The 71630-nt window shown below is 39.0% G+C and overlaps 5 protein-coding genes across 8 annotated transcripts; 3 read left to right on the forward strand and 2 right to left on the reverse strand.

Annotated features, from left to right (window-relative positions):
• Window positions 1-4956: 4956 nt before the first annotated feature.
• Window positions 4957-11901, forward strand: LOC117413731 (dnaJ homolog subfamily C member 8-like). The gene is made up of 9 exons (XM_034023024.3): window positions 4957-5067; window positions 7235-7336; window positions 7446-7502; window positions 7788-7854; window positions 8382-8476; window positions 8835-8906; window positions 9095-9186; window positions 9544-9619; window positions 10623-11901. Exons 1-9 carry the CDS (start codon window positions 4993-4995, stop codon window positions 10734-10736), a joined length of 750 nt encoding a protein of 249 aa, XP_033878915.1. The 5' UTR covers window positions 4957-4992; the 3' UTR covers window positions 10737-11901.
• Window positions 11902-19723: 7822 nt separating this feature from the next.
• LOC117414250 (platelet-activating factor receptor-like) lies at window positions 19724-23088 on the forward strand. 2 transcript variants are annotated; one of them, XM_034024076.3, is made up of 2 exons: window positions 19724-19819; window positions 21335-23088. In XM_034024076.3, exon 2 carries the CDS (start codon window positions 21342-21344, stop codon window positions 22311-22313), a length of 972 nt encoding a protein of 323 aa, XP_033879967.1. In that variant the 5' UTR covers window positions 19724-19819; window positions 21335-21341; the 3' UTR covers window positions 22314-23088. The 2 variants fall into 2 exon arrangements, with proteins under 2 accessions (XP_033879967.1, XP_033879968.1); XM_034024077.3 differs by having other exon boundaries at window positions 19783-19934.
• Window positions 23089-24295: 1207 nt separating this feature from the next.
• On the forward strand, window positions 24296-29367 carry LOC117414249 (platelet-activating factor receptor-like). 2 transcript variants are annotated; one of them, XM_034024074.3, is made up of 2 exons: window positions 24296-24375; window positions 27131-29367. In XM_034024074.3, exon 2 carries the CDS (start codon window positions 27154-27156, stop codon window positions 28171-28173), a length of 1020 nt encoding a protein of 339 aa, XP_033879965.3. In that variant the 5' UTR covers window positions 24296-24375; window positions 27131-27153; the 3' UTR covers window positions 28174-29367. The 2 variants fall into 2 exon arrangements, with proteins under 2 accessions (XP_033879965.3, XP_033879964.3); XM_034024073.3 differs by lacking the exon at window positions 24296-24375 and adding an exon at window positions 24554-24638 and having other exon boundaries at window positions 27131-29366.
• A 599-nt stretch (window positions 29368-29966) lies between these two features.
• On the reverse strand, window positions 29967-43394 carry LOC117413819 (protein turtle homolog A-like). The gene is made up of 8 exons (XM_034023158.3): window positions 43244-43394; window positions 38070-38369; window positions 37352-37657; window positions 36088-36375; window positions 35507-35806; window positions 34607-34729; window positions 34277-34322; window positions 29967-33910 (listed from the first exon to the last, which is right to left on the reverse strand). Exons 1-8 carry the CDS (start codon window positions 43296-43298, stop codon window positions 33781-33783), a joined length of 1548 nt encoding a protein of 515 aa, XP_033879049.3. The 5' UTR covers window positions 43299-43394; the 3' UTR covers window positions 29967-33780.
• A 6224-nt stretch (window positions 43395-49618) lies between these two features.
• Window positions 49619-61145, reverse strand: LOC117413979 (Fc receptor-like protein 5). Of its 2 annotated transcripts, XM_034023484.3 has the most exons (9): window positions 61027-61144; window positions 59857-60219; window positions 59326-59601; window positions 57795-58082; window positions 56288-56413; window positions 55448-55484; window positions 54497-54535; window positions 53463-53501; window positions 49619-52874 (listed from the first exon to the last, which is right to left on the reverse strand). In XM_034023484.3, the coding sequence occupies exons 1-9, from the start codon at window positions 61091-61093 to the stop codon at window positions 52766-52768; spliced, it is 1344 nt and encodes a 447-aa protein (XP_033879375.2). In that variant the 5' UTR covers window positions 61094-61144; the 3' UTR covers window positions 49619-52765. The 2 variants fall into 2 exon arrangements, with proteins under 2 accessions (XP_033879375.2, XP_033879377.2); XM_034023486.3 differs by lacking the exon at window positions 54497-54535 and having other exon boundaries at window positions 61027-61145.
• Between the last annotated feature and the right edge of the window lie 10485 nt (window positions 61146-71630).

Raw genomic sequence — 71630 nt, forward strand, 5'->3', positions numbered from 1 at the left:
AATATAAATTATTCTTAGCTCTTCATACAATAAATAAACCAAAAGATTGAAATATAGCAGATAAAAATAACTTATGTTGATCAGATTACACTAATGGATAAACATTTTGTGATAAAAGGATAGGATTTTTAAAGAATTGGCACATGTATGACCCAATTAACCTGGCCTTAACTTTGTTTTACATGGTAGGGACACTCCAGAGATGGGAGAGAGCTCCGTCAGGGAGCCATTCTGCATGAGTTCGTCCTCACCAGGCTCAGGTTTATGGAGTTCAGGATGGAGGCTGTGGAGAATGTGATACTGTCTTGCTGGAGTGGGACCCAGAATAGACTGATTCGCTACCCAGAGGCATATTCAAGGCCCAAACACCTGTGGACTGAGAGACATGAAAGCAGCTCAGACTCTTCAGGAGATTAAATTCTTAAGTAAAATATTGTACACATTTTTACATTTCAAATATATACATGTATATGTATGTATAAAGCCATATTTTACATGTTCTTTTGTTTCTTTGTGCTGCTTCAGAATGAAAAAAAAAGTTTCTCATGTGCATCAACTTACTGATTAAAATCTATTCAGATCATGACTGTATAGAACTGGACAACTCGTTAAAATGGTAAATTGCATGTTCTGTTTAAACACACGTGTGCATTCTTCTTTACATGCATGTATATCAATAGTGGTGTCCCAAAATGTTGCTAAATACCTGCTAAGTACAACTTTTTGAATGTAAATGTTTAAGTCTATACAGTACAGGTTAACACAATTATTAAACACAATATATAAACCTGCATCATAGAATAGTACTATACATACAGTAATTGTAATTGTGGCCACTTTGGTCCTCCCATTGTTCTGAACTTTATTTGAATGACCTTGTGATGGTTGATGCCTAATTAGGTACATTTTTCTTTTCACTCAAGAAATCATGACAAATTGTAAAAACATTTTCTAAAATGTTTTGATGATGTACACGATGATCAGTGAAGGCATCATAATATGACTTTTTAGATGCTGGTCAGTGGTCCAGTAAATGATGTACAAAGCTCAAGACAAGGACCTCTGGGACTTTTTTAAACAGTAGCTGTTTAGGCCTTCTCAGCGCTTGAGAAAATGAAGGCTAGGTTTCCCAGTTTGGAAGGTGTACGTGCTCAGCGACCAACTTGGTCCACAGTTGGCATGGAGATGACCCAAGAGGAGGTGGAACACTTCATTTCAAACAAGATACGTCCCTCTGCAGCTGATCCAACCATCCCGATCGCCTGTTTCTTTGTCATTTTTCTGATCTGTCTGTATGCCATATTCAGATCGACAAAAAACAAGCAGGTAAATTTAGATGCTAAGAATATATAGCCTTTCATCTCCTGTCTGTCCATCAAAATGCATCATAATGCAGTAGATACTGTAGCCACAGCAAAGGCAGAAATCTTTGGTTTAATACAGTATATCGCTATATAATTCTTAGTTTAGATTAGACCATATCTGTATTGCACAGTCGTCAGTGCACAGTTACCAATCGCAGTTCATCAAATCAGCCTTTTATATTTACTTGCATTTTAAACTCTGATTAGTATTGTGTATGTGAATTCTTAAGTATAATATAAAACCCATTTAAAATGTATATTCTGCAGTATATGCAAGTTGTATGCGGAATACTACACGTCAGTCCTAAGTGGTGTGGTAGGAAGGAAAGAATGAACCTTGATGGGCTGAACAGCCTTTTCTTGTTTCCTGACATTTCCCTGTTGTGATTATATGACTGAATCCACTCCCAACTCGTTCCATTTGAACTAAAATATGAATCCAATTAAAAAACATACAGTATAACTCTATAAGGAAGAATGCAGGTGAGCCTGGCTCTTTTGAAGGTGGAAGTCGCTCTGCGAAGCATCTCAAAACAACACACCCCCTGTAAACTGTTACCCTCAACGTTAACTGAACCTGTCCCTTTGTCTCCTTGCATTGCCACAGCAGGTTGGAGGGAAAGTGTCACGTGAACTCAAGATGCTCTGTCAGGGGCTCCTCCTGCAGAAGATGATCCTTCAAAGGGTCAAGTTTATAGAGCTGAGGCTGGAGGCGATGGATGCTTTTCTGATGAGATGGTGGACCGGGGACGATAACATGGAGGAAACAGACGGGTATTGAAGTGGTCGACAGTCTTTTTTTTTGACATTTTGATGAACTTAATAAAAGAAACAGCAAACAAACTATAGGTGAAAACTTTTGTAATATATTTGCTACATTTAATGCTATATATATATATATATATATATATATATATATATATACAGTGCCTTGCAAAAATATTCAGACCCCTGACCAATTCTCTCATATTACTGAATTACAAATGGTACACTGAAATTTCGTTCTGTTTGATATTTTATTTTAAAACACTGAAACTCAAAATCAATTATTGTAAGGTGACATTGGTTTTATGTTGGGAAATATTTTTAAGAAAAATAAAAAACTGAAATATCTTGCTTGCATAAGTATTCAACCCCCACACATTAATATTTGGTAGAGCCACCTTTCGCTGCAATAACAGCTTTCAGTCTTTTGGGGTAAGTATGTACCAGCTTTGCACACAGTGTCGGAGTGATTTTGGCCCATTCTTCTTGGCAGATTTGCTCCAGGTTGTTCAGGTTGGTTGGACGACGCTTGTGGACCGCAATTTTCAAATAGTGCCACAGATTTTCAATGGGATTGAGATCAGGACTTTGACTGGGCCACTGTAGGACATTCACCTTTTTGTTCTTGAGCCACTCCAGTGTTGCTTTGGCCTTGTGCTTGGGATCTTTGTCCTGCTGAAAGGTGAATTTCCTCCCAAGCTTCAGTTTTTTAGCGGACTGAAGCAGGTTCTCTTGCAGTATTTCCCTGTATTTTGCTCCATCCATTCTTCCTTCAATTTTAACAAGATGCCCAGTCCCTGCTGATGAGAAGCATCCCCACAGCATGATGCTGCCATCACCATACTTCACTGTAGGGATGGTGTGTCTTGAGGCATGGGCAGTGTTAGGTTTGCGCCACACTTAGCGCTTTGAGTTTTGGCCAAAAAGCTCTATCTTGGTCTCATCTGACCACAAAACCTTTTCCCACATCGCAGCTGGGTCACTCTCATGCTTTCTGGCAAACTCCAGACGTGCTTTCAGATGGTACTTTTTGAGTAATGGCTTCTTTCTTGCCATCCTCCCATACAGGCCAGTATTATGCAGAGCTCTTGATATGGTTGACTGGTGCACCATTACTCCACTCCCAGCCACTGAACTCTGTAGCTCCTTCAAAGTGATTGTTGGCCTCTCTGTGGCTTCTCTCACAAGTCTCCTTCTTGTTTGAGCGCTGAGTTTTGAGGGACGGCCTTTTCTTGGCAGTGCCTGTGTGGTGTGATGCAGCTTCCACTTCCTGATTATTGATCCAACTGTGCTCACTGGGATATCCAAACACTTGGATATTATTTTGTACCCTTTCCCTAATCTGTGCATTTGTATTACTTTATTTCTAACTTCTGTAGAATGCTCTTTGGTCTTCCTTCAGATTCACAGCCTGACCAATGATCCTTCAACAGTGGGGTTTTTATCCAGAAAATGTGACAGCAACTTTAATGGTTCACAGGTGGAGGCCAATGGTAAGGTAATTGTGTCCTCGTTAGGGCAATTTCTTTCATCGGTGTAAACTGGGAGCTTCCACAGCACAGGGGTTGAATACTTATGCAAGCAAGATATTTCAGTTTTTTATTTTTCTTAAAAATATTTCCCAACATAAAACCAATGTCACCTTACAATAACTGATTTTGAGTTTCAGTGTTTTAAAATAAAATATCAAACAGAAAGAAATTTCAATGTACCATTTGTAATTCAGTAATATGAGAGAATTGGTCAGGGGTCTGAATACTTTTGCAAGGCACTGTATATAAAATGAATCACTGTATTTTCCAAATGACAGGTACCAGGTGTTTGAACTTGCAGAGGTCAGTTCAAAGCAGAGTTCCAGGGGCTGTCTGAGACACTCATGCAAAAGTCACACTGCTCTAAACACAGCAAACCACTTATCCTTCATTTTTTACGACTTTTTGTCTGTAAAAGACAGTGAAGCCATTTAATTACGGTGCGGCTGGCTTTTTTTAATAAGTACATCAGCAACTCTGTTCTCCATAATCTGACATGAGAACTTACTGTCACTCACAAACTGCTGTCTTGCTATTAATTCGTTACTGAAACTGACTTAAATGTATTTTTTTTTATTATTATTATTTATTTCTTAGCAGACGCCCTTACCCAGGGCGACTTACAATTGTTACAAGATATCACATTATTTTTACATACAATTACCCATTTATATAGTTGGGTTTTTACTGGAGCAATCTAGGTAAAGTACCTTGCTCAAGGGTACAGCAGCAGTGTCCACCACCGGGGACTGAACCCACGACCCTCCGGTCAAGAGTTCAGAGCCCTAACCACTACTCCACACCACTGCCCAGGTGTAATGCAGTATCAAAGGATGTGTTCCATTTCTTATACATATATGATTTTTTTTATTCCATTTCAATATTTAATAACATTATTACCTCAAATCTTCATCCAATTTCTCCCCGTCATTTGCATAAAAGTGTGTGATACATATTGCATATGTTTCTCATTTTTTACAAGCCCGTTTTTTTAGCTGAATGCACTAACTAATATTAAATATTACATTTAAATAAAAGTTCGTTGCATAATCGAAGATATATTTGCTTGAAGGCTACACTAAGTGGGACCCGCATTACTGCTTAAAAAAGATATGCCAGAATTTAATGTTTTTCTTTCTTTTTCTGTATTTTATTCCTTTCTATTTTCTTTCTATTCATAAAAAAACATAGAAATGTTACGGCGCAAATAAAGTTTATTTATGTTCATTCTAAAACCTGCCAACCAAAAGAAAACACCGTCACGTGGTTCGAAGTGAAACCCATGATCACATGGCGAGGGCGTGCATCACGTGACACGCCTTTGAGCCAAGATGGCGAGCGCAGAGGCAGAGGCAGGGACTGCTGGAGTAGATGGCGACGATGCTTTCCAGACCTATTATAACGAGGTGGGTGCAGTGGAAAACAAGTACACAAACTTAACTAGAAACCAGTATTTGTTTTTTCAAAATTGCTGGGAACCTAGTGGATCCAGAGGAATCAGCGAGAGCCCCAGGTTTGCACCGACGGAGGCCTGGCAGGAGTGAAGAGAGGGATTCTGGGATAATAGCTAACACACCGTGCCGTGAGAATTATAATAATAATAATAATAATATGTATATATATATATATATATATATATATATATATATATATATATATATATAAACATATATAAACATTGTGATCATCATTAATATGTTTGCTATACAAAACGTAATATGTACATGTTTGTGTAAAGGCTTTTTTTCTTGAATATAGAACGCTAGGTTCGTTTATCTTCGCTCTGCGTTTTGTTTACCCCATCGTTATTATATATGTATATGTATGTGTGTGTATATATATAGGAATTACTTATAAGTAGGGTTGTCTTTTGCAAAGTTGGCCGCTGCAAACCAGCCCAACAAACATGGTTGTTGCATGCCGAACCAATATTATGAAACCTAACCAGATTTTGATGATTATTTTTTCTGGTGGTATATTATTACAAGCAATAGATGAATACCAAACTTAAGCTTTGCATGCCTATTCTCTGCAGCTATACGTCTTGGGTGCAAGTAGTATACTTTTAAATAGCATAAGCTGTGCTGGTCTGCTTAGGACATGTGTACAAGCTGTTTTGTGTTTTTTCTGTTTGTTTGTTTGTTTTGTTTTGATAGTCCTTAATAAAACTAGGCAAATCTGATTATAAAATGTATAATCTGACATGGATACGCCTAAAACTATTAATGAAATGTGTGTGCAAGAGTTTATTATTGGAATTTCAGTTAAGATGTGTAATTGGCCAGAAAGCCATGTGGGAACTTTTTTTCAAATGTCAAGACATTTACATAATATTTGCTGCAAATTAGATCTGTTGTAGAAACTTGTTATGCATGTGCTAAAGGCTGACAAATACAATGTATTTTCCAAGAACATGAACTACGGTAATGTCTACAGGCTTTATAGGGTGCCCAATGTCAGACCCTCAAAGAACTTAAAAATCTAGTGAGTAGCGGGATAGCCACTGGTTGGGTTGACTTGGGAGGACCATGAGCATTGTACATAGTGAGTCTGTGCTTGATTTTACTGTGAACTGCCTTTATGTAAATGCACCTGGATTACTTAGGGCATGACAGAATTTGCAGGCAGTTAATGAAGCCCCTTTCACACTGGCATGATCTACCTGGGTCGGAACCTACCCGGGTCACGACCTGGTGTCATGCGGGTCGTCTACTCGATTTCACACTGCTTTTGATAAAGCCGGGTTGACCTGGGTGACAGACGCAAGTAAACAATGTGCGTATCAATGCCCCGGAAGCAGCTTGTTACTGACCCTTCCATCCAAACTTCTGTGGATTGAACTGTCGGACCAAATGTTGATTAGAGGAAATGTTTCTTCTATAATGTGGCTGTTTGTTATTTCATCGGCTAACGAACGGCTGTCATACATTTTGTCTCGCTCAATCTGGGTAGGAGTGCCAGTGTGAAAGGGGCTTTAGTTGATGAGCAATTCCATGATGGTGACAGTGATCATGAAATAAAAAACTGAATATTTCAAAAACAAGTCCAACTCCAGAGTGTGCATGTGGTATTTTTTTTGTTTGGATTTTTTTTTTCTTTACTAAAAATAAGTTTGTAGTCTGAATTCTATATATATATTAGGGCTCAGTTGTAGGATCAATTTAAGTTACATATTTGTAAGTATGTTACATATTGACTCTATGGGTGTGTGTGTCATACCCAGCTCTTATTGTATTACTTGTATTGTAACGCTTGAAATGTTTTTGCCTACGATTGTAAGTCGCCCTGGATAAGGGTGTCTGCTAAGAAATAAATAATAATAATAAAAATAATACTAATACAAAATTCCTGTGGGGAACAAAAACAAAACAAAATCCAGTAATTTTAAAATAGTTACCTTGAGTAAGGTAGTCCAAGATTGTAGTGCTAATCACAGTCTGTGAAACAAGTAGAATGATTTAAATCTGTAATCCTTATTTATACATATTATGCGCTTGGTTAATTGAATTAATGTGTTTATTATCATTGTATGTGCGTTTCTTTCATTTAATTTTTTTCCTTTTCATTGAACAGGTGAAACAGATTGAGAAGAGAGACTCTGTTTTAACCCCGAAACAGCAGATCGAGAGGTTAATTAGGCCTGGCTCTTCATATTTTAATCTAAATCCTTTTGAAGTAAGTATCCTGACGAACCGGAGAAATACAGCAAACATTTAATCCAATGTGGATTTTAGGGATCTTTTCAGTTTGCATCTCATTATTCCTTTTTGCCAATGTTTTTCAGGTGCTGCAGCTTGATCCTGAAGTTACAGAAGATGAAATAAAGAAAAGATTTCGACAGGTGTGTTTTTGGTTTTTTTTTTGATGGTCAGATTGGTATTGAATACCAGATAAGACTGCGATTTGATTCTATTTCTGGGTTTAAAATGGTTACTTCAGTTCAGTGCCCACACATGAGAACGGGGGACATCAAATTCTGGTTGGAAGTGCCTTTGTCCATTTTATAAGTGTAGCTCTATCTGACGGTGATTAACTTTTATTAATTTCGTGTATACTTTCCTTATGATTTGACCTTCAAGTGTAAAGATTAAAGCATGTTCTGAAGTGTGTTTTATCCTCCTTATAGCTGTCAATCCTGGTCCATCCAGATAAAAACCAAGATGATCCAGACAGGGCACAGAAAGCTTTCGAAGGTATGTATCCGATTATTGTGCGTTCACTTTTTAAAGAAAGCTGCCTTAGTTGTATTCTAATTTTGATAATTCACAGATTCAATTGGTTCAAGGTTAGGCAGTAATGCAAGTTACTTTACTGTGGAAGTTACATTACAGTTTTGTTTTATAGATCAGATACAGTGAAATAACCAGGCAGCACTGTATAGCTATGCTGAATTACAGGTAGGGCTTAAACAGCTCCATCAGTTGCTTCAAGGTGTTGCATTTCTTTCCCAGATTAATCTTGGCTCATTCTAGCTCACATGACCCAATTTGATAGAGAAAGGTTCCAGGGTAGGGGGTGTGTGAATGCAAAGTAAAAAGAGTTGTGTAACTCTGTTTTGATGACCTTTCCACTTTGTCTGTGTGTGGAGAATGTCTACATCTTTCATGTCCTTTTAAAGATTGTTTCAGAGGCTTACCAACCCAAATGATTAAACTAGAGATGGAGCAACTCCCACTGGTTCATTTCAGTTGGAATGACCCCTTTATATTTTTCTCCCCAGCTGTTGATAAAGCCTACAAGCTGCTTCTGGACCCTGAGCAGAAGAAGCGCGCCATTGACGTGATCCATGCAGGGAAGGAATATGTGGAGCACACAGTGAGTAGCAAACCCGATTGCTCAGAAAGTCACGCGTGTAACACATTGTGACAACATCCACATCAGTTAAAATCCAAAGACGATCAAGGGCAACTGAATACAATAACAGAAAGTGCTTCTCCTTTCTCTCGTCATAGTTAGGCCAGTTATTGTTTTGGCAATAATTTTCATTGTTTTGATATTTTTGTATACATTTCCTGGTATACAGCCATCCTTGGATAAGGTGGAGAATTAGCCTTTTTAAAACGTAGTCCTTTCCATGTACTGTGTTTCAACATGTGGCATTCTGAAAAGCAATTTTATATTCCTGGAAAGGTTCTAAGTTATAATTTAAACAGACTGCTGTTTCTCTCACCAGATGAAGGAAAAGAAGAAACAGCTGAAGAAAGATGGCAAATCAACAGTGGTGGAAGAAGATGACCCTGAAATGGTACAGCTTTTATACTGCATAAGGGCCTAATTCATTCAACTTTTAGATTGGGGGGGGGGGGAGGGGATAATAATGAAATCACACATTAAACCGTGAATCTTCATATTTCGATTATGATAAGAGAACAAAATGAATATATGGTAGTTTGTTGTTGCTTTTAAATATAGCTTTTTTTTCCCCTATTGTAGTTCAGGCAGGCAGTGTACAAACAGACTATGAAGCTGTTTGCCGAGCTGGAGATTAAGAGGAAGGAGAGGGAAGCCAAGGACATGCATGAAAGGTACTCTTGCTTCTGCTGAACTTCGGGTTCATTCAGCCTTTCTGCAATAACTTTTTCACAAAAATTGCAATTGCCAGTTTATTTATTAAAAGATTTGGCTACTGAATAGATATGCTTGTCAGTGGCTGCCAAGCCATGCATGTTGAGTCTATAGCAACAGATTTCAAAAGCAGTTATCGGAGTCTTATGTAACATTGCTCCTAATCAGATGTTTAGAATAGAACATCTAATCATTGCTTCCTTTGCTGCAGTGCCATATATTATTTGCTTTGTCAAGCAATCGCAATAAATGATCATAAGTAATTATTAGGCAACATTTTGACACAAGATGCTATGTTTTTCTATTTTGTTAATTAGGAAACGACAAAGAGAAGAGGAGATTGAAGCACATGAAAAAGCCAAGCGAGACCGAGAATGGCAGAAAAACTTTGAGGTACCCAGCTTGCATCGATAGCTACCAAAAATACTGTATCTCTCCAGCAGGTGGTGTGCTTACATTAGTAATGGATCAACATACAGTTCTTGAAGTTCTCTCAATAAGGTGAAAACATATTCAAGTGTATCAGAATCTGGCACATGGAGCCATCTATCTGTCACATTTACATCACTTTTGCATGTGTAAGCCGTGTACGGGTGTAGGTCCTGGGGATTTAATTCATGTTACTAAACTCTAATTTTCTATTTATAGTCGGGGTGTATTGGTATGTAATTTATTGTAATTATACTTTGTCACATAATCAGATTTATTATTTATTATTATTATTATTATTATTATTATTACTATCAAATCCATTTGATAAAGTATATATCCTTTCAGATTCCTTGTTTTGACACAGTCTGTTTCATAAAGAATGGCTTTATAATTCAAGTATGTTGAAATAACAGAATTATAACTAGTTAATCCATTTCTGACTGTGGAAATTACTTTCACTGTATCATTATACTGTACATGAAATTACTGGAAACTGTTCTGTGGGTAGGACCCTTTTTTGTGATACAAGTCATTCTGCAAGGTATTGCAACAGAAAGACCAGACAGTTTTATAAAGAGGAAGAATGGGATTTTTCACTTTCCCAAAAATGTGTTATTTTGGTGTGTTTTAGTTTTGATGGGCTATTCTATTGTGTGACAAAACTATTAAGAACCTAGCTCTGCACCTCTCTGATTTAAGGTGCATTGGCATACTGGGGTTTTTACCTCCTGAATTGTGTGTTTTGAAACTATGCAGGGCTTGAAATTCACACTCTATACATAACATTTCGGTAGCCCCCTAACTTTATTTGACTAGGATCATTGGTTAGAAGCAAAACCCTGTACGAGTAATCTAGGGTTGAATGTGCCTGACAAAACTAGATACTTTTTACAGAACTCGATTTAAACACACAGTTATCTTTTTTTTATTTGATTCTGGATTTATTTATTTTAAATTTCATTAGGAAACTCGAGACGGACGTGTTGACAGCTGGCGGACGTTTCAGGCAAAAGGCAAGAAGAAAGAGAAGAACCGGTCGTTCCTGAAGCCGCCCAAAGTGAAGATGGAGCAGCGATAGGAACCCTGTTGGGCAGAGAAGGCCTTGGCCATGAAACCATCCAAATGCAACCCACTGTCTGCAGACGAACACAAAATAAGAGGGTGCTGTCTCAAGAATGCATAGCATTTTATTGAATAAATAGTCTGACCCAAATAAGATCTTAACACTGGACAAGATTGGACTTAATTCCCAACTGGGCTTTATTATTCTGTGAGCCCACACTGGGTTAGATGACTTGTTGTTTTGGTTTATTCTGGCATTATTGGCTTACCAGGAGTCAGATATAAATAGTTAAAGCGATCATAAATAGAGTATTGAACATTTTTACAGTCCTTTCTTAAAATAAAATACAATCTTTTTTTTTCTTTTTGTTTTAAATAACTAAAAATGGATTAGAACCCTTTACTGTGATTACCCTTATATGATTGTTCAACATGTATAGGATGAAGATTTAGTCATTTATTCTGGGTTTTTTTGTGTGTGTGTTTTTCTATTTTTTTTTTTTTTTAGATGAGTGAGAGAGATTAACATTTTAATATTATACATTTACTAGCAGGACCTGACCACAGCTACTGCAGTAAACCAGTTGCAAGATTAGGATCATTAAAACAAACACAGTTGTATCTGCCTATGAGGAACTGAACATCTGCTGGGCATGTTGCAATGTGTGTAAAGTGTGTTCAATTGTTAGTACTGTTATTTACAAAAAAGAATTGTGACAACACTTACAGCTGGAGAGTTTGTTTTACACATGCAGCAGTGGTTGCATTTTGAGAGGGGTTTTTTTCTTTGTTTTCTTATGAAGATATTTAGTAGAACAGTAGTGATTTTGATTTGTTATTTTTCTGTTCTGTGATTTTGTATCAGGGCTAGGTGTCTTAGCTTAAAAGGGAGTTAAAGCTGTCCAGGGATCGGCTGATCACTATAGCTTCCGGGTGCTAAATGTGATCTTGCTGACTACAGTAGCTCCCCACTTCAATCAAATGTCAGATGGAACCTGTTTCTGTTTGCCACAAGTCTTGTTAAGCCATCTCTGTTACTATCTTCACTATCGTATGCACAAGCCTTGCTCATGAAAGGTAATTCTGCAAGGTGGTACTGTGCACTGTGTTGCATGCTTTTTCTTATTTGATCTCTGTATGTGCGATCGGTCTGCATTAAAACCTTTCTATCCATTCTTGAAGGACTCTGTTGGAACAGCGTGTTTATTTTAGAACAAGTGGAAACTCCCTGATAATTCAATCCTGTTTACGCTGCATTCACAATGGGTGTGTGTCAAACTCTGTCTGGCTTGTTTTGTTTGAAACAATGTATCAGTTTGCTTGCTGTTCACACTTATCTGCGAGCAAAGGGACAGAGTTAGTTTGGATACAAGATAAAGTTCGTCCTTTTCTATTTTTTTTTTTTATTTTTTTTATTTTTTTTTCCAGGACCGAATTTGTGTTCACAACAGACGTGCACTCAGTTCCTTTAGTTATGGTTTTGAGACAGTATGTTTCTTCACCTTAGGCCTACATAGTTCTGTTTCTATTAAAACCCTTCTCATGTAGCCTTTTGGGTGAATATATTTTACTGTTTTGGTGAGTTGGGCTTGGATTTTGGTGTCTGACCAAAATTCTATCGGCGCTTCAGTTTCTCGCACTGTCCATGGAGTTCCCAGAGACATTTAGTTTTTTTTACTCTACTTGTTTCCTCAGAATATGAACAACTATGCACAAAATGTTCACTTCAGAGTCAGTTTACCTTGTGTTGTACGTTTCCTATGTGCAAAAGGACCGAGTCTAGAAATTTGTTCACATTGAGCTCCTCTTTAGGTGGTATGGTTTGTTTCCCAAGCGGACTTTGTTGTTCGCACTTCACACCAAATATACCGAACCATACAGAATGTAAATCAAACCCTCTGTATGGACCCAGTGTGAACACAGCCTTAGAGTTGCTTATTTCACAACGTTTCAGGATGATCATAAAATGAATGAATTCCCCTCCACTAAAGGAACTGTTGACCCTGTTTTGGATTAACAATCAGACTTCTGTATAAATATCTCTGTTTCCCCAAAGAAAAAACATAACAATTGTTCCTCGTGAGAACAATAAGAGGGAAAATGTTGAAATGCAGACCTGTGATAAATGACCTTGTATTTAGTTTGAGATTTAGTAATGGCAGCAAGTGCTAGTGCATTGGGCCTCGTTGCATTACATCTTTCCCAGAGCCCTGTAAAGTAATGTTTTTACTATGTGTTGTTTTTTTTTTTTTGTACTGTGATGTTGACAGATTGATCTGTAATGTAATTTATCTGACAATGTCTTATTAAAAGTGTTAAAACTGTCTTTCACAAATGTATGAGGTGTTGGGGTGCAAGAGTTTTCTCTAATATCTAATATTAATTTTGCAGACGGTATTATTGCAGATGATCTATAATCTTAAGTTCATGTGTTGGGGACAGTACCCCTAAATTGGAATACAAGGTGATGAGGTCACTGGTTGCCATGCACAGCTGGTATCCACGAAGGAAACGACCTTAGTAAGTTTGTTTGGGGCTTTGTTTCAAAATCTACAAACGTTTAAAAATAACTTTTCAGTAAAACACGATCCATAGAACTAAGTTTTAATATGGCGCTGCTATTCTTACAGTAGCTTTTTTTTGTGTTAAATTATAAAAGAACAAAAAAAAAAAAAAAAACTGAAAAATAACTGGTGCTTTTGGTATGTTATTATCCAGTGTTGTGCACAGTTATCCTAGATTTTCTTATTTGGTATTTTTTAAATGTAATGCTGGGTTTGTCATGTTATTTAGCTTGGTATGCAGTTTAAATGCTTGTTTTGCCTTTATAACTTTGTTTGCTTGTTTTATAGCATGTTATTAAAATGGCCTTGCTGGCATTTAATTCACCAGTTTCAGTTCCTATGCTCTGGGCTTGTCTGGATTTACAAAGCAATTATTCAAAAAGGTAAAACATTTCTTTACATGTTTATGGTGAATGATGAAACACTTAAGGGTACTTCAGGTTTAACTGATAACAAAACAGTATCTTAAGAAGCTGTGCACATACTGAAAGTGAAACAATTGTTGGTTGTACTGTATAGTGACAGTATCATACAGCGAGGACGTGCTGGGTGTCTGGCGACATTAAACTGGCATTGTTCTTCCATGTTTGGTTGCTCAAATGGTATTTCCAGTTCATGCAAAAACAATTTCTATATGAAATACTAATAACCTACTGTTCTGCTAAGAAATCAAATCGTACTAAATATCTGGTGTCTAATATTGTATCAGAACTCATATCAGAGCACATTCTACTGTATTAGTTCTGTACACTGCTGTGCAACAGTCTTAAACATGTTGCATTAGACAAGCCTCCACTAGTGTTTTCTACTGTTATAACAACCTTGACTTGGATAAAGAAGGAAAAACATTTGAGTGAAATAGCTTGCATCACTTGATTTTCAAGGTGTGGTATCCAAAGTATAATCAACAAGTACAGAGAAACAACATCTGTAATTGATAAACCCAGGACTGGAAGATCCAAAAAGCTGTCTAACAAGGATGAGCAATATTTGAAGATAATATCCTTGAGGAACGGAAAGAAGACAAGCGTTGAATTGACAACAGAACTGGCAAAAGGCACAGGTGTTGTCGTCCATCCATCAACAGTCCAACGCACCTTTGCCCATGGTCCAATTTCTGTGTTCTTGTGCATATTCTAGCCTTTTAGTCGTGTTCCCCTTTCTTAACAGAGGCATTCTTACTGCAAAACATCCTTTGTCCTGATTTCAAGAGTGACCTTCGTACTGTTGATTTGATGGACATAGACACCTGTGTCTTCTGCCAGTTCTGTTGTCAATTCAACGCTTGTCTTCTTTCTGTTCCTTAAGGATATTATAAATATTGCAAACTCAAAGCTCTGTAAGAGGCATTCAGAGACATGCCCTTAGCAAGAGGTGTGCTGAAGGGTGTGTTTCAGTGAGGGGGAGCGAACTGTCAACTTCAATCATGAATGCATGTGACCCCTTCATGCAATGGCACAACTATTAGGAACGATATGTTGAACGAGGATCCTAAAAACACTTCTTTGGTGCCATGGAGAAACTTTTAGGATCCAGAGATAGAAAAAAGGCAAGGATGACATTTGGAACGCTCCAGTTACACCTGTTGTAAATCCAGATGGTGTTATTGGTATCCCTCTTGCAAAAGCACATTTCTTATTATGACATCCAGGATCTTAGTATAGGTCTTAATTTCCATAAACAGGTACCCACTCACACAATGTATTTTTATTTAATTTTTATTTTAGATTTCTTAGAAAAAAAGATTAATGCAGGTTCATGCATCACAGCATTTGCAGAGGAATTTCTTTCATAGCCTAATGGACAACTGACAATAACATGTATTAACCATGTGCAAAATGGTAACTGCTTGGGTAGAGAACGTATAGGCCGATCATAAGTCAAATTTGGTCCCAACAGACCTTCATGTTATATTGTTAGTAATTTTAAGAGATTTTCTTATATATAAATCTAGGTCACTTAATCTAATATTATCCTTGAATATGTAGGCTGGAAGTTCCACTCTGAAATCTCTTGATTTAATTTGGTGACTCAGTACTTCATGGTAAACAGTACATTATTTACAATGCCTTGACCAGACTGCACTCAGCTACTTTCAGACCCTCATCTCTCCCTACACCCCCACCCGACTGCTCCGCCTGCAGTAGGACTGGCTGGACCTCCTCTACACTCCCCTGCCTCCAGAGCCTGCTCCTTCTCCACCCTCGCCCCGCAGTGGTGGAACGACCTTCTTACGGATGTCAGGACTGCCCAGTCCCTGACCACCTTCCGGCGCCTCCTCAAGACACACCTCTTCAGACAACACCTGTAAAACTCAACTCTTCCCTTCTGGACAATATAGCACTCTGCCTTTAATGCACTTTAACTTGCACTTATCTGCTCCCTATTTTACTGTATTTAATCCTGCACTTAATCCTATCTGTAGTATTTTGTATTTCACTTTCACTTGTATCTAACCCTGATGTAACTATCTACAGTTATCTGCTCTTGAACTGCCCCGATATCAAATTGTACTGTGTTTTGTATTTGCTCTTATTAGGACTGAAGTCATTGTGTTTTGTATCTTGGGCTTAATTGTACTGTAATTCTTGATATGTATTTTATTTTGTATACAACTGTAAGTTTGCTAAGAAATAAATAAATAAATAAATAATAATGTTAATTTTCTTGTAATAAATAATTTGTAGTGATGGCTTTCTGCATGAGGTATTAATTATGTTATTAATTATAAGTTTTACATTATATGTGTGTTTTTTTTCTTTTATAGTTAAGTTGTTTTTAATCATTATGTTTAAATTGAGTGTGTATGTGTTTTGTTTCTAGTTTTAATATGCAGTACTGTGTAAGTTTCGAGTTCTTTCATTTCCCATCGGGAAAACCAGCTATGCAGTTTTGCATAGCCCAACACGACTCAAAGTCACAGATAAGTGTCGGAGCTAAACACCAAAAGGCAGGATATTAGCAGAGATAGTGTGAGATGGGTTAAACTGTGTTAGTATTTTGTTTTTTTATTTTAATTATCACCAAAGCCTCATTATTATAGTAACATATCCAGGCAACCCTTGAAGAACAAGATTCATCATGTCGTTTTCATAGGAGTTTCAGGGGGAGGGAGCATTAGTTAGATATAGAATAGACTTGTATAGATCAGCAAGCAGCTGATTTAAATAAACACTGTGTTTGGAAGTAAATCAAAAAGTTTTTTTTTTCCTTTGTAACGGCCAAGTTCTGAACCTGCTTACAGGAATTGAAGCTGTTGAATCCCACGAGAATATGGCTATTTTTAACAGACTGTAATAATCTAATTATCATTACCTTATATAGGCACTCATACCAATGCGTATCCACATAATAAATTTAACATTTGTCTCACATTATTGCCAGAACAACAAAAATGTGCATTTTTTTAAATGGTTGAAATTATATATATATATATATATATATATATATATATATATATATATATATATATATATATATAATTTATTTCTAACATTTCTGCACTCTTTGAGGGCATTTATTTTTTACAGGGTGAACCTTTTATTCATTTATTCATTTCTGCAATACAGACTGTGAGAAACATGAAGACATGTCCATATAAGGCTACCTTGCATGAGCATGTTTGTATTCCAATGTACAAACTTTAGGTTTTTAGATTCAGACACGTTAAACATGGTCCAATATTCTCAACAATGACTAAAGGGATATGGAAGAATATTCTTAACTACGTCTAAGTGCATGGTCAGAAAATAAATAAATTGATGGATAAACAACTGATGTGAAAGCCAAGCACAGCATCTGCTATTATGCTACTGCCCAAGAGGAAAGGAGAAATATAATTATTGGAAGACAAAGTCACTTTTCCAGCAAATTGCAGTCTTTATTTGGACTATATCTCTTTTTTTAATACATAGTATGGTTCTTGTTATGCGTGACGTCCAAGATGTGAATTAGCAAACCCCTGTTCTCGTGAAAGCACAGAATCAAGTGAATCTATTGTCAGCTGCATATGAAGGGACGTGTTTGAACTTGAATTTGATCTCTCATTATCTTGCTCGAGGATAAATACTGCATACAATGTTTTTTAAAATCTCAGATTCGTTAGAGAAACGAGCAGGTTTATACATGACAACATTCGTACGGGAATTCCTTTCCTTGGAAGTGACGAAGAGAAATGGCTTGGAGATGCATCTCTGTATGTCTGCCTGTCTGCCTGTATCTAACACATTGTACATATATAATTATGATGAAACTATAATGAATTATGATTAGGATGAATAATTATGATGAAAGAAAAGGACCTTCTTTGGCTCATAATCCTTACCTTTGGCAATAGTCAAGGTGGGTATTTCCCAACTACCTTTTTTAAATTTACAACATATCGTCATATCCAGTTATATATATATATATATATATATATATATATATATATATATATATATATATATACTTTTTTAATGAAAATACATGAAAGTTACTGGAACAGAAGTTTATCGTCTGTAATCTGCTAATGACTCGTATGTCGTTGTTAACCCTTGTACTGTGTTAAAATACTCATAAAATTCCCAGCCCAGTTTCCTGCAATAAAAATCACAAATTCATCTTTTAATATATATATATATATATATATTCAAGTGAGCCCTAAGAAAAGTTCAGAACAAGTTTTGGGATGTGATAGGTTGTCCAAGGTAGTGTATTTAAATTGGGATCAGCCCTGCTACTGTCGCAACTGTGGGCAGTGGTGGGACCTCTATAATAAACTATTGAGGATACTTAAACTAGAACATTCCACTCTGGGAGGAAATCACTTTATTTAGGCAAATTGCAATTTTGACCAAGCCATCAGCTTTAAAATCATTATTCTTTTAAAGTGCCGCTGAATTTAACAGCCACAAAGTAAACACGATTTTGGATTCACATCTTATCGACATGGCAGAGCCCCTCCATCAGAGTGTGCCTTCGTATAATAACACTATGCTTGCGCATTGGTTAAATTCTCATGGATTATGCTGGCTCTGTTGTCATCTTTCTGTTTGAGAAGGAACTACAGAATGAATACTCACCGGATGGAGCAAGACTGCCTGACCACAGCCCACAGCTGTGTGCGTATAGGAGACTGCAGGTTTTAGGGTTCTCGTTTAAAATATGGCCGTCATGCATTGTCTGTCACACTCTTAATGTTAGCAAGGATGCAGTTCCCCTCCATGGTGATACATTTGAAATAGATTATTATTATTATTTATTTCTTAGCAGACACCCTTATCCAGGGCGACTTACAATTGTTACAAGATATCACATTATACAGATATCACATTATTTTTACATACAATTACCCATTTATACAGTTGGCTTTTTACTGGAGCAATCTAGGTAAAGTACCTTGCTCAAGGGTACAACAACAGTGTCCCCCACCCGGGATTGAACCCACGACCCTCCGGCCAAGGGTCCAAAGCCCTAACCACTACTCCACACTGCTGTCCTAAGCTATAATATGTATAAAGAATACAACTACACCTATGGCCAAAAGTTTTGCATCACCTAGAATTTTAGATTGAGACCAAATTAAAAAAAAAAAAAAAAAAAACTATCTGAATGTAATTTAGATATTTTATTTTACATCATGTAATCAAGGAAACTACACATTCATATTGTAAAAGTGTACCGGAAGCCATAATATTAGTACAGTGCTTCATGTTAGATTTCAAAATATCACATTTCCTAGAGTGATGCTAAACTTATGGTCATTGCTGTACACCACTAGCTTTCGAGATCACAAAGGGCTCCTCTTCAGGTGAAGAAGTTTCAAAGAGAATCCTCCTGTTGACATTTTGGATTGCATTTTGGGTATAATCTGATGAACTGAATTCCAAGTGCAGTGTCAGCATGCATATTACCAACTACACCGTTCACTACATATCCAAGTATATGAAGAACATCGTTATCACTCAATTTCCTTAATACTTTGATTTAACCTTGAACTAAACTTAAAACGTGAGGTAATTATCAGCCAGGCTTGCTTGAGTGGTATCAGTGTCGATACTTAAACGCCTTTCTCACTTTGTGAATTGTTAAGACGGCAGAAGCTTACCTTTTTTATTTGAAATATTTTTCCAAAAGGCTCGACTAACGACAGGGTGATTCGTAATTCACGCAACATTGTTGTTTTGCCTTGTTTTCAATTCTACTGAAATGCTAACCTCTAAGAGTTCCCAGACCACAGTGTAACGTACAGTAATGATTCAAAGGTGTGTGTGTTTTTTTAAATAACCCCTTCCCTTTTACTTTAACTAAAAGACAGTAAAACGTTTCCCAAGATTAACATAAAAATGAGAGGGCGAGGCAAAGCTGTGGCTGTACCTCCCTAGACAATGTTTTTTTTTTGTTTTTTTTTTAGCGGATGTTACAAGTTTCCTATGTACATTACAATTTGCATGAGTGTCGTGTTTCTTCTGTTTTCAAAAGAGCTGGCTGACTACAAAAGGAGTACTCTTTTCTGGACTGCATTCCAATTGAGGAAAGGAATTCCAAATCTATGGTGAGCATGTTGTTTCCACTTGTAAAGTAATACCCAGGAAAATATCTGTAGGGGAATGTTTTTTTAACGTTTTAACTGTTATTAGTTGTCTTCTACGTGGTTTCAAATGTTTAATGTAAGTATTTTTAAATGTATTTTGTAGACAGTAAATAATATTCTTTTCAGCTGTATTGTGTCAATAGAAATCTTGATAATGTGTGCATATTCTTAGGACATATATAGTTACTTTTTTGATTTGGTGGAGAATCCTATTATAGGCTCTTCATTGGTTTGAAAAGACTACATGGTCAAGCAGTAGTTTAGTAACTTATGTATTTTATTTTCTTCTAATGAGGATGAATTCAATAATTCACTGTTCTTGTTATTCTTATGCTTTTAATAAATTTGTTTAAGGCAAGAAACAAAATTGCATGATGCAATAAAACCTCTATTATCTGAACTACAGCTCTGGCCAAAAGTTTAGCATCACCCTATAGAATAAACAAGTTTGCTTTTTAAATTCGAATGAAACCTGCTGACTAGTGTTACGATATTATATTGAATTACACATTGCTTTGTAATTTCCCATATACTTAACAAATAAACTGACTAATATAAAATGTAACATTTCAAAATCGAACATGAAATACTGCACTACTGTTACGGCTTCCGGTACTTTTGCAATATCATTTTGTAATTTCTTTGAGTATGTGATGTTAAATTATGTTCATATAGTTTATTTATTTATTTATTTATTTATTTATTTATTTATTAAGTTATGTATGAATCCTAATATTCTAGGTGATGTTAAACTTTTGGCCATAGCTGTATTTGCTTGGGTATAATGAAATCCCTTTACCTGTAAACACATAACATACAGCAGTGAACTGTTCTATAAATAGCAGAGACAAAACAGCCATTTTATATGACAACAGGGTGGGAGAGCAAGGCACACAATGAGACAGGTTAGCAAGGGTCTGTTCATTTCTTTGAGTTCTCTCTCTCCGAAATGAAATGTATTCATGAATAACATATTCACTATGGTTTTTAAAGCTTGGCTTTTGCTAAATAGTATGGGTTTTCTTATGGTGTTGTATTTGAACTGCCCGGTTAATGATGAGTTATGTCCAGGTATGTGGTTGCATAATTTCAAAAACCCTGAATTACATCACCCAGAACAGGCATGTTTTTTTATATGGCATGCTGTAGCTTTTCCTGGAACCCTTGTTATTCTGTGCTAGGGAAGAAATCCCCTGAAAAGACTATAAAAGCCCTCCCCCCCCCCCCCCCCCCCTCCCCCCCCAAAGTATTGGTTGTCAAGGAAATCATACAGAATGTTTCTAAAAGTTCCAATCTGAACACTTGCTAGCCAAGAGATTGCTCCCCTATTATTTTATAATAATTCATATTCTAATACTGTTACTAATAGTCATCTTATGTGAATGTTTTGAAAACAGAAACATGAATAAAATTAGGACAATGCAGTTGAGTGACTCCAACACCACACTCAATCTTACAGATGTTTTTTTTTTAAAGGTGAAAGATGATGAAAAATGTAACAATGGCAGTTAATGACAGAGTGTGTACTGTGGACTCCGAGTTCAGATACCCCCTCTTCACAGTGTTCTACAGCATAGTCTTCATTGTGGGGTTGCTGGCCAACTGCTACGTGCTCTGGGTCTTTGCACGAATTTATAGAATTAAGAAAATGAGCGAGATCAAGATCTATATGATCAACCTGACTGTAGCTGACCTTCTCTTCATTATGACTCTACCACTGTGGATTATCTATTACAACCAGAACGGGGACTGGACCCTAAACCCGTTCCTCTGCAATCTATCTGGCTTCCTGTTCTTTGTCAACACCTACTGCTCCATAGCCTTCTTAGCAGTGATCAGCTTCAACCGTTACCAGGCTGTGACCAAACCCCTGGAGACTGCTCAATCAAGCCTGAGGAGGCGTGGGGTGGTGGTCTCAGTGGTCATCTGGGTCATCATTGGGGCTAGCGCAAGCCCATATCTCTTCATGAATGGACTGAACAAAGGCAACAACATGATGCGTTGCTTTGAGGGCTACAAACCCCAAAACACAAAGGTGGCCATTACCAATTTAATCATTGTTGCTTGCTTCTTCCTGGTTTTCATCCTCATTCTTGTGTTCAACCTGCTGATCGTAAGAACCCTCCTCTCCCAGCCAGTGCAACAGCAAGGTTCCAGGAAGGGGGGAACCAAACAGCGAGCCCTGCGGATGGTGTTTGCCGTGCTGGGGGTCTTTGTCATCTGCTTCGTCCCCCACCACTTGATCAATGGTCCCTGGACCATGGCGGTCTTGGAACTCTGGAGGAGAGGGGACTGTGATCTCCTGCAGACCCTCAACAATGCCCATCAGGTCACCCTCTGCCTGGCGGGCCTCAACTGCATCCTCGACCCCATCACCTACTGTTTCGCCACCACGATGTTCCAACGATACCTTACAGTGAGGATTAAGCACATTCGGAGTAAGGCTGATATTTAAGCAACAGATCCTGAAGAAGAAGGCTTTACTGTCTGATAAGGCCCGCCTCATGCTGTTTAATGTCCAGAGCCGAAGGCAAGAGCATTTAACATAATGAGAAGGGTCTTCCCAAATAGAAAACTGATATTTTTTTTTGTGATTTTATGCTGCACTAGTTTTTGTTGCTAATGAATACAAACCTCTTCCTCATTATTCCATGAGTAATGCAGTTTGCTCAGAATTCCATCTGTGGTCTGGTAGTCTTCACTTAGGCTGCAGTATCCCAGCAGTGGACTGTGTTGTGTTGTGTGTATTTCCAATAGCTTAAATAATACCTCAATACTAAAACACATCTTCTACGTACATGAAGCTGTTCTTCAGTTCAGGTACCTCGTACAGAAAGCAAACATGATTTGTGAACTGTTTGTAAAAGATGTAAAAAAGTACAACTAACATATTTTTTTTTTATTAGGATTTGAGCGCAGGTGTGTGTTTAAGTGTACGTTTTAGTATTTAAGTTGCTGTTAGGTCCTAGAATTTATTAGCGTTTCAGTTGTCTTTCTTAATGCTGATTGTGCTGTTTGTTCAGTTGTTCACAGTGTGTTCATAAAGTTTATTCAAAGCCCGCTTCATGGCTTTAGAGAAGAGAATACCTGTGTTGCTGGAATAAGTTGTTTGATTTCTTCAACTTGTTATTCAGGAGATAAGTTGCTATTGTGTTTACTGTATTGCCGCTGACAGAAAACACTATTCTGAACAGAGATTTTCTTTCACCAAGCAAAAAAAAAAGGTAAAATACATGAACACTGTATTTATGTAGTTTCCCTCGGATTGATTTGGAACAGTGTTTAAACCTAGTTTGAAAGATAACATTCAAGGTCCTTTATCAGAGATTAAGGCCCTCATGTTGACCAATCAGGTTAAAGGAAATCTCTGATCCATTTTTTAAATTTCAGTTAAATTATACTTGAATGGTTGATTCTAGTACCGGAGACATTACATTATGCAGTCTCTTAGCAACCACAGGCAAAGCATAAATGGAACAACACAGTTTGAAACACAAATAACCATAACAAAAAGAAAAAAGGCCTTTTGTTATTTGTTTATTGTCATTTTCAATCGACACTCTTACCACACCCCATTGTCAAACACTGAAAGTATATGCCTTGCCTATACCAGGAAAAGCTAATGAAGCAAGTTATACAAAAACATTGGAGAAGTTTATTGGAAATATGGTAGTTATGAAAGAAAAACCCAGTACAGTGTTTATCTTTCCGGCAGCTTCTCTACAGTCTCCATGTGGAGCAGTTTGCTTGAGAAAGATATATGTGGACATGAGATAGTTGAGAATGGGGCAGATAGATAGATTCAGCCTATTATTATTTATTTAGCAGACACCTTTATCGAAGGCGACTTACAGAGACTAGGGTGTGTGAACTATGCATCAGCTGCAGAGTCACTTACAATTACATCTCACCCGAAAGACGGAGCACAAGGAGGTTAAGTGACTTGCTCAGAGTCATACAATGAGTTAGTGGCTGAGGTGGGATTTGAACTGGGGACCTTCTGGTTACAAGCCCTTTTCTTTAACCACTGGACCACACAGCCTCCTACATAAACCACCAGATTATTATACACTCAGTCACTTGCTGAATAACAATAACTTGCTCCTTGTGTTGAAGGATTTGTTTATACACCTCGCAGTTTTTAAATGTAATGGGTGGCTGAAGAAAAATGTCACTGCAGTATTTCATAAGCACAGCATAGATTGAAGCCCCGTTTCACCCCAGGGCACACATTTCATGTTAATATTGGGAGCGTCTATCCAAACACACCCGTATAACAAACAAGTGTAAGGAAACTAAATAATGTATATATTTGTGTGTCAAGAAGTGCACACAACCAGGATTTAAACAGAATGTATTGATTCTAATCATAAAAATTAACACACATATTGCCTAAACATTATCATTAGACACATTAATGTAGCACCTATTTATAAAGAGAAATTAATAATTGATCACCTAATCTTCTGGAAGAAGCACTGGGCACTCTTCAGTCACGTCTTCAGGAGATGACTCAGGTATGTTTCTTATCTTTTCATTAACTGTTTCCTCACACAGGGATTTGAAAAAAAAAAAAAAAAAAAAAAGATTTGTTAGTCAGATGATCTGTACAGCTACTGGAAAGAAGGGTTTCCTTCTTTGCAGATCTTCCCCTGTGAAAAGCACAACCTTGTTTGCGTAACTCTTACAAGTTCGTGAGTGTTTCTCTTTTCTGAGTGTCAAAGCTGTTACTTGTTTTTCTGGACTGTGTTTCAATTGGCGACGGATCTCAGCTCTAATGGTGAGCATGTTATTGTCTTGTTTGATTTGAGCTTTTTTGAAAAGACAGTAAATACTATAATGTTCTGTTTTACTGTACTGTAAGATGAGAAGTAAAACTTCTGTATACTGTAAGAATGAGTAACTAAATCAGTGGAATCCGGGAGCATTTTTACATAAATTTCAAGCGCAACTATTAATACATGAGTTTGACATGGATATAGGTTTGTGTAACTGTACAATTTCTTTTGCTTCACTTTTACAGCTTCACATTTAATTTACAGTCTCTTTTGAACTGTGTTTTTGCTTATATTTATTTAAATATCTGTCTATGTTAGCACCCTCTGTTTGTGGATGCTAAATAGATTTTTTTCTATCTGTCTTTAGACAGCTGTTGTTGACAGTAAAACTGATACTTAAATACTATGACTTCTACTACAACTAATAATAATGATAACACATTTAATATATTTTCCTCAAAATGGTTTTCACTGCTTTTGTCATTCCTACACTGTGAATAAAGTTAGGGAAATAAAAAATATATTATTCACCGAAACATTGCTACAACTAATAAAGATAACATAACACACAGCAAATACATTTTGATAAGGTTTTCAACAGCAATAAAACTCTACAATCCTGTAGTTATTTAGGTTCAAGGTTCATCCTAACTTCTTTTTGTATTTGTTATTTCAAAGCGTCACATACAGTCAGGGAGCAAATTCATTACCTTGTTTTGTTCTCATTACTGATGAGAAAGAAAACTAATCTTGATCCCACACTTTCAAAGAATCAAAACATGCAATTCAACCTGGGAATCGCCCTCTGCATTTTTGAGGACCAGCCTGTTTTATAAAGTGATATTACGTTATGTTACTGTGGTGGCTAAGAACATGAACGGTCCAGCCCAGTGTAATCAGAGCATGTTGTGGAGCTTCTGATTCCTGGAGAAAGTTTTATTTTTTAGCCCAGTCTGTCTGTGCATTGCCTTGCCAGATGCCTAACTTATACTAAAGAATGCACTTTGCAGCTTTCACCACAATTGGATATGCGGTTCTTTAGACAGATGTAAAAATGTGGGTGCGACACACAGACAGATGGAGAGACAAGTGGACTCCCTATACTCCTAGATTGTGATTTGGTGCTAAAGAAGTTTTTTTTTAACTGTTGCTCATCAGGATATACACACTATCTCATCCTGGTGGACAGCAAGCATTCAAACAGTTACAAATACAATCGATCGAAACATCAGAGATATTATTTAAACATTAAGACAAATCTAAAAATCTAATCTTATATAAATTCATATAATCTGACATGTATCACAGAGCCAATACAGTTGAAGTCATAGGCATATTTCTACCATGACCTGTGAATTTAACAAGTACATTGCATTTCCAAATGAGTGCCCAGCCTGCTTTTAAAAATACCAAAGAGAGGATGATTCTCTCAAGATACCTGGTAGCTTAGTTCAATCACTGTGTAAAAAAAGGCCTTTTTAACTCTGGGTATGTTATAATTGTAGACTTGTGAAGATCTCAAAGCACACCTTGTATATTTTCTTGTTCAATCAATGTTCAATCAAGTATGTGGGTGCCTGACCGGACTCACATTTATAGAATAAAGCGTGCCAGTGCTTCTTTTGTCTGTTTTGAAACGCATTCCAAGTTACGTAAAAAAAAAAAAAAAGTATATATGTGTTGGATTTCTTAATTAGACCTTTTTAATTGTTTTCAGCTCACCGTTGCAGAGTTCAAGTTACTGATAACATTTTATAGCTAGCTTGAAATATGCAACTGTAAAGAGCTGAAAACTATTAAAAAGGTCTAATTAAGCAAATTATCAGTTCAATGAAGGGTTTAGTTAAGTAATTGAGAACTCAGTTGGAATGAAAACCAGCAGACATGGTGGGTCCTCAGGACCGTTTTGGGGGACCACTGGTGTAAATGGACTGTCTAATTTATTTTTTCTACAAATGGCATTATTTACATTAAAACAAAAGTACATTAAAAAAATAAATAAAGGCTGCATTTGCCCTTTGAAAGTCAGACAGCAGATCTGAAAAGAGGTTCCAGGTTGGCAGATGCTTCTATACGTGAGACTACAATTACTGATAGCATCACAGATAACTAGTAAAACAGCACTGAGCAGGGCAGTGGTGGAAAGAGCATCCTGTTTAACTGTGGTTACCAACCATAGTGATTTCTCAAAAAAACAAGAACACTGCAAACAAAGAGTGCACTGAGCTCAACGTGAAGCAATAGTTCTGGTGAAAACTGCGTATAGGGAACTCAAAACAACAGAGTAACAACCTCATCCTTGTTTTTCTTTACCAGAAACTTAATTGAGATGTCAGGCTTTTCTGACTGAAGTTTTGCAGTCAAATAGGAAATACTATTATGACAACTGCAACTACTAATACTACTATAAATAATAATAATAATAATAATAATAATAATAATAATAATAATAATAATAATAATAATAATAATAATTTATTCCTATTTTTTTAAGGTCATTTTCAAAAGTGAAAGCTAATGGAAAATCTAACAATGGCAGTTAATGACAGCGTGTGTACTGTGGACTCCGAGTTCAGATACCCCCTCTTCTCAGTATTCTACAGCCTGGTCTTCATTGTTGGGCTGGTGGCCAACTGCTACGTGCTCTGGTTATTCACCCATGTTTATAAAATGAAGAGAATGAGCGCGATCAAGATCTATATGATCAACCTGACTGTAGCTGACCTTCTCTTCATTATGACTCTACCACTGTGGATTATCTATTACCACCAGAACGGGGACTGGACCCTAAACCCGTTCCTCTGCAATCTATCTGGCTCCCTCTTCTTCGTCAACACCTACTGCTCCATAGCCTTCTTAGCAGTGATCAGCTTCAACCGTTACCAGGCTGTGACCAAACCCCTGGAGACTGCTCAATCAAGCCTGCGGAGGTGTGGGGTGATGATCTCAGTGGTCATCTGGGTCATCATTGGGGCTAGCGCAAGCCCATATCTCTTCATGGATGGCCTGAACAAAGTCAATAACAAGACGCGTTGCTTTGAGGGCTACAAACCCGAAGACACCAACTCCAACCAAGTGGTGGCCATTACCCATTTACTCATTGTTGCCTCCTTCTTCCTGGTTTTCATCCTCATCCTTGTGTGCAACCTGCAGATCATAAGGACCCTCCGCATTCAGTCCGTGCAGCTGCGAGTTCCCAAAAATGGGGACGTCAAACAGCGGGCCCTGTGGATGGTGTGCGCCGTGCTGGGGGTGTTTATCATCTGCTTCGTCCCCCACCACTTGATCGATGGTCCCTGGACCATGGCGGTCTTGGGACTCTGGAGGAGAGGGGACTGTGATCTCCTGCAGACCCTCAACGATGCCCATCAGGTCACCCTCTGCCTGGCGGGCCTCAACTGTATCCTCGACCCCATCCTCTACTGCTTTGCAACCAAGAAGTTCCGTCGGCATCTCTCAGGCAAGTTTCAGATGATAACGGGCAGAAGAAAGAGTTCCAGGAGCATTACAGAGATTGGCCTGACAATGGAGTTATAGGTCAATAGACTTTTTTAAAGTGTAGTTCACTTTTGAATCATTTTTTTTTTTAAATAAGACAATATTTCAGCAACAATATGCTCTTCAGCCAACCAGATCACTTCGTTTTCATAGGATATGTCACGATACATTACAGCTTTTGATTTCTGTAGTGTATAAAATGGAAGAAGTTGAAAAAAAAAAAAATTCCATCACTATGGCAACCATGAAAACTAACACAGAAGAGAGCAAAAGGATGTAAACAGAACCCATTTAAGGTAGTTTTCTATAAAGTAATTCCTTAAATGGACAAACAGAAGTGCAGGTCAGAACGTTTAGCTCCTCGTACACTAATTATCGTTTAATGACAATCTTTTTAGTTCAATAAAATATGAAGTCAACTGGTGCATTAGCAACCTACCAGAACATTAACACTGTCAACCAATCATCTGACTTTCCTGACCCTGGATGAGGATAAGGACCATCATCCATTTTTTCATCATCAAAGATACATGATTTCTGTAGGCACGATTTACAGCATTTCTATTTGTCCATTTAAGGAAATTAATTCTGTCCCTTTGTGTGTGCATTATCAGTGATTTTTAGGATTGTGGTTGTTGACCAGTTTCCTTTTTTGGGGGTTTCAGTTCAGCAAATCTCTTGGGAGTAATTTCCTGCTGAAGAACAAATACAGGATGTTAATAAAATGACACTTACATCAACCCTTGTTTATGATGGTATTTTGTTGATACAGTAAAACCTCACAAGGATCAGAAAGACTAGCTCATAGTCTGGACGTCGTCGGTTCGAGTCCAGGCTATTCCTTTGCCGAGCGAGGATGGGAGCTCCCAGGGGGCGGCACACAATTGGCAATAAACACTTTAAACACTGGCATGTCAATCCGAACTGCAAGGGTGTTAATTACATTCATTTACAACACTATTCTCCCCATGCATTGCCCTTCACATTCCACAGTTACATTGGTGTGTCTCAATATCTCATGGGAGGATTGGGAGCTTCTCTCTTTGGTACATTCATCCTCTGTCTGTGCCAATGGATTGATACAAGTTCAGATTTGACATTGCATCCATTTATGTAAGGCTAAATTGGCTAAGACCAACTTGTAACAGATGCAATTACTCTTATAAAAGTTTTACACTGAATTTGTGCACAGTATTTTTGCAGTTTTACCATGCTATACTATACATTTACTATAGTTAACCCTGGTTAGTCAAGGTTATTAATATGCTTTACCTTTCCTCGCTATTCTTTACAATGCTTAGCTGTGCTTTTATAAGGGTAGGCTCATGTTTCCCTTATCCATATTATAAGATAGCAGGGAGAGGGTCGAGAGAGAGAGAGAGAGAGAGAGATCCTGGGTGTATTCTTAAATGGGCAACGAACGACCGTGAGTGGTGGCCGGTTTACAATATGTTATGGTAATTTAGGGTTAGTATTTTTCTTGCAGGTTTAGAATACATTTGAAATAAATTAACAAAGGGTTTCTTTAATATACTGTGATAGGGTGTTCAAGTTTGTTTCTATTAAGCAAGTGTGGTTTTAGTCATTGTGTAGTTCACTTGTATGATACAGGGTAGAATTACGCCATTAAGGAATTACGCAGTAAGTATATGAGTAATATGAAACGCCCACCGCAGTTGCAAATACAAAGCCACTAGTTCCACTTCTCCACAGTTTAACACCCTCTCTCCAGTGTGGTGAACGTCATTTCTTAGTACGGATTCTGAAAAGAGGCAGCACTTATTAGAAACACTTGACAAATGCTACATACCCAGAGAAAACAGTAAAAGGAATGTCTCCCAGAAATGTTTATTGCGTTTGAAATACAAGTGGAAAGTTACCGTAAAAAATAAAATAAAAACCAACAGCCTGATTTCACCACATCATTACCCAATTAATATCGTCCTGTGACACTGACACATACCATCACGAGACCACTGCACTCATGACAATCTTTTTCCTATTTTTCAAGAGGGATGCAAAGAAACAAAGGTGTCTGCATGGAGAAAAACGGGCAACAAAATCCTGCCTCCAAGCTCCACACACCTACTCTTTTTTTAATGGGATGGCTACATGTAAATTTAACAGATTATCTACATTTCTGCTTCAATCATGCATTTGGGTATGATGATCTGCCACTGCAAAACATAATGTGTTTACTCCTGTGATAATCCACTGTATTAACTTGTGACATGCCACAATATTTATGTATCGCCCTGTATTACCCTGATTCCCTGAAAGAGAAGATGACCACCAACTGTGAACTCACATCGCCCTCATGGGTTCGGTGCAAAAAGAGAAATGGCTTCCGTGGAATGTTTTAATCCCTCGGTAGGCGGGACTGAGGGTGTCATCCAGGAAGAGGCCTATCAGCAGTTCTGGTATAGAGAGCTCAGTGAATACCTACCGATAGGCAGGTATATCCCATACGTAAGGTTTTGGTGGTCGTCTCCTCTTTCAGGGAACCAGGGTTACGGTAAGTAACCTAACGATATGTTATTATTATTTGTTTATTTAGCAGACGCCTTTATCCAAGACGACTTACAGAGACTAGGGTGTGTGAACTATGCATCAGCTGCAGAGTCACTTACAATTACGTCTCACCCAAAAGACGGAGCACAAGGAGGTGAAGTGACTTGCTCAGGGTCACACAATGAGTCAGTGGCTGAGGTGGGATTTTAAAATCCTCCCACGGAATTCTTTGTTTGTTTACTGACATTTTTCCTCGGTTCGTTACACATTCTCGCACACACACCCCTGCATCTGGGCAGCTACCGTACCGTGTCGTGCCAGTGTCAGGTACTGACATGTCAGGGCACAGTATGTGGAAACAAGGTACCGTATTAGTATTCCCATTGTGTAAAAAAAAAACCCCAAAAAAACCCCTTTAAGTTCCATACCCTCTGCACTCTTTGTGTGAAGTGTCTCCTACCCACTAAGTCTATCTCCACTTAATTTGCAACTTGTTCTGGTTACTGTATCTGGGCTGTTGATAGAATTCACATTAATTAGTTGAATTAGTCCACACAGGATTAGGTATGACATCAGAACTGTCAGAGTTTCATTATGTATTTTATTATTGTGTTCTACATATGCTCTTAAACGATGTAACTTTCTGCGTCCTTTTTCAAATCCCATCCTATTTACTAGCTAGCTGATGTTTCAGCAAAGGTTTTAGCAATGTTCTAAAAGTGCTGAAGAATAAGACCCTATAGAATTAACACATTTTGCTTCATAACGTTGAATGAAACATTCTAGGTGATGGAAAACCTTTGACCATAGCTGTACACAAGACCCTCCCCTGTTTATCAAAGCCTATTGAATTTTGGTTAGACACAGTTAAATGCATGTAAAAGATAATCAAGTTTAAAAAATATGGCAGAAAAAAAAACCCAACAGGTTTTAGTGCAAAATAAATGTACATAAACTTTAGGAAGATATTGATTAGAAATCTAAAACATGGTACTTCAAACTATTAAAAAAAAGTATCAATTCAACACAAACAAACAAACAAAATGACACTATTTACATCAATAATAATAATGAATGCAAGTACTGTTTGGACTTTTCGCTTGCGGGCTTTGTTTCATTCGCAGTGAAATCAAAGAGCCGTCAGAAGATGTCCACGCAGGCTGCTTCACAGAATGATAAGCTCACGCAGCATTCTATCCCCTAGAGAACCACCGGGTGGCGCATTTTCCTTTGGATTTACAAACATACATTGAATGATCCCCAGTATTGTTTCAAACTCTGACAATGCATGTCAACCAATACTAACCCCTTCATGTTTCTTTTAATGTTTACTTAAACATCTATTATTTATTTTAGCTGTACAAAATCTTTGGTAAGATATTGTTAGTGGGGCTTGTGAAGCAAGAGTCCCCACTTTAAATCTTTGACATACTTCTCTTATTCTTTGGCACGTTACTCCTCTTACACCGTTTAAGCTGCAAACGCCGTTCAAACTTTAAAACATGTAGACCGGTCTGGAATAGTGTGTTTGTATACAACCTTTTGCTATCTTTTATACTTTTTAAACTATTAAGCTTTTGGTCCTTTTTTTGTCCATCTTCATTCACTTTAATGGGACTTTTTTCAACATTCTAAAGCTCCCCATTGTTTAAAAACTCCCAGACTTCCAGCATTCTATTTACTGTAAAGGATGTAACTTTTGACACCAATCAAGAGTTACAGCTGTTTTAGTAACCGCATCAACTTCTTTCAGTAGGCTACTTCCCACTGTTGAATTAACTGTCATAGAACTTTGAGAAATCTCAAATTCTAGCACATTCTAAGCATGAGACAATTAGTAAACAATGTGACTTTTGACACAAAATCAGCCACTTTGACTACCTTCCCAATAAAGCAAGCCCCACAACTTTACTTGTAAAGTTACCATCTAGTTTATATAATGTTATTTAAGATTTAAAATTAGAATTTGTGAAACGCATGAAACCTGATGTATTGATCATGTATTGATGACAACTAGATTTAATAAAAAAAATGAATTGGAAAATAAAAATGAAATTTCACAGGGGTAAGACAATGAACCCCAGGCATACAAGCGATACATGATTGTAATCACACTATAAACCATTGATCTTCCTCCTGGCTGTTAAACTTCAATATATATGGGCTTGGGCACGATACTTAGGACAGGTATTTTTTTCTTTGCTTATTGTAACTATTTGAAGTCTGATATTACACATATTTCTAATAGAAAAACAATGTTAGAGGTGGCAAGGTGTTGTGTTGTTTGTGTATATATATTTATTTATAAACCAAAGCGAAATGATTGAGACATTTCATCTGGGAATGCTTTATAAAATACCTACAGTAGCCCCAAAGGAGAGCCCAGTTTTCACACTATCAATACAAGTATAACCATGTAAAGTAAAGATAATGCACTATCATTGCGTTGATAACTTAACTGTTATAGGAGGCTATGTGGTCCAGTGGTTAAAGAAAAGGGCTTGTAACCAGGAGGTCCCCGTTTCAAATCCCACCTCAGCCACGGACTCATTGTGTGACCCTGAACAAGTCACTTAACCTCCTTGTGCTCCGTCTTTCAGGTGAGACGTAATTGTAAGTGACTCTGCAGCTGATGCATAGTTCACACACCCTAGTCTCTGTAAGTCGCCTTCGATAAAGGCGTCTGCTAAATAAACAAATAATAATAATAACTGTGGAAGCAAATGGTGTTGATCACTCATTATTTAGGTCCTACTGTAAGTGACTCTGCAGCTGTGATGCATAGTTCACCCCTTAGTCTTTGTAAGTCGCTTTGGATAAAAGCATCTGGTAAAGGATCAATTTAATAATAATAATAATAATAATAATAATAATAATAATAATAATAATAATAATAATAATAATAAATGCATGTTCACGTTAAATATGCTTTGATCTTTCTTATCTGGATTAGAACATTAGATTGATAAGACTTAAATAAGTTAGATCAAAAGTCTTTAAGAACACACATATATATAATCTCCATTATAGCCCATATATTTGTCAATGCAAAAATTTGTAAAAATGTGTCATATACAATATTAATACACAAATTCCTTGTGTACATAACTGGCTTCCCTTCTGGGTCCGAGGTGTTTATATCAGTTCGTCGTACACGTCTTCTCCTGTACAGGTGTCGCGTGAGAGAGGACAGTAGAAGTCCTTTTGATTGTCCTGGTGACTGTCCTGGTACTCATTCACTTTAGCATTCCCTCTCACATTTTGTCTGTAAGAAAGCAAAGTTGTAAGCAAGCATGCATGCTGTAGACTCCCGGTTAACATTGAAACCAGAATCAAGTTACACTACATCTATGTTCCAAACATGCCTGGATGTGCTGCAGCAGAATGTATTTGCAGGGGTAGCTGAAGATGCCCAACGAGATGCAGATCATTAATATCCAGTAAAAGACCGAGGTGTTTGTAAACCTTATCTTTTGGGGTCATGTTTTTTAGCCTTAAAAGCATGTCTACACTGTGATCTCCCCTGCTGTTTAGCAATGTCTAGGGACCCAACTTAATTAAGGGTTAGGTTTAAAAAAAATGCATGCATTAAACACATGCAGACCCATTTTAATTTTGATTCTTCACTTACTTTACATTTTGTCGCTGATGTGCTATTGGCTGGAGCGCTGCTGTGTCTGAGGGAAAAAAAAAAGGTGGATTGCAAATCATTATGTGATAGAGTACAAGAAACAAAAGTTCAACAGGTGTAATCTATGTGTTCAATCAGGACAACTCTTCGCTATTATTACTAGCTCCCAGTTGGTTGATAATCTCAAGGAATGCGGGTCCAGTCTCTGCTTGTTATTCATATTCGTTTCCTGTCTCCCGTTACCTGCCTGAAACACTGCGTTGCTCTACATTGTCCAGACACAGACGCATGATCACACATCCTGGGAGGTTTTCTAGCCTCAAGACTCACTTTTTTTGGGTGGGCTTGGTGGAGGTGTGGGCTTCCTCCTCAGAAGCAGGACTACAATTACAACCAGGGCGATCAGGGCACACAAGGATAAAGCCAGACTCGAATAGGATACTGCATGTGCCACTGCAACAGAGAGAAGACCAGCTATCAGCAGTGAAAACTGTATCATACGCTTTCATTTGATTTTGGATGACAAGCCTCGACGGAGATACCGATATCCAGAGTTAGCAATAGGAGAAAGTGTCTGGTATGATTTACACCCGATTTTCATTAACTTGATTTTCCTGATGCTTGGTCAGAAGTAAATTAGCTTTTTTATTCTACATTTCCCTTGCTATTTGCAATCAATATGGAGTTCCTTTAATTTTTCTCAAAACCAACCTTTACCTTTAATCCTAAGTACCGGAAATGAACAACCTTCCTCATTTATTCAAATCATGTGGCAATGCGACTCTTCAATTCTGCAAACCCCACATGTACATATACATACAGTGGGGATAGAACTAAGAGAGTCAAATAGTCAAATAGGTCGACGACTTGCTACTTAATATTAATAAATCATGTCTGGTGATCTATTTGTGAACTGTTTGTTAATTGGATTTTAAAACTACTTTGATTTATATATATATAAAAAAAACAATGTTATAAAATGTTAATGCATTACAACTGAAACGTCCATCTGAAACCTCACTTTACAGTTATTTCACAAACACTTTTCTAGTAGACTATTTGCTGCTAACCCTAATAGACAGGGAGAGTAAGAGGGGCTGACAGAGTCAAAAGGTTACAGAATGATTAAAAACACTATAAATAGTAATGAAAAAAAATCAATTAAACGATTGACATTTGAAGCTGCCTACTCTTGAAGATTTAAGCTGTCTATTCCTGTGCATGTCTTACCAGGTCTGGGTACAATAAAGGCCTTCATTTTTGTGCTATTTAAGGTTATAACTTGTCCCAGGCAGGTGTTGTTGGCTTTGCAGCTGTACACACTGCTCTGCTCCGTGTGTGTCAGTTTCAGCTCCTGCTGCTGGTGTCTGAACTCGGAGTCCGGTTGCTCTCTATCCTCTGTGTATCGGTACCAGATCCAGTTGATGGGCGGGGAACCAGAATCTACCTGACATCGTAGAGTAAGAGTCTGTCCTTCAAAGACAAACAGCTGCTTGGGGATGGCCAGGATGGAGATATTAGTAATAGGGCCTGACGAGGAGAAAGCAATAAAAGGGATAGCGGTCTTAAAACACTGCCTTCCAAATGCACGAGACAGGAACTGACATTCTCCTGTAAAACTAACATATCCAGCTTGTTAACATTCATAGTAGTTTCCAGAGAAAGCTGAAAAGCCGTGGCTTTATTGTTCCCTGCAGAATCCCCATAGAAATGACACCACACATTAAAAACACAGCTTCTGTCTGAATAACAGCCTTCATAAAATGTAAAACCCTTGATATAAAATTGGTGAAATGAATTGGTCCACTCACTTTGCACTGTCAACTCTGTGTCTGCACTCTCCTGCACAGTCACACCATTAACCTGGTTGGATGCTTTGCATTTATACAGCCCGGTGTTCTTCACCTCTGCTGGGTTCAAAGTCAGCGTGCCCCCAGATGCAAAGTGTTCATATCCGCCAGTCTGCGAGTTCAGCTTGTACCAGTTGTAGGAGATGGGCCAGGACCCAAAAGCAGACTTACAGCTCAGGGAGATGGGGGTCCCAGCTCTAATACTGGAGTCAGAGGGGGTCTTGGTTATGACTGGCTTGGAAACTGGAACTGGAATCAACAGAATACATTTAAGACTGTTCGTTTCTGAAATTGCTACAATGCACAAGATTACACTGATCTACAATACAGTGAATGCATGTTTTTTATACACTGTTAAAATCCAGAGACTGCTAATGAACACATTTACACATTCATATCCATGTTTAATTTGATACTAGTAGATCACACAAACAAACATTTTCTACCACAAACCTATGGGGGTCCATTTAAGAGTGGTCCTTGTTGGTTGAAGTTTGTTTTACAGAAAGCTTTGCTGAGCTTTCAAACTTAAAGAGCAGCTTAGTATGGGTATGACATCACAGTTATCCAAACTAATGTATTCTTGTTGTTGTTTAGATCCACTTTGTATATTATGTTCGATTTCAGTCATCATTTTATGGTGAAATCTTAGATGGTAAAAGCATCTACAGAGCTCTCAAACAAATGCTTTCTACAGCTGAACACAAAGCCACTTCGTGGTTTGGTACTTGGTTTCAGGAGACTAGGTTTCAGGCCACTGCACGGCACACCAGGGGAGACTTGGGGTTTGATACAGCAAAGTTGGTTTCAAGCCACTGTTCCTGAAAAAGTGGCTTTGTGTTCCCCTCAGTAGAGTTGGTCCACCAGAGTGTAACCATTAACCTTTCCCCCACAACACTATGGCATTTCTTCCTGTTGTATTTCTGAAATTCATTATCACAGGGGACATGTTAATGGTTTCACTGTGGTGTTCCAGCTTTTCCTAAATAGAAGACATGTTTGACAGCTTCACCCAGGCCACATGGGTGCTTTTAGCTTTTAAAAAAAGACAGCCAGAGTTTTAAAAAGTCACGGAAGTAAAGACAAACAGAAAATAATATACTGAGTGAAACCAATACATCAGTTATTACAATTGCTATTCCGCTCCCAAATAATGTAAGTCTCTTAAATAAAATAAAAAGCACAACAAATACACACTTATGTGAACTGACATTACATAGCTTACCATCTTTCACAGTCAGCTTCAACTTCCCATAATTAGACTGGCTGAGGAAACAAGTGAATCGCCCAGTATCTGACATTTGTAATTCAGAGATTTCCAGATTATCGTCATTGGATGCACTCAGACGAGATATGAACATGCTTGTGTTAGACTGAGGACTGGAAAAGCAGTAAATGGCAGTAGTTTCATGGTACCAGCAGTTCTGTCTTTGCAATAATGGCTGCTCAGAGGGGTAGTTGAGGCAGGGTAGGATAACCGACCTTCCTCTCACACCCTCAATATAGGGCAGAAAATTTGTCACCATAGGCACTGTAAAAACAAAACAACAAATATAAGAAATTAAACCAATACTGGTTATGTCGAAATTCCACTTTATTGCCATACATACAGAAGCATGATCCATGACCAGAAGGTAAAAATGATAACTAATGGCGGACTATTTTGATATGCATAACTTAAGTGAATTAAACAAAGAGTGTATTCATTTAAAGTATGTCACACGTATTCATCATTCAAGAGTGACTGAAAGCTTCTATGCAGTGCTGTTGCATATGTACAAGATACACAACCTCTGTATTAAGTATTATGATTATTTAACTGTCACCCGCCTTAGAGGTTCTGCAAGAGATGGATGGTCAATGTTTCTGGTCCCATATGCCTGCTGTCAGACAGGAAGCAGGTGCAGTCTAGTGAGCAGCATAGCAAAAAAACAAAGCCTTACCATTGGTTACATTGAGAATCACATCCCCGAAATAGCCAGAAGATGATACGTAAGTATAGAGTCCTGAATCTTCTTCCACAAGGTTTGAAATAACCAGGTTGCAAGAACCGTCCTGGTTTAGACGACCGTCAAATCTACTAGGCACTGGACTACCACCACAGAAAATCCGACTGCCTTTGTAATACCAGCACTGATCGGTCCCATGAGGTGAATTGGGCAGCAGGCTCTCACAGTAAAGGGTGACCTGCCTGGTTTTCATCCCGACAATGTTCAGAGGGTTACTCTCAGGGGTCGGTGCACCTTGCGAACAAAAGAGAAAAAATGTTTTAACCACTGACATGTAACCTGTCCCCCTGCAACAGTCTTCCCCCTAGTGGATGACTGGGGTGCTTCACCGGAATTTACTGAAACAGAAAAAGGTTATGCATGGTAAAAACAGGGGTGAGGTATAGAACTCATACAGAATACTGAGGGTCCTCATAATTGTGTAATCTCACAGTAACCGAAAGGTTAAAATGAAATTGTGTAAAGTTGAGTTTATTGGATTATAGCAAACTAAGAGTTGAGGAGCGTATGATAACTGTGAGGTCAAGATGCAAAATTAAGCCAGTTATAGTGTTACATCATGTAAAATATTTTTAAACAAATACAGTATGTTGCCTGGAAACTGCATGTGTCAATATTGTTATTGTACAGCACAGTATAGTAAAACACATCATCCTTTTTCATATTGTTTCATGTTTTTTGTTTAGTTTAACATTATGCGCTCTTACTGTAACCAAAGAACATCTTTTCACAAACGCAACAAGGCCAGTCCAAATTAATGTGGTTTATTGCATCAGAGTATATATATATATATATAGTTTGAGAAAAAGGAAAACTGCTGTGTACCAAAATGATCAATAAGAAAAAAGAAAAAAGAAAAGGATATTTCAGGTACTTAAAAAGGTAGAATAATCGATTACAAATCAATTATCAGGAAGTTTCGGACTACAAGTCCTTCATCGGCTGAATACAAAAAAACAGTGCTTTAAGAAGTTAATAAAAAAACAAACAAGTAGTCTTTTAAACAAAATTCCAGAATGTTGATGATGATGATGATGATGATGACCTCAGAATATAATGTTCATTCCAAATGGCTCCAAAGTGCCTAGTTTGAAAATAAGTTCACATTCCTTTTGTTTCCTGACAGCATTAGCTCCATAGCATTGAACCATCCCACAAATTGTGATGTCTTCTATAGTGTGGTCATTTCTGTTACAATGTCTGGCGACAGGAAAGGTAGAGGTGTTAATTCGTATACTTCTCAGATGTTCCACGAAGCGATCAGCCAAGCGTCGTTTTGTTTCACCAATATATAGCTTGTTACATTTGATGCAGCAAATGCAATATACTATTCCTTTACTAATGCAAGTAAAAGTATCATGGATAGTAAATGAGGATTTTGCTCCCTTAACTACTGTGTTGCTGTGAATGTATTTGCACAGCAATATATATGTGACATTTTGTTATATCCTTCTGCAAATAACTACCATACAGTTGTAAAGAGCCATGCAGCTGTAGCAGTCAAGCTAATTCAGAGTGGTAATTCTCTAAAACAAATAAAACAAACAAACAAACAAACAAACAAACATATTGGTGAAAGACGTTTCAAAATATATTCCAATTAGGGCTGTCAAGCGATTAAAAAAATTAATCGTGATTAATCTTGTGATTAAAAACAATAATTTTAGTTAATCTCTGTTTTAAATCGCATATTTAAATTCATCCAATTACTATTATTATTATTATTATTATTATTATTATTATTATTATTATTATTATTATTATTAACTGTAAATACAAACGTTTAAAATGTATTTATGTATTTATTTAACCAGGAAATGTACCCAGTGAGGCCGTCACCAAAATTTACTAGGAGCAATAATTTAGAAATTACAAATACAACCAACAACGTGCGGTTCAAGCTTGATCAGCAGATCAAGATCAGAAAACACAAGATTTCCGTTACACGAGAGTAGATGTTAAAACTTCGTGCTGATCTGAACTCGGCTCTCGCCAAGATAAGCACCATCTAAGACGTAGCTTTACAGTAAACTAATGTGATCCATATGTGTCTCCATCCATTTATGTTTCCTTCCATATGATGATGTAGATATCCTTCTGTCTGGTGTTAATGGCTGAAGTGTAATGCTGGCTCCAGGGATCAGCTTATTTTGCCTCCCTGGCGCATCAGCACACACAACGGCTGTGATGCAGGCTCCGGGGATCAACCACAGTGCGGCCTCCCCAGCGCATCAACATGACAACCGTCTGGATTGAGCTAAGTAGGGTACATCTCTGGGGTTTTCAAGTGGGCACCTTCCATCCTCAGTGTTTCGTCGACTAGCCCACGACACCTCAAGAGGGCTCGACGGTGATTCTGGTGTCCCAGCATCACCCCCCTCCGTCCCCCACTCAACTCAGCCCAGCTTACTTACCTGTACATCAGCGTTTCTTTCTTTCTATTGTGCTTGAGATCCCCAGCCAGAATCTTTCCGTCTCAACCACAGCCAGTTGCTGCTCCTCTCTGCTGCTTCAGATAAGTTCTTCACTGTGCGACGCAACTCTTGGCCACTGAATCTGACGCCTCTGAGAAACCGGGTTGTAGAGTGTGCCACAAATCCTCGACAACCCACTTCCACTGGGCAAACCCGGACTCTCCATCGCTGTTCCGCTTCAGTGGCTAGTTGAGCATACCGCAGTTTCTTCCTCTCATACGCCTCATCTACAGCATCCTCCCATGGCACTGTTAACTCTACCAGGTGAACAAGGCGTGCTGATCCAGACCACAAGACAATATCTGGTCGAAGGTTAGTGGTGGCAATCTCAGGTGGAAAAATAAGCCGTTGACCAACATCTGCCAGCATTTTCCAGTCTCTAGCAGCTTCCAGTTGTCCTGGGCGAGGATTGGTTTTAACACCTTTTCTTGGTGGTTGCTCTCCTGGGCGGAGGAATGTTGTATTTTGTGTGTAATGTTTTGATGGAACAGGTGGCAACTTATTGGTCATGTTACGCTTGTCTTCCAATGCTAAGGCCAAACATCGCAGCACCTGGTCATGGCGCCAAGTAAACCATCCTTGGCTAAGAGCCACCTTACATCCTGTCAAAATGTGCCTTAATGTTGCAGGTGATGAACACAAAGGACATGAGGGATCCTCTCCTACCCAGAGGTTTAGGTTCTGTGGTGATGGGAGAACATCATATGTTGACCTGATGAGGAAACTGATCCTGCTCTGTTCCATTGACCATAGATCTGACAATAATCTGTCATTTTCTAAATATATCTTTTCAAGCCATCTCAAATATATATGAACTCCTGTAAGCTCTATTTCAGAATACATATCTACTAGCTACTTCCCCAGTCACTCTCCACCAGTTCTCCTTTTAAAATAGCTTACTTGCATTTTTATTTTATTTATTTCCACCAGGAGAATTTTTGAAGCATTACATCTGTGGCTCATTAGCATGTTAAATTATGAATATAGCGCAATTGTTATGTGCTTCATCTATATTATAGACTGCTTGGGATCTTTTAGCCAATCAGAGCGCACATTTCACCTTCTGTATTCATGACATCAGCCGTGCCACTTTCAGTTTTTACCATGAAGTGTTCTCCATATCAGCACTGTTGACATCACCTGCTTTAAAAAAATCATACCTGAGGCACTTCTTGGTGTTACATTCAACTGCAAAGTCAATTCAAAACGATGACATCACAATCGATACCGCGTACCTCAGCCACTTAACGGTATTCTCTTCCTCAACCTTTTCCCTCTTTTCAATGAAGTTGACGATGGACAATGATTAGAAAACTAATATAGTTGGATTTTAGCCTCAGTCTGTTCACTTCTACTCATGCCAGTATTCCGCCATACTCACACGTTCCTGTCCTATAGCCCTATAGAAATGCACAATTGTAGGTACCTATGCATTTTGCTCAGCTTCACATTAGGGTTGGTTTGAGACGCTCTCGCCCCCAACTGCGCCATCATCGAAATCGCTCAAAGCTAACATGAAAAATGAGGCCATACCCTGAAGGTTATGCCGACCACTGGCAATAACGCAGACGATAAAGGATGAGGCAAAGCATGCCACTAAAACAGAAACGTCTTTTTAATCAAAATCAGGGGCAAACATGTTGGAGGTTTGCCCTGTCGGCAAAATCAGACCATTGATCTTTATTTAACCCTTAAAAAAAACTTCAAAACTTTGAAAGGAGTTACAAGATAGGTCCAGATAATAACAAGACAGGTCCAGATAATAAATATGATCAAGGAATTATACAAGCAGAGGGAAAGTTACTGAAAAAAACAAACTTGCAATATCCTGTATTGACTATAAACTGCGACACACAATATTTTCTGATTTTACTAAATTCTATTTCTCTCTTCAATGCACGCAACTAAGAACACTTGACTTACTGCATTCACTGTGTTAATTGCAGGATCAGCACACCAGCATGTTCTCTAGGGTATATCAAATGTACGGACTGTACAGACATTCTGGCAGGCATCCTTATATGAGCCACTCAAAATGTCATCTGTTCTCTAGATATTTGCAAAACTTTAAAGTGACCTGCAGAAAGGTGTGACTACCAGACTCGTATTTTTAAAGCTTAATTTATTTATTTATTTTTTAATTTGGATTGACTATTACTACAATTCCATATCAAATGTGACTTACAAGATATGAGATTAAAAGGTTGCATTTGAATGCTTTGAATAATTGATGAAAAGAAAACTTCTAAATTAAAATCACTAGTAAATACATTTGAAATAGCATGCACTTCTCTTTAAATAAAATCTAAAATAAATACACATGTTTTTAAAAGGATGCATAATCCATAAAGCAGTTTAATAACAGGAGTCAAGCCCTCCTGCTCCACTCATACAGCAGCTGTTTCATGCAATTTTACACACCTGGCTTTTATACAATGGAAATCAATCAAGATATTACAGGGACCAATCAACCCATTAAAAAAAAACAACCCAAATATTTAGTGATAACTAATAGAACAGAATCAAAACATATTAAATACTAATAATACATCTATAAAGTGCATACATGTGAACACATATAATAAAACAATTAGTGACTTAAATCAATCTACAAATAAACAGACAGATAAATACCTTGTTCAAGAATCAGAAAGAAGAGCAGAAACTGGTCAATTCTGGTCCTCTCCATTTTGAAGTGAGGTCACTCTGGTTGAGCGGGTATATTAGGAGGGGAAGGGAGGAAACTGTAGTTTCTTCACACCCTATATTTGGAAAGAGCCCCACAGAATTTCAGCTACAGCACTCAGCAGGAAACCAGCCCCCCCTCCCCCCTCCCCCCCTCTCCCTTCCCCCTCTCCTTCCCCCTCCCTCTCCATCCCCCTCCCTCTCCCTCTCCCTCTCCCTCTCCCTCTCCCTCTCCCTCTCCCTCTCCCTCCCCCTCCCCTCACCTCCCCTCAAAAAAGATACATACAACAAAGCTTAGTGGCAAGACCATTCAAAAGCTTTAGCAAAAGAGCGCAAAAAAACATTTTTTAGCTAAAGACTTACAGAATGTTACCACTAGAGTTTTGCTTGTCTTTCTATGTCTGGACGTTTTAAAAGGATCAAAAAAGCAGACCTGTATTTTAATTCAACGCATTCCTTGCTGTGCCTCATAAAACTTAACACTTGACATGAATTGGACACTACATCCCTAACACCTTTACAAAGGCTACTGGTATTGCATAACATTGTGTACGATTCACTTTGAAAACTGACATGGGTCGAATATTTTATCAGAGAGTGTGGCAATGTGCCTCGCCCCTGTGTGTATTTGTGTGTTTATATGTTGCGTGTGTTAATGTTGGTGTATTGTAGTTGGTACACGGGATATAATGCGGGTAATGAGCACGAGTGTTTAAAATGTATAGTTGTATTTAGACACGTGGATTGCACAGGGATCACTTCACGTGCATTTAAAGTATGTAATAATATGTAGTTCCGTGAAGCTAGCAACAATAAGCAACAATAAGATGATTACTTCCGGTTTTCAAAACGGCTCAGCGGAGGCAAGGTATCAAAATAAAAGTCCAGTATCCAGTACAAAAATATAGTTTATATACATATAGAAAGTGGGGTGCGATGTAATGTAGACACACTGGGGGTACAGAAAATAAAGTTACTTACTTAAGATTTACATCACTGTAATAGCAACACTACTTTTTATGTCAGGTGTCTAGTTAAAACAGCCGTTTTCCCTGCATTTTCGGGTGTTGAGCACACTCAAGACCCACTCCTGACAAAACTAAAGATTGTGCATCTATGAAAGTGGGGTGTGATGTAATGTAGACACACTGGGGGTACAGAAAATAAAGTTACTTACTTAAGATTTACATCACTGTAATAGCAACACTACTTTTTATGTCAGGTGTCTAGTTAAAACAGCCGTTTTCCCTTGTTTGCATCATGCTTCATATCGATTGCAATAAGTATCCAGTGGAATGACTTTATATTAACAGGAACAAGAACAGTTTTGAAGCACCACCAATTCCTATCATTTTGGGGGGGGGGGGGGGGGTTGGCAGTACTTCAATGTCATCACAATAGACACTATTCAAATTTTGACTGACAAATGTGGAAGGAATAGTTAACACACTGATGCAATACATGGACTGTTTTAAGATCAACATTTACATTCCCACATTTTTGTTCAGATATATGGGATAATATATATTTTTTAATCCCGTCTTCGGATATTTCTTTTGGTTGTATTAAAAGTAAAGATTTATATTTAACATGCATTGAAAATATATATAATGGACTCATTAAAGAGGTATGAAAAGGAAATTCAAAATCTACTTCCCTCATTCCAAAGATACGTCACCATGCAATACTTGGCACTATATGGTGTTGTCTAAGTTAAACTATAAACTGTGATGAAGATAAAACACATTTCAGCCACAATTAGTAAAAGCATTGAAGTGTGTTCAAAACTTCTTGGCTGATACATAAAGCTGAACAAACTCTAAAGAGTGCTCCGGATCCACCAAATCAACATACCTTCGTTACTAACCCGTAAACAATCGGTCTCGTCACAAAGCATTTAACGGGAAACATCTAAAAGCCTATTAACTACATGTGACAGAGATCGAATGACTGTTGGTGTTAGATCTCCCTCTCGACCTGTGAGGGCACGGTGCAAGAGGAACAGAGTACCCTTAATTAAATGGCACGACAATTTATTCCGTAGGGTAGGTGGAAGTCGGTCATTTAGGAAGGGGGTGGAGCTACGGCACCCAAGCTCATTGACCCGGATGGTAAGCGGCTTGGCATCCGAGGACTGGAGGAGCGGATGCGCTCGTTAACCTCGGGGTCATGGGCGAGGGTATAAATAGGGGGCATGGCTTGAGTGATCTGTTCCTTTGTAGATGGTTAAGCAAATAAACCTAGAAGGAGCCCGTGAACTTGAAAATAATAAACCGTGAGTGTTCTGTGTATTCGTCTGTCTTGTAACACTGTCTGTTTTGTGTTGTTTGTCGTTTAAGAGTACTAGCACAATCCGGAGCTGTAGCCGTCGGCCAGCATTAACCCGGACTTCAGCACTCACTTCTTTCACTTCAGGACTGTCTTTTCACCACGAGCACCTAATTCACGCACTGTAGAAACTGTGTCTGTGTTTGTGTTTTGTGTGGGTGAGGAAAAACTGGACTTTTTTTGGTTGCGGGTCAAACCCGTAGGATCTGTATAAACGGAGTGATACACGCCGCTGTACCACTTCCAACAGTATTATTATTTACAGGTTGTTGCCATAAGGCTCTGGACATTATAAACAATAATAAACACCCTTGCACCTGTACCATAAGTTTCTGTGTGATTATTCCTCTCTGCACTGCACTCACCTGCATGTATTCACCACTTGGCCACACTACAATATAACAGGGTTGCCCAGAACCCATACCCACATAATATTCATGTCAGTTTTATTTAGTTTTGATAGTTTCCAATAAAAATGTATACAGTTTATATGCATTTCAACACTTGTGGGTATGATCAATATGATTAGCAAGTACAGATTTTCTGATAAATACAAAACAAACACGTTATGCCCCTTTTTAAAATCGCCTCACAATTTACAGAAAAACATTATACATTTGTTCTGAGGGTGTTTTTTTTTTACATACTGTTCCCAATAAATATGTTGACTGCTACTCTATCCTCCTTGGTTACAAACAAATATTTATAAAGAGAGAGAGCAGAAACCACATGGTTCACTGTGTGATAAAAACATTTGCTTATAAAGTGAGGATGACTAAAAAATAAGCCAAGTGGTTTGTCATGTCAATACATTCGCAGACGTGTGGTAAAAGTTAATTAAATATCAAAGACGTTTCTTGTTCTGCTGTGGTTGCGAAGTGGAAGATAACAGGCTTGCTTCAAGTCTATGCCTGAGATGTCCAGTCTAGTTGATTTCTGGACCCACACCCTGAACGTGACAAGGGCTCTTTCCCTTTCAAGTCGAAGACGACCACCAACATTAAGTATGGGATATTCCCTGCCCTTGAGGTAGGTAATACTGAGCTCTCTATATCAGAGCTGCCGAAGGCCCCTTCCTGTGATGACGCACTCGGTCCCGCCAACCGAGGGTATAAAACCGTCACTCACTGGAAGATCTCCCTCTTTTTCCTTCTCAAGACGGTAAGGTAGGACCTCTGTGTCCAGAACTGAGCGTGTTGATAGGAAGAGCCCTCGAGTCGATTCAAGTCTGTTGTAGTTCCTAGCATCCGTGCTGAAAGCTGGTTTGCCGCTTTCCCGGAATCAACGACTCTTGAAAAAGACTGAGTTTTTTGTCTTTCTGTCTTTCTGTCTTTCAGCGCCCCCCCCCCCCGGGGCGGGCCGCTCTTTCTTTGCTGTCTGTTGTATGTGAGCGGCTGTCTGTGCAGCCACCCGCGAGTGAGTTGTCTTTTCCTATAGAGAGTCACACAAGTATCCTCCTCGGGGCTAGGCCTGCCGTATCCCCGCTGTCGAGTGACCCAGCCGCACTCCCTTCCTCAGGGCTAGGTACTACCGTATCCCCGTCCGAGCAGAGTCGCCGGCCGAACCTGACCGCTGCGGTGTGTCAGTTCATGTGCGTTCAGTGTGCTCTCTCTCCTTTTCTTCCTTCTTGTAAACTGTAATTTTTGCTTGACAAAAACTTCACCCACCGCGGCTTCGGCCTCTGTCCCTCCCTGGTACATGCTTTGCGCTGACCAGGTGTGTGTGTTGACCACGCGGTCTGGGTACGCACTTTGCGTAGCGTCCTCTCCGGTGCTGCGGCACTGTGGCGCACGCATAGCCTGATTCTCTTGGCACAGGCTGCGTATTATCCGACGCCAGCGCAGGAGCTTTACGCACACGGTACTTGGTCACAGTACGCAGTGTACGTAGAATAGTATTCACAGCGCATACAACGCGCAGGTGTTCGTTGCTCCTTTTCCAAAGGTTACGCACAGAGCGCAGTGTACGCAGTGCTGTGCACGTTGCTCGCTTTGTGTAGGCACTGAGCTGCTAGCGCATACCTCGTGGTGCCGCACGGTATAGTGCAGGCCTAGTCTGTTGTGCATCGTTAAAAAAAAAAAAAAAACGATGCTGAATATGAACAGACCCATGCCGGGGTTCCATGCCTGTTCGGCTTGTAACGCCAGTATCCCACAAGAGGATGGCCATACCCTCTGTGTGCGGTGCTTGGGTGTTCCGCATGCCACCATGGCCCTCGAGAGGGATGTGGCTTGCAGCGTCTGCGAGGCTTTTCAGCCTAAAGTGAAAGAGGCTCATCTGGAGAGAGCCAGAAAGGCGAGCTCTGCGTCCTACGCGGCGAGGTCGTCAGTGGCCTTTGGGTCCCCTGATGACGCGCCCCTGGACTCCCTGCCGGATATCCCGAGTGCGCAGCGTAACCGCTCCTCGTCTCCAGCCGCAAAGCGCGTAAAACGCTCCAGGCAGGCAAGGGATATTATGGACCTGAAGGCCCAGATGGCCCAGGTACTGGAGCTATTGTCTAAGCAGACCACAGCATCGGCCCCTGCTCAGGCTCCGTTGCAGCCCCAAGCACCATATCCCCCCTCCCCGCAGGGTGCGCAGGGAGGGTGGGAAGGCTCGCCCCAACTGGCACAGGAGGACGCGCTGTCCATAGCTGCCTCCGGTGATGCAGCTTCGTTCTCCTCTGATATGCAGGTGGGGGACACCCTTACAGAGGATGAGCCCGGCTCTGAGAGTGTGTCGGAAGCCAATTCCGCCCCGTTGCCTAGCTCGGTCTCGGCTCTTATGGAACGTGCTGCAGCGTTCCTGCAGGTTCCCTGGACACCGGCGACACAGCCGCGCTTCTCTGTGTTCCGGACGCAGGTGCTGGCTCCCCGCCCGCAGTGTTTCCCAGCCTTCCCAGACTTTTTGGAGGAAGTGCGCTCCTCCTGGGATAGACCAGCTTTGGCCCCTAGTGTCTCCAAGCAGGCTACACCGCTCTCCTCCTTGGAGAGCGCGGATAAGCTTGGCCTAGCAGGGTTTCCGCCAGTGGACTCCACTATCGCAGCCCTGGTTAGGGCCCCGCCGGTGGGGGGGCTCGCTAGAGACCCAATGTGTCCTAACCCTCAGTGCAGGGGACGGAGACGCATTTAAAGCGAGCGTATGCAGCAGGAGCGCAGGCAACCCTTGACTGCGTATCTGGATGGAGTATTGCGCGAGGCCCCGCTCCCGGAGCCGGTGGCTTCGGAGCTGCGTCTCCTGGCAGATACATTGCTGCAGATCTCCGGCCTGCAGGGACAAGCCATGGGCCGAAACCTAGCGGGCTTAGGTAGCAGAGTTTCGCTGCGCACCAACCCCGCTTTCCTCCCCAAGATGATTACAGCTTTTCATATAAACCAATCTGTGGAACTGGAATCTTTTCACCCGCCTCCGTTTACTTCACAGGAGGATGAGAAACTAAATTTCCTCTGGCCAGTGCGGGCATTGAGGTTTTATGTACTTAAGACGAAAGCTTTGCGTAAATCGAATCAGCTTTTTGTTTGTTATGGTGCACGGACCTTGGGACAGCCCCTCTCTAAGCAGCGTCTGTCACACTGGATTGCGGACATGGTGTCGACTGCATATGGTGGTGCTGGGTTACCCCCACCTGGTAGAGTAGCTGCACATTCGACAAGAGGGTTAGCTACATTGTGGGCCTTTTTTAAGGGCGCTTCGATGTCTGAGATTTGTACTGTGGCTAGCTGGGCTACGCCGCATACTTTCACCAGATTCTACCGCATTAATGTGGTAGATCCTGCTGTGCCATCTGTGGGCACAAGGGTCCTTGAGGGTGTAAGTTCGCACCGCTAACCTCTGGTTAGACAGCGTTGTGTGTCCCTCATATGCTGCCGTTCCTTCTCCCTCGCGACGGCTCTGGTATACATTATCCCATACTTAATGTTAGTGGTCGTCTTCGACTTGAAAGGGAACATTAGGTTACCTACCGTAACCCCGGTTCCCTGAAAGAGAAGACGACCACCAACCATTAGGTCGCTCCGGTCGCCCTCACGGGTTCGGCGGAAAAAGAGGGAGATCTTCCGGTGAGTGACGGTTTTATACCCTCGGTTGGCGGGACCGAGTGCGTCATCACAGGAAGGGGCCTTCGGCAGCTCTGATATAGAGAGCTCAGTATTACCTACCTCAAGGGCAGGGAATATCCCATACTTAATGTTGGTGGTCGTCTTCTCTTTCAGGGAACCAGGGTTACGGTAGGTAACCTAACGTTTGCTTCTTTCACTGTACAACCGAGCCGCACCAGGTCAGTACCGAGCCCTCATGGTGCGTTTAAGGGGAGCCTGGGTTGTTTTTCCACTGCAGAGCCGAGCTGTGCTACTACATCACACACAATGAAAGACAGTTGTTATTAATTAACTCAGTTTGCCAAAAGATGCGCAAACAAATGGTGTTCAAAAATGAATAGACCAACGGTACAGCTGTATCTTCTATCGTTATATTTTGTAAATATATTTAGGAATGCCTTTATAATCAATATAATCAACAAATTTTACTGATTATATCGACTTACTAAAGTCAAATTAGTTCTGTTGAAGGGAGAAAAAAGGTGGTTTTAAAAATATGATTTGCCAAAGATATGTCATTTAAGGGTAGTTGTTGTTGTTGTTTTTTTTGTTTGAGTGCTTAAAAAATATAATTAAATATACATTTATATTAATATAATAAAGGTCAAGCATGAGAAATTTGGTAGAATTTTGTGTTTTTGAGTGTGGGTTAAATGGCTTTATGTTTGCTTCAAATCATCAGAAATTCGGGAATAAACTTTCTAATTTCTGACGCACGACTCCTGAAGTAACACTTCTATCTGCCCACAGAGAAACTAGAGCCTGCACTTCCTCAACGTACTTTCCTCTCATCACACTCACTGTCTGCCATGTTTGCTGTTTTTCTTTCTGGAGTGTACTGACTGACTCAACGTAATGATAAAAATCCTTAACCCTACCTTCCTCTTATATTTCTGTGGTGTAGTAGTTGAAGAAAATCGGACATCAGACATTTTGTACAGAGTGTGCCTTATAACATCTTCATCATTACCCTGTAAATGTCTTGCCTCTTCAATGTCTTATTATGTGTGTTCTGTATGATTCTCTATGGTTGTTTCAGCTTTGCTAGTATTCTTATGAACTATTTCAACAAAAACTGTTTCTGAAAAGGCTTATTTATAGGGAAGTGAGGCAGGGAAGCATATTACGGTTGCGCTTTGCAATGAAGCCCAAAGAGAATCTTACTGAACACACATATAGTAATAAAACTAGATGATATAAAGCAGGGGTTCTCAAACCCCGTCCTGGGGACCCCCTGTGTCTGCTGGTTTTCCTTCAACTGAGCTCTCAATTACTTAACTAGACCCTTAATTGAACTAATAATTTGCTTAATTAGACCCTTTTACTTGTTTTCAGCTCTTAAACAGTTGCAGTTCAAGTTACTTCTCAAATGTTATAGCTAACTTGAAATATTTATATGAAGGTTCAGTATCTGTATTGGTATTACTTTGAAATAATATTCTACAATGAGGCATGAATTTCACTCTGGTCACCATGGTAACTTTGTCATGTTTGTTTAACATGTTTCCCCATGCTTAAACTTGCCGTTTATTTGCTTTCTATATTGCTTACTAAACTTTCAACCACAGGAAAAGAACACAATAGCTACCATTTAGTTCAGGTATTTTCTTTTTCTGTATACGTTTGCGATTACATTGTACTGTACTGTATAAACAAACCACAAAACATCAGCTATTATTGTGATTAGTATTCTTACTAGTTTTGACCAACGCTCCAGTATTGTTTCTGCAGCCAATGAACCACACGTTTCCTCCCCACAGACCTGGTTGGAAAATGTAGGCTATATAAACTACCTGAGACGCATTGTTAAGAAAAAGTCAATACATTTACTACAGTAGAGGTACATTTGTCGAACAACCTGAGTCTATATTTAATATTCTGTGTCTGATAACCGGTCTTTCAGCAGCAAGCGTCACAAACAAAGATGGGACAAGTGGCTGAACCAGCTACCCCTCAGAGCATGCTCTTTCAGTGTGCAGGTTCAACATTAAAGCTGTGTGTTGATTACCAGTATTATAAGGTTGCACACTAATTTAGTTATTCATATCAGCATGTCTTTTGCCCCCTTTAAAAAAAAAACTACTGGCTTTCTGTCCTTTACAGGAAAGCAAAACTAAAAATAAAAACGCCATAAAAAAACACTGCCAACCACCTGCTAGAGTTCCCCAAATGGCAAATGATTGAGCAACAGGATGGTTTTTACATTTCTTACATGCTTGCAAGTCTGTGAACTGGAGAAATGATACTTGCTAAATCTGCAGCACCAGCTGACTTACACTTGTTCATATTTTGTTATGTGATTGTTACATTTTTAAATGCGACACCGGCACGTTTCTGGTCATTAGATTGAGCTCAATCAGTCATTTTTAAAGCCCTACATGTTTAGACCTAGCAGATGAGGAAGTGCTATAAAGTTCATAAAGCCTAAAGATCTGCCTTTTAATTAATTTATTTTTTTAAATGGCAAATGCATTCTTACCAATACCCACACCAGCATAACCTGCATGTCAGTGACATTCTATATGCTAAACATGCTATAGAACCAGTAGACCATCATGGTCAATAGCCACTGTGTGCACATGTACAAATGTTAGTTTGATATAGAATACTGACACATGGACAGATGTCTTCATATACCCACAGATACTGTACTGGAATAGGTCATTTTCATCAGATAAATGTATGTAAATGTGTGCAACATTACTACACCCTGTGCTAAAGAATATCCTTTGCAAGTTTCATCAGAATTGGATACATTGGATAAATTTAGAAATGTAACCTTGAAATACAGAGAGATGGTCAGACAGACGGATAGACGTATACTCAAAGATCACCACAACTAGACGAACGCTTCTCTACATATATGCAAAACTTTAAAACTCCAGAGGCTTTCCCATTGCTCATTCAGTAATGTTTTTCCAGACCACTGTCAAACAGCTATACTTTTCGTGCTAGAGTCAACATTTTCATCTGAGACAAGGGAAGTGAGAGTTTGTATTTCAAAAGCTAGAGCCAGTGTAATTTTAGAGCAACAGGGCTGCAGAGTTTCCTGTGCCCTTGGCTGTCTTCAGGACAGGGTATGATAAGTGTTCTCATCCTGGATCATGTTGGGTGTCAAGTTAGTGTAGATATCACCCGAATTCTCATAATCCATCCTAACAGGGGGCTTCAACTGCCTGGTGGACAAAAAAAAAAAAAAAACACAGTCAGATGTCCTCAATTAAAACTAAATTGGGTTTACTCAATGCTCTCAATTTTCAAAACCAAAACTCTGGATAAAGAGCCTGGGCCAAAATCTATTTTTATACCCCTTGACCTGAAGACAGTGGGACGAGACCAAAGGTTGAGTTCTTTAATATGAAACAGCCATCCTGAATTTTCCGTTTGGAGATACAAAGTACATTATTACTGTTCGATTATAGTTGTAACCCAGGTTTTTCTGGGTTTTTTTGATACCCAGTGTGAACATTCCAATTCTTCTACACTTAACTAATAAAAAAAGTAGAGAAAAACATGTGCAGGGCATTCAGAGGACAGACTTCATTATGTAAAAGTTACAAATTAAAATAAAGGATTACGAAGACCACGAAGAGTAAATTGTACAGTTTATTTGTTGTTTGGTACTGTGCCTAGCTGTACTCCATTGCTTTTGAACATGTCGTGGAAAGCCAATCAGAGGTCGAGATTTTCTCCAGCTACTGTATGATTGAATATTTATTTTAACGGATTGCAATGATAATAATGGAAGAGGACAATCTCTTTACCTATTTTTCCTTCCAGCCATGACTTGAGGCCCATAGTTCCTACAGTAAAAAAAAAAAGCATTATCATTACTGGTACACCGAAATAGAATCTGTGTTATTCAGAACTAAAATTCACAATGAGAGAATAACGAATCACCGATATAAGAAAGGGTTTTAAAAAGTGCAAGCTTGTGACTGGTTCCTCTTATTCTCCTATGTCATCTACTGAATATTTAAAGTACATCTAGCTAACAGAATAATCCCAGTAAATCTTACCTAGTATGTGTTACCAGCATATGGTAGATCTCACATTTTCCTATATGAAAGATACACCCTTTAGGCTTGTTTCATAGACCCCGACTAGCACCAGTCTTTGACTGCCTTAATATAACCTTAACATAACTAAAGTGTGCATCTTTCATACAGGAAAATGTGAGATCTATCACTTGCAGGTAACAATACTTTAAATGTGTATTTGATTTTGAATGGTGTTTGGTTTTTACTAGCATCGTAAATAATAAAACTGGGAAATGTCTTTTTGCACTCCTTTCTATGCTACACCCTCTGTTAAAGGAAGGCACCTGATTTAGGTGAGCTGCTGTTGGGAGTCCTTGTAGGAAGAAATTCAGAACTTTTCTGTTTTTTTTTTTTTAGATAATGCATATAAAAAAATAAAATGATAATTATCCTGAAAAAAAAATTCAAAAAAAGAAATATTGTGAAAAAACTCAAGGCCCTTTGGCTCTCATTTGAGTACCAATCACCATTTTTCTTACGACCGATGTGTTTTCAATATCGACTTCATGCGTTAGTAAAAGCAGAGTTAAAGTTACAAAGTTAATATACAAAATGAAAAAGACTTGAAATATGAAGATGAAATTGGTAAGTTTACCCATTGGTGGTTGTTTGGTTTGTCTTGTTGAACTCAGTAGTGTCTAGCTGCACTCAAACGTTTTTGAACAGCTTCTTTTTTCTCTAGCTATTACAAATATGTATTTACAGATTTCAATATCAGACACCTTTAAGATAATAATGGAAGAGGACAATCTCTTTACCCTTTTTTATCTCCAGCTGTGACCTGAGTCCCATAGTTGCTATAGTAAAAAATAAAAAGCAGCATTATCAGCACACTAAAATAGAATCTGATATAAAATAATAGATTAGTAAATCACTGATAGGCCTTCTCACACCTTCCTGTGTGAAACATGCACACATTATATTTAACATGTGTTTGATTTTTAATGCCGTTTTTTTCATAGCATTTGTTAATAATAAAACTGGCAAATACATTTTGTTCTCTATTTCATGCTCCATTAAGAGGACAGGGGAGTTTGAGTCCTTCATGACATTTTTTTTAGGCAGTGGCTCTTCTTGAGAATTCTGTTAGCCATTTATTTTCTTTAAAATATCTCAAAATCCAGAAGCTAGACTAAGCTAGTACTGGTTCGCGTTTGTGTACCAAACAAAGGTGTTTTCAATGTCATTCCTTCATGCAACTTTGTAATGTAGCATTGAAGTATCTTTACCAACAGCTTCAAATAAATGACCATTAAAGAATCAAATTTACCATCATGTCTGAGTTTTTTAGATAAGAAAATCTGATACATATGAAGCGATGACAATATATTAAAATTCACTGACATATTTTGTTAGCACCATGTACTTCAACTATAATATGTACAATTCAAAGTGTGTAAACAGAGAGCAAGTCTTTATAACCAACTGCTAACCCACTTCACACGTTACACACACACGGTCACACTTTATAAACCCACAGTAAAGAGTTAAAAATAGCGAACCACTTGAGGTCCACACAGTAAGGGGCTGAATAGAGGATTTCAAACTCTGAGAAAGTTAAAACGCTGCAACGTTTCATTTTGAATGCTGCGTGCTGTAACTTCAATGTTTCGGTGCACTCTTCAGGGATCAGGGGTAATCAGTCATGCACAGTGAATGGTAGATTCAGACACACAGCCAGATATAGAAAGATGAAATGTAATACATACTTTTTCTGAGCTTTTGCTGAAACAGGATGCTGCGTGCCTGAAACATGAATGAGATGCAGTGTGGGTGAGGCTGCTGCTTTGTTCAATAAGTACTTCAGAATACAAACACTTTGTTCACTTTGGAATGGGGGTGTCCAGTGACTCAATATGCAGTAGTGTGCTAATTTATTAGAAGACCCCATTGCTTCTGTTGTTTTGATTTGTTGTGCATATGAAATCAAACCACAGTAACTGAAAATCTTGGAAAACTGTCCAAACAGGCAAATTCATGATTGTCTAATTTAATTGATGACTTTAATTGATTACTTTCACAAAAAATCCCTACTGTATAAAATAAAACTGTACTCATCTATCAATAAAGTTAAAACAATGCTTCAGGTAGGTAACCCACTTCCCTTAAAATGGTTACCACAGTAAAAACATAGCAAGAGTAATAAAGCATAAGCATGGTAAAACATAAGTGACCATTGTAACACCCAACTGTGCCATGCACCTTTACATTAGTAAACATTTCTAAGCAAAAACCTTGCAAACCCAACACTGAGTGCCTCAAAATGCAATTCTTGCAACTACCCCTCCTTTATCATTTATAAAAGTGGACTTGTTTACTCTTGAATCACTGCACAGTTGCTGGCCTGTGTTGAATTCCCATTCCTTTTGTTCTTCGCCTACGTCTTTACCAGAGTTGAACGTGGACAAGATCACATGTTTTCTGAAGACCAGGAAGTAAAATAAATTAAAACAAAAAACCACTGGCCTCCAACTACGCAATGATCCGGAGAGGACTGAAAAGAGTACTGAATGGTAGGTCAAAATGAGTACACTATGAAGATGTCTTACCATCTAGAGGTTTGCTCAAGGCTGCTTTCTTCTTCCAGATAAGAAGCCAGACAATAACTAAGATTAAGGCCGTCACACAGCAGAGCAGAACGAGAGCCAAGGCTGCTTCTGCCAAAGCAAACTCCACTGCAAGAGAAAGGTGGAGAGATAGATGGGTTCAAATAATCCTGCTCTATTTGGACATGGCCACAATGACAGATTGACTCTCCTTATGTAGGTGCTATAACCATAGCTAGAGAAAATGCAATGAGAACATAGACAGCTTATACTGTAGAAACTAGACTGATTTAGTGTACCTGTACACATTGCTTTTGGATGAATTTCCTTAGCTGATTCATAGGGGAGCAGTGTGGAGTAGTGGTTAGGGCTCTGGACTCTTGACCGGAGGGTTGTGGGTTCAATCCTAGGTCGGGGACACTGCTGCTGTACCCTTGAGCAAGGTACTTTACCTAGATTGCTCCAGTAAAAACCCAACTATATAAATGGGTAATTGTATGTAAAAATAATGTGATATCTTGTAACAATTGTAAGTCGCCCTGGATAAGGGCGTCTGCTAAGAAATAAATAATAATAATAATAATAATAATAATATCACAAGACTAATGTGTTTGGGGAATGTACAAGATGATGTATTGCCTGTGAATAAGTTAACTATTCACAGAACCCACAAATGTATTCACAGTCTGTTTTTAGGAATAAAAGTCATATTCATTCATTATACCATTGTTGGCATCATTAAGAACAGTCTAGAACAGTTTCATGATTATCAAACTGAACTGTATTAATAAAAACAGACTTTGAATAAATATTCTTAAAACAACTTGCCAGTTAAAGCATTGTAAAAAGTCTCTCAGGTGTTAGAGGGTTAATACTGGAGGGACCTTTTGGTGCAGTGCACTGATTTCCCAGGACCACATGCTATTTAAACCTGGCTCAGGTCACACATGAAATTACTTTGGTGGCCCCCCAGTGGGTATTAATTCACATCACAAAACCAGAACACTGCTCTGGCACTGCTTGAGAGGCTCAGAAAAAAAAAATAAAGGTTTTCGGGTCTGGTCTCTGCTGGCACTAAAATACATTTCAGTATTTTATTATTATCTTCAGTCTGCAACAAGTCTGTCAGTCTTTCACACTCTGTTACTCACAAACTAAGTAGATTATAGAGGTCATTCACACCCAGGTAGACTAAGGCATATGCTTTGGGATAACATATGTGGGATGACATAGTGAAGTAACATGCTTAACAGGACTAGTTTTGAATGTGTCTTTGCTTACATTCCAATCAAATAGTGTACTGCTGAAATCCAGGACGGAGCTGTGCTTTGGTAATTCACACAGGATTTCCACCGATATGTATTTTATGGAAGCTTATATAATTTAATATTTTACTGTTTCGCACGGCAGTGTTTACTGAAGCTGGTGTGGTGGTGGACAAATTGTTTTTGGATTCCTTTCCTTGTTAAAATAAACACTCAATAAATACATGAATGAAAAGGTTTGATACCTGGTTTGGGTACAATGTGGATGCTGTGTTTCTCGCTGGTTTGTCCTTGCGCCATGCCCCTCACGCTGTTATTGGCTTGACAGTAATACGGTCCGCTGTCCTGCACCCTGTCCAGTTTCAGCTCTTGCTGGCTGCTGACTATCTCCAGGCGATTCTCTTTGACTCTGTACCAGGTCCAGATGATGGGCGGGGAGCCGGCAGTCACCTTGCACCACAGGGTAACGGCCTGTCCTTCAAATACAAACAGCTCCTTGGGGTCGGCATCCACGTAGGGTATCGAGAGATGTTCTGAGACAGAGAGACAGAGAACGAGACAACACACTGGTGGTTTCCGGTTCGGTCACTTTGAGGAGGCTGCTCAAAAGGTGTTGAGCTGACCCAGAGGAGAGCTGATGGGACACTAAGCCTAACTAACACTTGGATAGGGTTGTTGCTTTTAAGCTCTCTGATCCGTATTTTAAACCTGCCTCTGTTTAACACGATTTTCTCATAATATTACAATTATTACACAGTAATTCTTCTTGTATCTTACAGCAGACAGTACTATACGTTTTTTTTTAATCAGGGTTTGGGCTGGCTCCCGAGTGGCGCATCCAGTAAAGGCGCTCCTCGCAGGATGTGCCCTATAGCCTGGAGATCGCTGGTTCGAATCCAGGCTATGTCACAGCTGACCGTGACCGAGAGTTCCTAGGGGGCGGTGCACAATTGGCTGAGCGCTGCCCGGGTAGGGAGGGCTTAGGTCGGCAGGGGAATCCACGGCTCACCGCGCATCAGCGACCCCTGTGGCCGATAGGGCGCCTGTGGCTCTGCAGCGGAGCCGCCAGATCTGTGTTGTCCTCCGGCACTATAGGTCTGGTAGCATTGCTGTGGATCTGCAGTGCGAAAAATGACGGCTTGGAAGGAGCACGTTTCGGAGGACGCGTGTTTCAGCCTCCGTTTCCTGAGTCGGCGGGGGGGTTGCGAGCGGTGAGCCGGGGATACAGATAATAATTGGGCATGCTAAATTGGGGTGAAAACCGGGGTAAAAATAATTGGCGACGACTAAATTTATAAAAAAAAAAAATAATAAAAAAAATAAATAAATAAATAAATAATCAGGGTTTGGGATTTAGGTTTTAACTGATAAACACTGATGAAGAGAAGCCTGAAAAAATGTTTTAACTACTGTTTATTACAAACACCAAAATAACACTGGATACAACCACTTATTACAGTTTACTGTATTTTGTTGCTACAGAGGTACAGCACACACTGTTATTCCAGTCCGAACATTTCTCAGGATGTCTCAATAAATCAAAATACAGAAGAGTACCTTTGCGTAATACAATAAATATCCTGTCAATTCAATTCTCTGAAAAAAATAAAAGCCTGGGAAATACCCATTTTTTTTTACAATCTGCTAAAAGCCAGAAACAATAAACACTGAAAAGGGAACAAATATAAAGAAGCCCTATTTAAAATACATAGTTAAAAAGGCATAATGAAATAGTACAGCTATTGTATGTACCACGGCTGCCTGCAGTCCACTTACCCTCTACAGTGAAGTTAAGCACGTTGCTCGTTTGATTGCTAATTAAGTTTGAGGCGGAGCATTGGTATTGTCCCGAATTCTCCGGTTTGCAGGGATCAAACACCAGGGTGGCATCAGAATTCACCATGCTGTAGGTGCCCAAAGAGGGGTCCTGATGGTACCAGTGGTACTGGATTGGCATGGAGCCGGAGGAGGAATGGCATGTCAGTTGGACACGAGTGCCAGCCAGCACTAGCAACTCAGTGTTTATGCTCGCCACTGGCTGAGAGATAGAAACTGAAAAATACCCCAGTTAGAAATCATGCCATTTCCAGGTCTGTGTTACATTCAGCAAATCCTGACATGTTTTATAACAGAGTTAGAAGGTTAGAAGCTCTATAACGATGAATGCACACAAGCCCAGCTCCTTTGCATCGTGGGTAAGACGCTTGCTTGCGGTGTGCGCCCTGTTACAAAAACTTCAAGTAACTCTCATGTCATGTCAAAATCATGTCATTTTAATACAAGGAAAGACAAATAGCATTGACTTACCATTCTTTACCACCAGTGAGATTTTTACACATCGGTATTCATCAGAGCAGCACATGTAAATTCCAGCGTCATCGTCCTGTAAATTATTAATGGTTAAACTTGATGGCGATATCTTTCCATAGATAAGCCTGTTTGTCAACCTGGAGGTTAGGTCTGCTTTCTCAGAGCAGTAGATTTCCTTGCCCTTGTGCGACCAGCAGCCAGACTTTTTAGCAGTGAAGCTGTCAGTGTTATCCTCTTCACATGTCATAGTTGCATTTCTTCCCCACACTCCCTCCATGACTTTGATAGCTGACATTCCTGGTCGTGCCATTTCTACGAATGGGGGACTTGCTGGCAAAACAGTTTTGAGAGCCACTGGACCTAGAACATAAAACAGCACTGCAATAAGTCCAGTTGCTATGAGTTTGAGGTGATGAAGAAAGTACTGTTACTGAAACTGGTCAGTAACATACAGTACATCCTCCACCACGGCTGCCAATTCTAAATGAGACCTATCAGTTACATGCAAAACTGTAAGTGTGACATACAGGTGAACGGATGTCTGATGAGACAGACATCACCATACTGTATATCTCCAAAATCTGATATTCTCAATAACTAATGCTATACAGTATGTTAACACCAAACTTCACGACAACTGGATAGCAGTTCCCAGATCTATGCAACAGTGTGTGATATGTTACCGACATATGTTCATCCCTAGTGAGAGATAATAAGTAAAATAATCTTTGCTGTTTTAATCAGTTTAATAATTTATAATATATTGATGCAATATACAGCACTATCATTGAATAATGTATGTGAAAATCGATGTAAATAAATACAAAATTAAAACAGAAAGATGACTATAAATACTAAATCAAGTCTCTGCTTTTTCCTTGAAAGTGTCTTCTAAGCAGTAAAATGACCATCTAAACACTTAACAAACGTTTACACAGAAGGTAATTGATTTGGTAAGATATGTATTTCTTTTTATTTTTGTCCAATAGTTTTGTGATTTCAAATATATTGTATATTTGGACACACAGATCTAAAATAATAGAGTGAAATGGGATTACAGAATAGCCAGTGAATTATGTTTTCTTTTTGGTAGTTAAATTAAAGTTAAGCTAAAACATTTGTGCATCTCGATGAATGCATACACAAGTCCCTGTGTGAAGTTCTTACCTGCCGGTGTGGTGAGACAGGTGATAAGAGGAGCGAGAAGACCGATGATAAGAGCTGATTGCAACATTCTCCAGCTTCCTGACTTGTGTCCTGTCTTGGTGTCCACAAATATATATATTTTTATAAACCTTTTCAGAGGAAGTATTAAAGGGAAGAAAAAAATAATTAAGGGAACTTCCAAATTCCCGGTCTAATATTATAATTATTATTATAATTATTATTATTGTAATCATGGGTGTGGTTCAAGAAGTTCTAAAGCACTTCTCTGGTTCTGTCCCTCCAATAATATCTGCCAAGCTCCCTATTTTATACCCCAAGGCATGCCCTTATTCTCTGTCTTGCGTCTTTAGTTTCTCCCATCCTCCTTCTCCTCCTCCTCCTCCACCACGTCTTCCTCCGCACTATGCTGCTCCAGCTCTGCAGTGGTATGATATCCCTCTGGGGGTAAGTGAAACTCACTTCCCAACCTTAGAGGCCCAGCCGCGCCTCGATTGAGACATCATTAAAAAACAAACATATGAACATCATTTAGATCTTTTATTTAACATCGTGTAATCAAAGAAACTACATATTGCAAAAGTCCACCGGGAGCCATAATAGATTTTGAAATGTCACATTTTTCCATTTTTTGTCAGTTTTTCATAAGTATATGGAAAACTACAAAGCGGTATGTAATTCAATATGTTAACGTAACATTATTCATTAAGTTTAATTCGACTTTATAAAGCAAAATTAGTTATTCTATAGGGTGATGTCAAACTGTTGGCCTTAGCTGTAGCTATCATAATAAGTATGATATACTAACTGTACTAGAATAAGTTCAAGTCTTTTTCTCAGTACAATAAAATGTACTCTTAAAGGTATCTGTATTCATGTTTTTTGTAATTGCTCTTATTTGAAATCGTTCTTATTGATTTATCATACTTACTACGTGCTCTTAATGGAATTTACTCTTATAAGCAAATATTTTTACTATAAGTTAACTGCTCTTAGTAGAATTCGCTCTTAAATGTAATTATTTACTGTATTCTCTATTTTACTCTTGTTTGAATTTGATCTTATTTTCTACTGATTTTATTGTACTTTATAACTGCTCTTATCTGTAATGTAATATTGTGTAATGTGATATTTTGTAATGTGATGCTTTGTATTCTGATATTTTGTAACAACTGTAACTGTGTCACCTTGGATCAGGGCATCTGCTAAGAAATTAATAATAATAATAATAATAATAATAATAATAATAATAATAATAATAATAATATAGAAACTGTTTTAATAACAGAACTGGAAAAAGAGAAGAGGAAACACAACACAAAAGAAACACGTACTTTCTAAAGGAAATAATAGAAAACCTGCAGCTAATTACATGACATCATCACACAATTAAAATAAAGCAAATCCATTTCAACTTTTCTTTGGGCGTATAGCAGGCACACCATTTAAGCCCACAAAAACTTTAGTTTAAAAAATAATTGTGCTAAAAAGAATTAACAATGCTAGCTATACAGTTAATAACAGAGTAAAAAGCTTTGAAAAATCTCTTCCTGTCGTTTATAATGGATAAAAAATGTGTGTATTTGTATAAATATTTTTAGTATTATAGAATCCGATTGTAGAACAGATTCATTAAAAAAAGAGAGAAAAAAACCCTTATAGCATTCTTCAGATAACTGAGATAAACCAAGAGTATTTTTTACGACTGTTTACGACTGTAAGTCACCCTGGATAAGGGCGTCTGCTAAGAAATAAATAATAATAATAATATTAACAAGAAAAAGAACCTCATTTAAGTCGTTTCACTATGGTTTGATTTATTTGCTAAATATAAGGGCGCAGTTTCTATATTTATTTTCCCTGCAAGGGTAGACAGTGGTGTTAGAGAGAAAGCAGTCTAGTGTGTTAAGAGAATTGAATTGAATAAAACCCTCTTTTTTTATATAAGCAAGCTGCACTCCCCACAGACCCTGCCACACATGGATGTCTCTGGAAACAACATTATACAGCTCACAGCCTCTTCTCCAGATGCCCGACAGAGATCCTCTGCACATTGTCTCATTCCAAGCATAAAGATTCACACGAGTCTCCATTCATCTACATGGAGTGGAAATGACAAACCACCTGCCATGCCTCTTTTAATGGGGTACAGAGTCACAAGAGGCAACAGCAGTTTGAAATGGTTTGTGTGGTTAGATATGTGAAGAAAGTAATTGTACATTGAATTACCTGTGGCTCCAGCTTGATGCTCAGGTCCTACAGACAACAGATCCAAAGTAGTAACAAAATAGTAACACCTGCCATAACACTGTCAATAGGGTGAAGGGAAACCAGGAGAGCACAGTCTTAACATGACAAACTGCAAAGTGTTTAAATTGTTCTGAGAGTGTGATCAAAGAGGTTCAAGGAAATTGAGGATTTTGAGTCACACAAAAGGGTGTAGTTATGGATGCATAAGTGAATCCACTTTGTAAGCATTCATGAGGAGAAGGAGACGTCCTTCTGAACGTTGTAGTGTATCCAGTGTATCACTCTCCTTCCTTTAACAATGCTGGTGCTTTGAATGAAAGAGGATCTCTCGTGGGACACGAGGAACGGCCTGAGGGAGCTTGATGAATGTTTGCAATTAGAGTCTTGAAATGTAAACCACTGACGATTTATAATGAATCTGAATTCTTTTGATAAACCAATCGCTGTGACACGGACAGCGTGCGATACAGACAGAATGCGGTACAGCAAAGGTAAACAATGCAGGGGCTTCTGCAATATTTGAAGCATCAGGGGTGATGAATCGAAACAAAACTACAGTATGAAATATATACCATTTAAGGCTAAGGAGTTATTATAAAAGACACAATACTCTGTGTCTGTTTAATTGTACATAGGACAGAAGTCCATCAGCCCCCATTCTTGTCAGTCATACACCATGAAGAGCGAGCAATTAGGGTAAAATGATGAGCTCTCCCTGTGAGCGAAAGCAACAAAAGGGAATCGTTTTCTCACTGGGACCTCAGCAGTGACACGTGTGTGTGTATCATACAGTACAGTGGTGCCCATTAGTATTGACACCTTCTATTTATTTCTTATTCTCCATGCAATGCATGTTGATACATGTTCTTCACATACCATTCTGGTGCTATCAGTGCACGTGCAATACAGCTGGGTTAACCTCACAAGACTGCGACGGCAGCTTTATACTCCTACATGTCACATGGTCGACCTAATTTCCATCTTGTTACCCCTCTAAGAATAACTGTCTTGATGCCTGCCATATCCTACTGTCATCCGTTTAAGTGCCAGGCGACGCCAAAGGTTTATGGGAGCTTGTCACAAAGATGGCCGGAGTGGGTGGTGTCAGACCAGACCCAGGAAATAAACAACAGAGACTTGGGGTTTTGGTGAAGCATTTAATAATTAACAGACAGAAAATAAAAAGGTTGTCACACAAAACACAGGGCACGGCACTGGTAGCCAAAATAAAGAGACAAACAAAACGGACTACACAGACAAACATGGTGAGCATCTATTTTTCACAATTACCTCCGTCTCCAATCCTGTTCTCCACTCACTGAACACACAACAACAAATGAGTCAAACGTGCATCTATATACTGTATACTGTTGTGCTGGGATTCAATTACTAATTAATTATTCACTTGATATGATGTGCAATCCCGTGCCTAAATACAATTACACATTTTAAATACTCGTGCTGCACACACCCATTTATATCCCGTGCAGCCATCTCTATACACCAACATTTACACACAACACGTAACATACACAGAAATGCACACAGGGGTGGAGGACATTGCCACAGAGCTTCATATAGTTGGAAGATAATGGGCATGCGCCAGGAGGGTAGACGTGTGTACTATGGTTTCTTAGAATAAGCCATTTCATTGGAGAACGCACTAAGTTTAGGAGCGATTGAGCTAGCTGGGCAAGTGAGTAGTAAATAGCAATAGAAAGTTTCACATTTACAGTTTCTTTATGTAACAAACCAGGCAGAATACATCAAGGTAATCCTCTCTGTGTTTTGACCGCCGGTAGACCATGCAAAGAAGCACGCAGAAGGCTTTCCAATTAAGACAGCGGCCGTGTGTCTTTCTCCCACAAATCCCCTTTTAAGGATATTGATTTTCTGTCATTTTTAGTAGCGCCCCCATACAGCGCACTCCAGTCATTAGCTTTAATCAACCCACAGCCAGGAGATGTCGAAAAATGCCATCACAATCAGCAACACCTTGTGCATTTGAAATGGGCTGCTCTCCCACAAAACCCTCAGGCAAACTGCTTTAACCTCTAAATCACTTGTCACCTGTGATATTGCCATCTTTTAATTAGACCACGGATTCCTGTTGGCTCGCTCCTTGCTGCTATCCTTGCTATAAACACCAGGTGACTTATTAGCAATTACATGCAATATGTAGGTCACTTCTCTCAGCGCTGTTGCACTGGGATAACACAGCAATATAAAAGCCGTGCTTGGCTGTGGGATTAGCTACAGAGAACCCTTGTAATATTTGGGTCTGTTGCATGTGGGAAGTGACAATGACAACGTTAACACTAGAGCTGCTAAATTGGGAATAGCGTTCTCTCCTGAGCACTGGCTATGAGATAGTAATACAATGCCCTGAAAGCAACAGCACTTCACTGGGATTAGATTCCCTCTACAGAACCCGGGTGACTATTATAAAGCATGTTAAAGGGTGCAGGGCGTGTGGGGAGATAAGGGGGGGTGGAGATGGGAAGATACTGTTAAACAAGTCTTTAACATTCATCCAATGACACAGCCGTGAATACAGAATAAGAGCTATCAGTCACATGGAACTGCACATCACATCTCCACTGTATCAAAAGTAAATCTGCCATAACGTACAGACCGATGTCTCCATATACACCCGATGTTATGATACTGTCAAGAACGTGTGCTTAAGAATGTGCAAACCAAGTTTCATTACATATGGAAGAATGTTAGCGTGACATACGGACAGACAGACAGGGAACTTCTTACTTGTGCTAAAGAATGTCCTTTTCATGTTTCGTAATAATATGGATCTACCTCTCTATTTAAGTGTACAGACAGTCGGACACAGACCAACTCCATATGCCCACAGGTTATAATACATTCAAGAAGATCCTTAGCAAATTGGACAAGCCAGTAGATATAAGCAAATCTCTAAATACTTATATACACCGCCACAATATCCCAGTAATCAGGAACATACAACCCCAACAGTGAATAATTCACTACAGGCAACTTATTTGATCTTTATGGAACATAGGGCATTGGCAACACATCTTATTTTATTTAAAGCTGATTCCTTACTTCTCAAGATGTCATTTCTGAATTTTTGCAGTTCTGAATCATGGTTAATGTGCTGTTTTCACATTTGTCCTCCAGGGGGCACACTTGCCTTATTCTTTTTTTATTTTTTTATCTGTTGCAGTTGCTCTGAGATTTGTTTTTCTTTTGCTGCCAAATCACAACAAGCAATTAAGATTAAGAAGCATTTAAATTGAAAGACTGGAAGATTTAGTTGTACTCTGTGATACCAAGCTCTGTGCACCAGTTTCTTTTGATCACAGGGTAACTTTCAGCTTCGCCCTATACCATTTTACCACTATAAATTTGTACTGTGAACTATTTTGTAGATGTCTTTATTTATGTTTTTATTTATTCATTTACACAGGGTAAAAATCTGCAAAAACTCAGCAGCCGAGTTAGTATTAATCCATATGGTTTTGGAGCAGATTAAAACATTTGTAATAATATAAAACCGGCTAGTAGTTTCTTGATAGTTTTATACATTTTTCTTTAAAATTTTGCTTTCCTCTCTGAAATTGACTCAAAAATAGGGTCACTAAACCTTATACAAGGTGCTAGAAGGTGTCTTCTTTAATCCATTCAGTCATTATTAGTCCACGAAACTGGGAGCAGGGGATTGTGATGACAAAGGGGTCATTAAAGTTCATCCCAGATATGCTCAATCGGTTTGTGATCTGTGGATCATGGATCAAGTTGTGTGGACTTGATCCACAACAATGCCTAAGAAAATTACAGCATTCTTTCGCCCTTCCAGAATAATCAAGGGACCCAGGGTATACCAGGAGAACATGCCCCACACCAGGGCGAAATGAGGTGAGGTTGACAGCTCCTAAAAAAAGTGTACAGCTAGGGCCAAAAGTTTTGCATCACCTAGAATGTTAGGATTGAGACATGAGGGGGCTCCCGAGTGGCGCATCCAGTAAAGGCGCTCCTCGCAGGATGTGCCCTATAGCCTGGAGATCGCAGGTTCGAGTCCAGGCTATGTCACAGCTGACCGTGACCGAGAGTTCCTAGGGGGCGGCGCACAATTGGCTGAGCGCTGCCCGGGTAGGGAGGGCTTAGGTCGGCAGGGGAATCCACGGCTCACCGCGCATCAGCGACCCCTGTGGCCGATAGGGCGCCTGTGGCTCTGCAGCGGAGCCGCCAGATCTGTGTTGTCCTCCGGCACTATAGGTCTGGTGGCATTGCTGTGGATCTGCAGTGCGAAAAATGACGGCTTGGAAGGAGCACGTTTCGGAGGACGCGTGTTCCAGCCTCCGTTTCCCGAGTCGGCGGGGGGGTTGCGAGCGGTGAGCCGGGGATACAGATACTAATTGGGCATGCTAAACTGGGGTGAAAACCGGGGTAAAATAATTGGCGACGACTAAATTTATGAAAAAAAAAAAAAAAAAAAAAAAAAAAAAAGGATTGAGACATGAGACATGAACAAAAATTAACATAATACCCAAAGCCATAACAGTAGTACAGTATTTAATGTTAGATATCGAAATGTCACATTTTTCAATCAGTTTTTCGTTAAGTATATGGAAAACTACAAAGCGGTATGTAATTCAATATGGTAACATAACATTATTCAACAGGTTTCATTCGACTTTATGAAGCAAAATGAGTTAATTCTATAGGGTGATGCAAAACTTGTGGTCATAGTTGTATATCAAACACAGCTAGTTTATAGGTTAACAACAGTCTAGACAAGTTTCAAGAATAGCAAATCTATTTTATATATAACAAGCTTTAAATAAAACAGATTCTGGTGTGGCTACGATTATCTGTATCTATGCTTTGGTTCTCCCACTTCATACATGATTCCTGCAGTGTCAGCCTCTGCTATATTAAGTTATAATATGGGTTAATTCCCCACTGGGATCAGTGTTCTGTGTATTTTTAACCTTTCTTATAATACAGTGCTCACACTTTCTTTGGTTCCCTAAATAGTTTTTTGAAAGGTCTAAACAATTTGCAGCGTAATTCTCAGAAGAATAAAACACATAATTTAACATTCTAAGAAAATGTAGGGCAGGCAGGTGAGCTATTTTTCCTTTCTTACCTGTTCAGCAGATTCTATGCAAGGCACAGTATGACTTTAGGGAATTCTGGTTCAAATTTTCTTTGAATCTCCTATCAAACCAATAGTGACTCTACAGTAGTCCACTACATAGAAACGTTTTACAAAATACAGCGCTGCGGAGAGCAAAGATGCTACACAGTCTAAATCTACAAACACATTTCCTGTCATATAACCAGCTTGAAGCAGCACCCACAGCCTCTTTTACAACACTATAACCTGAGTATACCGTGCACCATGTTTATAACATGCAACCATTATATAACACACATACATTCTCCTGCAATTTATAAAAATGTGTGCATTATACCCTAATAATGACGGTAACAGTGCAGGCGAGTATGACTGTATATAAACACCAGGGAGAGTCCTATTTCAATGGTTTTGCTGATATTTAGATATATATTTTCTAAATGTGTATTCCCCATTATGGGCAAATCATAGTAACATATTCTATCTATTAAATCTGGAATGGAACTAGATCAGTTGAGCAGGTCCTTGTGATTATAAAGTCTGCCCCTTTAGGATGGAATACCAACAAGCGTATTGATCACATGAATGTACAACCTGTACAATAAGGACATTATCAGGGGGCATTAGTGGGAATAGAGAGGTACCACTAATACATTTCATTTGGTTTCACAGCATCATGTGCTTAGTGTAACACGTCACATGTTTTTAGAAATATTGAACATTTCAATGCATTTTAACTGATTCTAGTTAATGTTCTTGCCTGTATACTTCATTTTTGTTTTGCTTCTCATTTGTTTTAACATGCCTTGCTACTGAGGTCAGGATGTTCCTGTGTTCTCAGTTGTCTAATCCTTAAGAAATGACTTCTAATGAGGCATGTATTTACCAGTACACTTTATTATCCTGAGTTGAATACACTCCAAAAACTGCTTGGTGATTGAAAGGCTAAATATATATTCTATGCTGAAGAGTTCCAGAAGCTGACAGTGTGGAAGGTGTAATAGTCAGTGATTAGAGGGAGGAGGGCACCAAGGGTGGACAATGTAAGAAGCAAATGCAAGTCTAATGCGAGTTTCACAGAGTAGTCACACTAAAGACAGCATTCAGCCACACACCTGCAATTAAGCTCGGAGAATACTGAGAGGTATGACGTCACAGAGCAGCGGGGGGGGGGGGGGGGGGGGGGGGGCATCTCTTGTGCTTCTCAGAGAAGCATACAATGCAAGCATTAAGTAGAATATTGACATTGCCATTTTATTCAGACAGGGCCCACTTGCTAGTGAGATGCTTCCAATTGTTTTCTAACAATGAAATACTCTGGGATTCACTGGATGTCAGATATATAACCCCTGAAGTGTTTTTATAGTCTGTTACAGGAAAGATTAAATAGTCTCCCACTTGCAGTCTGAATATGAAACTTCAGGAATGGTTTGAAGACTTTTGTAATATTTAGTAGCTATCACTTCAGTAAGGGAATCCTGCTGTTTCTCAGCCACTGGCAGTTGTTATTATCTGCAGAGAAGCGAGGTGCAGGGTACTGAAATGATGCTTTCATTCCTCTGTCCTTATTGCTTGCTATCTCGCAGACCTAGCGAGTCATGTCACCTTTGTTTGTAACCCCCTACAGGCTGCTTGAAACAGCTATTTTAATGTTCTTGCATTGTAAGATGTGTAGCATGTTTGCAAGACCTGCAATTCTCTCTAAAGTACTTACCTCTCAATTACAGAGTTGGCTCTTTAGTTGACTTTTCTTTGAACTGTGAGTTTAGCCTCTCTGTTCAATTCAATAGGTGGAGAAGCCGAGCCATTACATGTTTTTAACATTCTCCTGATTGAACTGAGGATCTACCATGGATACATCTGACTACAATCAAAAAGATAGATACTTGTTTGCACTAAATAGGCAATGCCAGCCATTAAAAATAGGCCCATCTTCTGTTTTGCTTTCTCAGAGTAGAACAAATGATCTGGTTTTGGATCAAAGGTAGTTCAAACAAATCAGTTAGGGACAGCTACAGCACACTTTTGGTGTAGTCCAATTCAAGGAGGACGAACTTCCCAAAGGACTTAACTAAATTAGATCCAAATGCAGCGTACAAGATAGATTGATTAAAAAGTTAATACATAAGTAAAACCCAACACTGTTTCATACAGGGCTTCAGTTGCTAGCTGGCCTGTCTATCAGTCAGTACCTCTCTTTAGCCCTGTGATCCCTGGCTCGTGGTGGTTTAAGTGGAGTCAACTTTACCCCCAGCTTCCTCCCCTGGATGTTGTCTGTTATTATTTAGACACAAGGCCACAGGGGAGGAGAGCATTAGGGCAGCCCTGAGTTAATACAAGCAGCCCAGACCATGCAATATCACCAGGAACAGATGCTAGGGAGCAGATACAATCCCTAGCAGAATAAAAACAAATTAGCAAAGCACTCTGAAATAACAGTGAGATTAGAGCTGCCGTGTATGGGGTCGAAAGGGTTTACAAGATGTAAATACTCTGGCATAATCTACAGAGACAGACAGAACAGCTGCTGGGCTCTTCATCACAACTGATGCTTGCAGTTTTGTTTTCAGATTTTGTTTTATCATTTCTGTTGTTATTTCTTTATGCGGTGCATGCTGTCCATTGTTTTAATCATCTTTTCTTCTTTTTATTACATTGGAAATTAAGTGGTTCTGTATTCTTCAGTATACAGTACCTTTAAGAAGGCAATTCCGTCTACTTTTTGTTTCTTTTATCTTAACTATTGAGAACATAAAAACACATTTTAAAAAAGGGGAAAGGAAAACAAGGGATTATAAAAGTATACTGCGATAAAAGCATACATATTGTGGTACAGAACTGGAAAAACAAAAGAATATGGTAGAGCATGTGCCAATTTGGTATATTAAATAATATTATTACCGCAGTATGATACAAAATTGAAAAAGATATAGTTTACAAAAGAAAAGTACAATAAATGAAAAGTATAACCATGTGAAACGGAGAAATGACAATGCAAATTTAACATGAACATGTGTGTGTTTTTTATGTGGAAGCGCCAATGGACAAGGAGTTCATTATTGTTACGTTTGGTCTGTTTTGGAGAAAAGGAAACTCTCTAGTTTTGCTCGCCGTGTATCCTGTTTGAGGAGGTCTTAAACTATTACACCCGGGTTCATTTGGAGTGGACAGATGAATGTGCCCTTTGCACACTGTGTGGAGCGTTACCATTGTGATCTCCTGGCTGTACTGTACAATA

This window comes from Acipenser ruthenus, chromosome 25, assembly GCF_902713425.1.
Source record: "Acipenser ruthenus chromosome 25, fAciRut3.2 maternal haplotype, whole genome shotgun sequence".
NCBI lineage: Eukaryota > Metazoa > Chordata > Actinopteri > Acipenseriformes > Acipenseridae > Acipenser > Acipenser ruthenus.

Coding starts and splice junctions, on each gene's coding strand:
- LOC117413819 (XM_034023158.3), bottom strand. CDS start 43,298: ATGGAGAGGACCAGAATTGACCAGTTTCTGCTCTTCTTTCTGATTCTT. Junction 37,658..38,069: donor GATTCTCAATGTAACCAATG/GTAAGGCTTTGT, acceptor TTGTTTTTACAG/TGCCTATGGTGACAAATTTT. Junction 33,911..34,276: donor CATCAGCGACAAAATGTAAA/GTAAGTGAAGAA, acceptor GCTTTCTTACAG/ACAAAATGTGAGAGGGAATG.
- LOC117413731 (XM_034023024.3), top strand. CDS start 4,993: ATGGCGAGCGCAGAGGCAGAGGCAGGGACTGCTGGAGTAGATGGCGAC. Junction 5,068..7,234: donor TCCAGACCTATTATAACGAG/GTGGGTGCAGTG, acceptor TTCATTGAACAG/GTGAAACAGATTGAGAAGAG. Junction 7,503..7,787: donor TAAAGAAAAGATTTCGACAG/GTGTGTTTTTGG, acceptor TCCTCCTTATAG/CTGTCAATCCTGGTCCATCC.
- LOC117414249 (XM_034024074.3), top strand. CDS start 27,154: ATGGAAAATCTAACAATGGCAGTTAATGACAGCGTGTGTACTGTGGAC.
- LOC117413979 (XM_034023484.3), bottom strand. CDS start 61,093: ATGTTGCAATCAGCTCTTATCATCGGTCTTCTCGCTCCTCTTATCACC. Junction 56,414..57,794: donor CCACATTGTACCCAAACCAG/GTATCAAACCTT, acceptor TTTCTCTTGCAG/TGGAGTTTGCTTTGGCAGAA. Junction 55,485..56,287: donor CTTGAGCAAACCTCTAGATG/GTAAGACATCTT, acceptor TTCATGTTTCAG/GCACGCAGCATCCTGTTTCA.
- LOC117414250 (XM_034024076.3), top strand. CDS start 21,342: ATGATGAAAAATGTAACAATGGCAGTTAATGACAGAGTGTGTACTGTG.